The 72089-nt window shown below is 39.5% G+C and overlaps 3 protein-coding genes across 4 annotated transcripts; 1 reads left to right on the top strand and 2 right to left on the bottom strand.

Moving 5' to 3' along the window:
- Positions 1–12097: 12097 nt before the first annotated feature.
- Positions 12098–13452, bottom strand: LOC110735290 (enoyl-CoA delta isomerase 1, peroxisomal-like). Its single transcript, XM_021915473.1, has one exon. It carries the CDS (start codon positions 13160–13162, stop codon positions 12410–12412), a length of 753 nt encoding a protein of 250 aa, XP_021771165.1. The 5' UTR covers positions 13163–13452; the 3' UTR covers positions 12098–12409.
- A 1187-nt stretch (positions 13453–14639) lies between these two features.
- On the bottom strand, positions 14640–37994 carry LOC110735298. 2 transcript variants are annotated; one of them, XM_021915480.1, is made up of 18 exons: positions 37256–37992; positions 34730–34809; positions 34104–34154; positions 32169–32684; positions 31781–32035; positions 29492–29557; positions 27329–27508; positions 26691–26742; positions 26324–26605; positions 24682–24792; positions 23727–23918; positions 21649–21924; positions 20754–21374; positions 17593–18068; positions 17455–17515; positions 17284–17352; positions 16387–16860; positions 14640–15215 (listed from the first exon to the last, which is right to left on the bottom strand). In XM_021915480.1, exons 1-17 carry the CDS (start codon positions 37526–37528, stop codon positions 16774–16776), a joined length of 3648 nt encoding a protein of 1215 aa, XP_021771172.1. In that variant the 5' UTR covers positions 37529–37992; the 3' UTR covers positions 14640–15215; positions 16387–16773. The 2 variants fall into 2 exon arrangements, with proteins under 2 accessions (XP_021771172.1, XP_021771175.1); XM_021915483.1 differs by lacking the exons at positions 14640–15215; positions 16387–16860; positions 17284–17352; positions 17455–17515; positions 17593–18068 and adding an exon at positions 19157–19314 and having other exon boundaries at positions 37256–37994.
- A 724-nt stretch (positions 37995–38718) lies between these two features.
- On the top strand, positions 38719–39156 carry LOC110735778. The gene has a single exon (XM_021915965.1). It carries the CDS (start codon positions 38719–38721, stop codon positions 39154–39156), a length of 438 nt encoding a protein of 145 aa, XP_021771657.1.
- Positions 39157–72089: the final 32933 nt, after the last annotated feature.

A 72089-nucleotide genomic window follows, 5' to 3' on the forward strand; every position in this document is an offset into this window, starting at 1 on the left:
CTTTGGGGCACGCCTTGTTTAAGTCTGTGTAGTCTACACACATTCGCCAGGTGCCATTTGGCTTTTTAACAAGCACCACATTTGCAACCCAGTCTGGGAAGTAACATTGCCGAATGAACCCTGCATCAAGTAATTTTTTAACTGCAGCGGCTGCCGCCTGACTTCTTTCTTCGCCATGGTTCCGTTTCTTCTGTCTTACCGGCTTCTTTTTTAGATCCACGACCAGTTTATGTACCGCCAGATCAGGACTGATGCCTAACATTTCATGGACTTCGAATGCAAAGATGTCCTTGTATTCTTTCAATAGTTTGTGAAAGTCGTCACCCAGGACTATCAGAGCAGTCGTCCCAACTTTGACTATTCGGTCAGGACGCGAGTCGTCTAAGGTCAAGTCCGTATGCTCACCAGCCGGCTGAGGGCGGAATTCATCCGACCGCTCCTCTGCCAATGATTGCTATTTTCTGTCTTTTCTTGCGGCCCCCGTTTGGGATGCCTTTCTCTTCTTGTCGCCTGCTTGAACAGGCGCACTCTCCTTGACATTGTCAAGGTCTGTTTTTCCACCACCTGACCCAGCGGCCATAACAGTGGGCTTGATATCCGAGAGATAGCACTCTCGGGCCATCCTCTGATCTCCCTTTAGGGACCTGACTGTTCCATTATCCCTCTCAAACTTGAGCAACATAAGAGATGGAATTATAACAGCCTTGGAATTATTCAGGGTTGGTCGTCCCGGAATCATGTTGTAGGCCGAGAGTTCTTCTACTACCAGGAACCGGACTACCATGTGTCGTCCTTCCCCTTTTTCACCCAGGCGGATGGGTAAATCCACTCGTCCCACTAGGTGGACGACTCCTCCCCCAAACCCTACTAAAGGGTGGGATGCCGGATATATGCAATCAGTCTGATACTTCAGTTTTGACAGACATTTGCTACTGATAAGATCTGAGGAGCTTCCAGTATCTATAAAGATTCGGCCAACTCTCTGGTTGGCCACTTTACATTCAATAACGATAGGGTCGTCATGCGGCCCCCTTACCCCTCCTAGATCTTCTTCAGTGATGACAATCTCAGGAAATGAATATTTGGAGGGTCGTTCTTGGTGAACAGAATTTACATCTAGCCTCCTGATATTGTCTTTGTTGCCCCTAATAGTGGGACCGCCTCCTGCGAAGCCACCTGCAAAGGTGTAGACGACTGCATCATCTGTATCAGAGTTGTCGGCCTGTTGACTCTTTTTGGCCGACTGCTTTTTCGAGGAAGTGTTCCCCGTAGATTTCTTGACATAAGGGTCAAGATCGCCTTGCTCAGCCAGGCGGTCCAGATACCGCATGAGACTGATGCATTCGTTGGTGTGATGACCAACATCTTCATGATAATCACAGAATTTTTCCTGGTTCCGGTTGCTTGCAGAACCCTTCATGGGGACCGCCTTTTCAATTGAGATTCGTCCCTTGATTTCCTTTAGGATAGCTTGGCTATCCTTGTTAAACGCATACTTTGGGGAGTATGGTTTGAATTCTTTTTTCTTCTTCTGGGCCGGCTGTTTAGAGGAATCAGCCGCCCAGACCTCTTTTCTTTTCTTCTCATCTTTGTTCGACAATTGTTTCTGTCGTCCTTCTTTTTTGTCGAACCTTTTCCTGTCCGACTGTTTTGTACTACAAAGATCAGTCCCCTGTATATAGGCTTCCGCTTCAATCAAGGCCTCTTGAAGAGTCGCTACCCTCTTTCGGACCAAATCAAATTTGAATGTCGATCCGTCTTTGAGGCCTCTGAAAAAGTCAGTATAGGCTACCTCATCCGGTAACTCTTGAATCTGTATTCTCATCAGGTTAAACCGCCTGATGTAAGAACGAAGCCCCTCCTTCTCGCCCTGCTGAATCGTTCCTAAGTCAAGGGTCGTCTTCTTCGCAGGTATGTTCATGGCAAAGTTGGAGGTGAATAAGTAAGCAAGCGTCCTGAAGTTATTCACACAACCAGTCGGCAGGTTGCCGAACCATTGTTGTGCGATTCCTTTGAGAGTTGCTGGAAAACACTTGCACCAGGTGGGATCATCCAACCCTTGAAGGTACATCAGGTTGGTGAATGCCATCAAATGGTCTTCTGGGTTAGTAATGCCGTCATAGGCGCCTACTAATACATTTTTCACTTTAGCCGGCTGAGCGGCTTCAGCAATTTCCTTGGAGAAGGCCGACGGCTGTTCCCCAAGTCTAAGCAACCGTAGCTGCCAGTCCATAGGTTGGACATTCTTTGCTACATGCCCACCAAACAGAGGTGGCTACAAAAAATATTGTTGTTGCGGTACAAATGGTAAGTTTGGTACCGCCTGGTCACTATGAAAGCCTGACTGACGGGAGGTGCCGCCTGACTGACTCTCATGATACGACTGAGTATGCCTCATCGAGGTATTGCGTAGACTGTCTTGGAAGTTTGAAGTAGAGGCCGACTCTGACAATCGGTCATTCTTTTTCTGCTCTAGCAATAGCCAAGCATCTGTGTATGTTTTCTTCGACCCGTCCGCCTGGATATGACGAACAGGCTTCCTCTATCCTGGAGTAGGAAAGCGGTACTTTGTGAAATCAAGGGCAGGCGGCTCCCACTTCCTAGAGTTAGGATGAGGGGTCGCCTCTCGCCCTTGAACTGGCTTCCTCTTCTCTTAAGTGGAAGGTTTCTTAGCCGACTGCTCCTTGGCCGGAGCAGGCGGCTTCCTGTTGAGCAGTTCTTGAATCTCTCCCTTGAAGCCCCTCATGAAGGTCATGAGTTCGTTTCTTGTAATGGGAGCAGACCCATCAGCCGGCTGTTGCTGAGCAGGCGGTGCGCCGGCTGGATCACTGAGTCCAGTTTGAAGATGTTCTCGTTCCCTCCTTTCGGTATGACGGGTGCGTCGGGCCCTTAGGGTCCCGTCTGAAGCTGTGTGAGCTTCAACTTCAAATTCTTCCTCAGTATCATGGTCCGACTGAACTTGAGGGTCGTCTAGGGGACGCCTCTCTTCAGGAGTCGGTACAGATGTGGATGCCATCTCAGAAGTACTCTCCCCACAGACGACGCTAAAATGTTTCGGGGTTTTCTGATGTCCTGCGGGAGAGTTACAATTCCGAGACTGGAACCGGACGCCTGTACCTGCAAAACAAACGGATGCTCCGGATGATTGGAGATCCGCCTCCGACGGTCAAGTTAGTACTTGATTAAGGAGTAATTAATGCGGAAATTAAAGTTATTGGGTCTCTCTAGGTGAGAGTATTAAATGTGTGTAATCCCCCTTAATGAGGATTAAGGGAGGTATTTATAACCTTGGGAAACGTGTCAATCCTAGGTTTATGTTAACCTAGGGCTGATTGGGCTTCTCTTGGAAGTTGGGCCTAGGTGGCCGGTTTTTCCATTAGGCATGGAGGATGCCACGTGTCATGACATAATAGGTCCAAGGTGGACGAATAGGCGTGTGCCACGTGGCAAACCCTGACAGTTCCAACTGGTGGACACTTGGCAGGATCTGATTGGCCCACGTGGCGCATTCCGATTGGTGGGAGCAAAATCCCCTAATCAAGTACAACCGGTATTTTCTGCTATGCGGTACCCCCAGGCTTTACCTTAAGGTAATACATCCAGTACTCCCAGCCGGAAATTACAGCCGCCTGTGCTACAAGATAGTACAAGTAGCACATGAAATATTGGTCATAACCAGCGTTGCATAAAGCATCCCAGACGGTTATGCACTCGAATGATCAAACAAATGGCCAATGGCCTAAATGATCAAATAAAGGCCTACGACCAGATAATGTTGCATGCAAACCTCCACTTGATGGTCGACAGTCCGCCTAGGCTGGGGCTATCAACATAATGAGGCTAAAAGCTATAATCGTCGACATCTGTCTAGTTCAGCGGCAATCATTATTATGATTTGATTAACTCGGAAAATGCCATACCATTTTAGGTATCAAATTTTCCAAGTCAATCAAATCTCTCCCCAATTAAACTAGACAAATGCCGACCAAAGAGGCTCAAGCGGTCTCGTATTCAAAAGGAGCAGTCCCTCTTAAAAGAGAGACTACTCCTTCTGAGGGGCTAATGTTTAGGGGTAAAATACCCCTAATGAACGGACCACTGTTAACACGACATGTGTCCCAATAGCTTGCTGACACATGTCACCAAAACCCTAGAAGGGGATTGATCTCCTTTTCTATAAATAGAGGAACCATCCTCATTTATTAAAAAAAAAACAACATACATTGAATACACATTCAATACACTCAAACACTGAGCAATCTTCGTTGCCGAACCCTCCTGACTCAGGGGGGTTAATAACTGAGAAATCTTCATTGCCGAACCCTCCTGACTCAAGAGGGGTTAATAACTGAGCAATTTTCATTGCGGAACCCTTCTGACTCAGGAGGGGTTATTACTACATTCCGCAATATAATCCTCATACACGTTCTAACTTGATCGTCGGAGGCAGAACTCCTTCGGGAGTCTCCCTTGTTTTGCAGGTACAGGCAGCCGGAGGTCAGTCTCGGTGTTATAACTCTCCCACAGGACACATAAAAAAACCCCGAAACAAATGTAATATATATTATGTTTTAATGTATTTTCTTCTATGTATTGTATTTTAAATTTCTAGTCATGTACTTTTAATTTCTATCATCAATAAAAGTTTGTATGATATTATTCTAAACTAATCTCATATTTATTTTATGAAGATATGGATCTGCCTGAAGTTGGTTCCGAATATCAATGCCTTTTGGACAGTGGAACAACACATACTATCTTGAAGGATAGAAAATATTTTTCACAACCAAAGTTGTTTCAAGCAAATGTAAACACTATTTCTGGATCAGCTAAATTAATTTAAGGATCTAGAAAGGCTTGTGTAATACTTCCAAATGGAACAAAATTGATAATCAATGATGCTTTATACTCAAGTAAATCACGAAAAAATCTCATAAGCTTTAAAGATGTACGCCAAAATGGCTATCTTTTAGAAATAATGACAACCAAACAAAAGGAGTATTTAATCCTCACGGTAGAAAAATATGGCAAGAAACATATTTATGAGAAATTGCCAGAATATTCTTCGGGGTTATATCATATAAACATACAACCCATGGAAATCAATATGATATCTAACAAGAAGTTAGATGAAAAACATTTGATTATTTTATGGTATGATCGTTTAGGACATCCAGTAACTGGGATGATGCAAAGAATTATAGCAAATTCAGTTGGACATTCAATAAGAAATGTCAAATTCCTCGATCAAATGAATTAACATGCTCTGCATGTTCACTTGGCAAATTAATAATAAGGCCTTTATGAACAAAATTGCTACTTAATCTCCAAAATTCTTGGAAAGAATTCAGGGAGATATTTGTGGGCCAATTAATCCGGCATGTGGACCATTTTGATATTTCATGGTTTTAATTTATGCTTCTACACGATGGTCATATGTTAGTCTAGTTTCAACTAGAAATGTTGCCTTTGCAAAATTACTTGCCCAAATTATCAAATTAAGAACACAATTCCCAGATCATACAATAAATAAAATAAGACTCGACAACGCTGGGGAATTTACTTCCTAAACATTTAATGATTATTGTATGTCAATTGGGATTGTTGTTGAACACCCAGTAGCTCATGTTCATAGACAAAATGGTCTAGCCGAATCACTAATTAAGAGATTACAATTGATTGCAAGACCATTATTAATGAGGTCAAAATTGCCATCATTTGCTTAGGGATATGCTATAATACATGCAGCAGCACTAATTAGATTGAGACCTACAGCTTATCATAAATTCTCACCACTACATTGTTTGTAGTCGAGAACCAAGTATCTCACATCTAAAAATCTTTGGTTGTGATGTATATGTTCCCATTGCTCCACCCCAACAAACAAAAATGGGTCCACGAAGAAGCTGAGAATTTATGTCGGGTTTGAATCCCCCTCCATAATCACATATCTTGAACCATTGACTGGTGACTTATTTACGGCTAGATTTGCCGACTGTCAATCTAATGAAATAGTATTCCAAGCCTTAGGGGGAGAGAAAGTGGACCCACGCAAGAAAGAACCTTTAGAATGCAACACAACTGTTAAATTTAGACCCACGAACAAATGCGTGTGAACAAGAAGTCAAGAAAATTGTTCATTTACAAAGTGTTGCAAATCAATTGCCTGATACATTTGTAGATCAGACACAAGGAAGGTGACAAAATTGCATATACCTATAGAAAATGCCCCTGCACGTATTGAAATTCCAACTGGTAATAAGGCCATTGAAAATGAATCTCAAGAACGCATAAAGCATGGGAGACTGTAATACCCCGTATTTTTATGCGTATTTTGATTTAACTCATTATTTTATAAAGTATTCAAATAATTCGAAATGAATTATTTATAGTATTTTATTAATATAAAAAGGTTTATTTTTAATTAAAGGTCCATTTTTATTTATTTAATTATTTTGAAAATATTTTATTTTATTATTTAGAAACTTTGGGGCATATTATTTTATAAAAAGGAAATTTTAAGTCAATAGAATTTAAAGAAAGTCAAATGACTAGTTTGAATAGGAGAAGGGATCATTAAGGGTAGAAAGGGAATTTAAGGTAAGGAGGGTTTTGAGAGGGGGTATAAATACCCATTTTATGAGCAAATTAGACCTTCCCCAAGGTGGAGAATACCCAAAGGTAAACTCTCTCTCTCTCCTCTATTTTCACTCCCCTTAATTTTTCCCCCTCCCCTTTTATTTTTCACCACACACAGACACACACATGGTGGCCGGCCGCCACCACCATTTCCCACCGGTTGGCCACCGTCGCCAGCAGCAGCCGCCGGCGTGGAGGGCGGCAGCAGCCCTCCCGTCCATGCGGTTGTGTGTGTTTAAAAAAAAACCTCATCTTCCTATTTTAATTTAATCTAGCCTTGATTTAATTATTGTTTTTGGGTTGTGTGATGATTTTTATGATGTTTGATTATGATTATTATGTATATAATTTTCAAATTTAGTTTTGAATTAAAAAGCCCCAAATGGAAAACCCTAAGTTTCTAATTAATGTATATTGATGGAAATTGATTGTAGTTAATTGAAATTATTGAAATAGGTGTTTTAAAACATAATTACAACAATTTTACATGTTTTTATAAAGTTGGAATTTTTATATAAAGGTTAGAATTATGTTTCTTGAAAGGATTTTTAATTACCCATTAATTAGGATTAAAAGCAGGGGTTTTAAATTAATTTTTAGCATGTTCTAGAGGGTTTAGGAGTGACTTAAAGAGAGTCTATATTGCTGGAAATTTATATTGAATAGATATTAATGACTCTTTGTAATTTTGGGTTGTAGGGGACTTCCAAGTGAGTGATTTCATTTAGTCGTGGCGATTTTGAGATCATATTCGAGGTACGTTCGCGTACTCGGTAATTATTTAAGTGTGTAGAAGCATGTTAGGCTTTGATTAATTAATTCCAAAGCAGTATCATGATAGGTATTGATCATTGGAATTGTTGATTGGATTGATGTTGGTGATTGATTTGTGAAGTATGAATAATTTATGGTGAATTGGTGATTAGAATTAATCATGTTGGCATATTGATTATGAACCACACTTTTATTATTTGCATGATTGAGAGCATGTTTAATTAAACTAAATGTTTAATTTGGTTTGGAAGATAAAAAGGAAATTTTATTATGGTTCGTATAATTTTTATTGATGCTTTAAGCATGAGGATTGAACTATTAAGTGTCTTACTACAAAGGATTAAAATATATTGTGGTGCCTAAGTGCACTTAAGGTGTTCTAAACATCGCGGGATAGGATTTGCGGTGTTTTATGCACTTAAGGTGTTATATTAACGCCGAGGTAGTTTATAAAGGGTTCAACATTAAATTTATGTGGTCACTAATTATTCAAGAACTAAATTGATATGTTTGGATGCTTGAATGATTTATTATGATTGATTGTATTATGATTTAAGAGTCATCACTAAGTCCAAAATATGTAAACAACGTAAAGTGTTAGAGATTACGCACCAAACTCTTGGAACGTATATACCTTGAGTATGGACATATGGGGGGAGTTATGGGGTTTTATATTTAACCATAGCTTCTACTAGGAGTATAGGTCGCTGTATTTTCCTTTTATTATTTTATGCGCAAGACGTCCATCACTTTCATGTGACATTTGCCCACCCAGTTTGCTCCTGGTGTAGTTTACCCCAATTATTTGGGGCAAGGATTAAGTGGGAAACTCGTTTGATGGTAATCAAATTAAATAAGCAATTTATTTATCTATTTATTGGTTGGTTGTGTTGTATGCTTGTAAACAAGTGCAACAAGGTAAGTTGTGTGTTGATAGGATGAAAGCATGTTAGTATATACTATTTATGCTTACGTACTCAATATTGTTGATTGTTGTTTGTATGTTTGTTTGGCCTTGTCTTTATCTTAGCCGTACGACGACCCATTTCTAATGGCGAGTAGTGGGGACAAAGTAAAGAGAAGCTTTTCCAGTGATGAACCATATTCATGATGGGCATGAGCGAATCATGTTTAGTTTCCATAAGAATATGATGTGGTTTGTTGCTTTGATTATCATATATTTTGGTTGTGAGACTAACACAAAGGTTTTAATGTTTATTTCGGTTTTGATAAGGGCCTATAATGGTTCCAAGTTGTAGGTTGATTTCGTTTGACTTTGGCTTAACTTTACTTTCATTTGGTTTGAATTTTTAAGTTGACTTGTTTTGAATGGTTTTTAAAGAGAGTCTTTCGCCGTGAGTTTTTTATAGTTGTCTTAGCCGTTTTCACGGTGGCAGTAATGTCATAGAATTCCTATTTCGTATTTTAAAAAGAGCAAAATAGGTATTTTTAAGGGAAAGAAATTTCTAGGGTGTTACAGAGACCACTTGGTTCAAAATTCTAATCCAAGGAAATTGAATAGATTGGATGGAATAGAAAGTGAGAGTAATGATGTTCCCCCGTCAGAAGGCAAGAAAGACCAAATGTGGATGAAAGTAAAGAAAATGAAAAATAATCTAAAAGGGGATGAACAAGAAGACAACCCCTCGGGGAATGAACAAGATGACAAAGACATCGATAACAATGAAATCTCAATGAATTATGTCTCTAACAAAATTCATTGGAATAGAAAAGATATAATCGTAAATAAAATATTTGCATATTCCATTGCAATCGACATTGTGTCTGATGAAAATAATGTTGAACCAAAAACAGTGGAAGAATGTCGACACAGGAGTGATTGGCCAAAGTGGAAGGAGGCAATGCAAGCTGAGTTAAAGTCACTTGAAAAACGAGGAGTTTTCGGAAAAATAACTCTTACACCAGCAGGTGTAAAATCCGTTGGATACAAATGGGTATTTGTGAGAAAACGTGATGAGAAAAATGAGATAGTTAGATACAAGGCAAGACTTGTAGCCTAAGGTTTTTCTCAAATTCCAGGGATTGATTATGAAGAAACATACTCTTCAGTACTTGATGCAACTACATTAAGATTTCTGTTAAGTTTGACAGTCATAAAAGGATTGCAAATGCGATTTGGATGTAGTGACTGCGTATTTGTATGGGTCACTTGATACAGACATTTACATGAAATTTCCCGAAGGACTAAAATTACCAAAAAACCACAAGCCTAGACAATTGCTTTCCATAAAACTAAATAGGTTACTTTATGGATTGAAACAATCTGGAAGAATGTGGTATAACCCTCTCAGTGAATACCTTATGAGAGAAGGGTTCAAGAACAACCAAATTAGTCCCTGTGTTTTCATAAAGCGATCACAATCAGGATTCACTATTACTGCAGTTTATGTTGATGATTTGAAAATCATCCGAACCCCGAATGAACTTGAGAAAACTGTAAAATACTTGATGGAAAGAATTTGATGAGATGAAAGACCTTGGAAAAACTAAATTTTGCCTTGGATTGCAAATTGAGCATTTAAGTCATGGTATTTTTGTCCATCAATCAAACTATACAGAAAGAGTTATGAAAAGATTCTTCATGGACAAAGCAACTCCAATCAACTTTCCAATGGTTGTTCGTTCTTTGAATATGAAAAATGATCCATTCAGACCCCGAGAGGAAAATGAAGAAATTATGGGTCCAAAAGTACCATACTGAAGTGCAATTGGAGCCTTAATATACTTAGCTAACAACACTAGACCCGAGATAGCTTTCTCTGTAAACTTGTTAGCCAGGTACATCAATAATGCACCGACTTTCAGACATTGGAAGGGAGTCCGACACTTACTCCGGAACCTACGAGGGACACAAGACCTTGGTTTATATTATCAACCAAAACGAGATGTTTCTCTTATTGGGTATGCAGACGCTAGATACTTATCAGATCCACAAAATGCCAAGTCACAAACTGGAATTCTGTTCACTTATGGCAGCACTGCAATATCACTGAAATCAACAAAGCAAACATTGACCGCAACATCCTCGAATCATGCAGAGTTGATAGCTCTTTATGAAGTAGGACAAGAATGTGTATGACTGAGGTCGATGATCAGTAATATCCAAGAAGAATGTGGAATGAACACAATAACAGAAAATCCAATCATCATTTTTGAAAACAATATAATATAGCATGCATCTCTCAAGTAACTGAAGGATATATTAAGGGAGATAGAACAAAACATATATCCCCAAAACTATTCTTCACACATGATCTGCAAAAGAATGAGGAAATAGATATCTAGCAAATTCAGTCTTGTGACAACCTTGTCGACCTGTTCAATAAATCACTTCCTTCGAAGAAATTTGAGCAATTAGTTCACAAAATTGGAATGCGACATCTTCGTGAACTATGTTGAAATCAAGGGGAGTATTATATACACTGCACTCTTTTTCCCTTTGATCAGGTTTTTATCCCACAGGGTTTTTCCTGACAAGGTTTTTAACGAGGCAGTATATCAAAGCATATAATATAATACCGTTGTACTCTTTTTCCCTAGCTATAGTTTTTGTCCCATAGGGTTTTACCTAGCAAGGTTTTTAATGATACAATGTATACCTTTTTTCTGTATGAGTATGGGTATTCAATATTGGCGGACCTGGCCTTGTGCATGGTGAGTCAAATGACTCACCAGGGCCCAAAAAAAATTTCTAAGTTTTTTTTTTTTTAAAAAAAAAAAAATTATTTTCTTTGGTTGATTTTGTTGTTGTTTGTTTGGTAAACTTTGAACCTTTTGTTAATGTTGTTGGGTTTTTGATGAAATTTGACCTTTTTTACCATGTGAATTGTAGTCAGTGTTTATTTAGGGTGTTTACTGATGTCAATTTTGTCTGTCAAATTGTCAATACATTATTTGCTTTGGTAGATTCATATGGGGTTTTGCATATATATGTGCTGATTTGATTGGCGATTCGGACGATTGCTTATGATATAGTCGATCCATCCTAATGATATAGTCAATTATGTTTGTCAAATTGTCAATACACCCTAATGCTTGTACAGATTTTAATCTTGTCAATTATTAGAGAGCTAAGCTTGTCATGTTGTCAAATTTTTTTTTATATATTTGGTTATCGATTGTGACTCACCAGTCGAAAATTCCTGAGTCCGCCACTGGTATTCAAGGGGGAGTGTTAGAAGATAAGTCTAAGGTGAATGCCAATTATTGATTTGATTATACAATGCTCATATAGGTCCAAAAACTTGTGAACTCATATGACTACATATGAGTAATTATTGTAATTTTAGCATTTTTCATGGCTTATATATACAAAGTCATGTAAGTGTAAATTACACAAGCAAAAATATAACTAGAGCACTACTACACTACTTCTTTACCTCTTTACTCTCTAATATCTCTATTGATAAAGTATTTTTCACGATTAATATTTTTTTTTTTAATGGATTAAAAAAGTAGTGTTAGTTATTTTTATGTTATTGAAAATACGGTAGTATCAGTTATTACGAGATTTGTTGAATATTTTCTATTTTAATTGTAATGTTTTAGATAATAACCAACAATAATTTAACAAAATTGGATTATTGCTCTCGTAGCGTGCGATGACACAACTAATATACATAAATACAACTCCTTCTGTCTAAGATTAACAAACATCACATAATTTAAATCAATCACTTGACAATCACATCTACATATAATGCTAAAACAACATCCATATCTTTCTCTCACTCAATATATTGACACAAAAACACAAAAAAGAACAATAAACCAAGCTCAAAGACTAGGCGTCGATAATCAATAAATCAAGCCTTACATAGAATTTACAAGTTTATTTACAATTTGTCACCTAATCTCCTTGGTCAAATGACAAAATTGTAAGTAAATCAACGACATTTCATTAAACACGGTTACACAAATGTTGATATAATTACAACGACATCATGCTAACAGGAGAAAAACCGAGACTACCTCTTTAAAGACGAGGCTTAAACTTAATCACATGATCATCAAAATCAAAATCCAAACCTTCATTATTACCAATCAAATCCAAAACTTCCTTCAACAAAACCTTCCTATTCTCACCATAAACAACCCCATCCCAACTCCTCTTAACCAACTCCTCCCCCAATTCCACCGCCCCTTCCACCGTCGCCGCCGCTCCTTCGAACACTTCATGCACAATCCCAATCTCTCTCTTCCCTTTCTCCGCCGTAACTTTTTCCGCCATTAACCCCACCTTCCTCATCCCTTCCCACCCTCCTCCGATCTTACACTTCATCACAGCCATAAACCATGGCGGAATCACCAACCCAATATCCACCTCACTCATATACAAATACCCTCTTTCTCTCCTCATCAATACAAAATCGTGCGCCATTGCTAGGATAAATCCAGCTGCTGATGCGTGCCCATTAATGGCGGCGATTGTCGGCATTGGAAATGAGATTAGTTCAGCAATTAAGGCTTGTAATTGGGAATCCATGATTTTTTCGGAGAGTTTAGGGTTTGAAGAGGAGTTTACCCAGGCGACGTCGTAGCCATTGGAGAAGAATTTTCCGTGTGCGGTGGTGATTAGGGCAGAAGGGGTTTTGGATTTTAGGGATTGAGATTTGATTTGGGAAAGACATGATCGGATTGAGCTGATTAAAGTTGGGTTTAGACGATGTTCATTGTTGCCCGTTAAGGTTAAGATGTAGAGATTGCCTCGTTTCTCTACTGTGCACATCTTCTCTTCTTTGTAATTTTCTCTCTCCTCTTAATGATTTCACTGCTTGTGTGGTATGGAGGAATGGAAGAAAAGAAGGATTAGTATTTATGGTAAGTCGTTGAAAATAGCCCCGATAGTTTGGAGCGATGATCATAATCGCAAATGATGGATACGAGATTTGATTTTAAACCAAGTACTCTTAATCGCCTTTGATTACTTTAATCTATTTAGTTGACTTCTGCTGATAAACTTGATTGTGGTTGGGTATGATTTTTTTAAAGAGATTGATTGACTAATTACTATAATTGCTACAGTAATTTTCATTGCTTTAATGTTTTACTCTTTCCATCCTTTAATTAGATGTCTACTTCTTTATATTATGTGAGTAATAAATGCTAAAAATAGACATCTAATAAAGGGACGGAGGGAGTAATTAAGAGTGGCATGAAAATTAAAATGAATGGAGCCAAATTTTTGGTTATTGAAAACTGTATAACTGTTTTTGACAACTACTCCATGTGAAGACAGAGTTTGTGACACTAGACAAAGATGGCCGGTAAATCCATCCAAAACGATATGATACGGAGTAGTTTTGAAAATTTGATATTAAAAACTAGAAACTTAGGTTATTTCTACTCCCTCTGTGATTTTACACTTGACTAAATATGTTTAGTGAGGCACGACTTTGACCAATTTATCAAATTATGTATTAGTATAATTATATAAAAATTGATATCCTGAAAATATACATTATGCCGAATCCAACAACGTATTATACAATACTATGTATCAATATGTAGCATTAGTAAAATAATCAAGTCAAAATCATTATGTGAATAGTGAAAAAAATCAAAGTGTAACAATTAAAAAAATACGGAGTATGACTTTTGTATAACTTTTTTTTTTTTTTTTCATTTTAGAATTAGGATTAATTTCTTAGGTTCTAAGAGTCAAGTCTTTTTGTCCCTTTTTTTGGCACCACAGGCACACATGTTGTAACTTGTAAGTGTTTTTTTTAGGTCAAATGGTGCTTGAAAAAAAGGGGATAAAAGAGAGTTACATCATTTTTTTTTTTTTTGATAAGGTTCACGGGTCTAATAACCCCCCTATCACAGGAATGGATCATTAAAATATAAAAGTCTCCCTATCACAAGAAAAACTAATAAAGTAGAAGAAAAAAGAAAGAAAATGAGTTATATCACTTGTATGCAAAAAGATAGTCAATTTTGGCATGTAAAAAAAAACGTTAAAAAGAATCTTAGAAAAACTTGTAGATAAAAAGAGATTCAGAATTTGGCTTTGTCAATGTTGAATGATGCGTGTCTTGTAAGAACAGATAACCCATATGCATGACTAATTGATTATTAGACCGTTCTTCTGGCTGCCATAAATGAAAATGGCGTTGCTGAAATATGCCTTTGTACAGTTGTACACGTATCGACATTAGTTTGTGCAATGTACTTGCTGGATCAGTATAAACCGGAAAGGCGACATGTTTTCATAACCTGATATCAAGCTTTGCATTGAAACATTTCACTATACAAGATGTCAAAAATTACAACATACTTGGTGAATAATTTCCCAATGTACGTCAAAATTGGATATGATACATATCAGGAAAAAAAAAAAGTAAATAACTGGATTGCCTATTACAAAACTGCATCAGGAAGAAAGGCAAAACTACAAATTTACAGCGCAAATCAAATGAATAAATTACATGGGTGTTAAGGAAAATAGGTGTCAGGTGTATCATATTGACGCCTTTTTTCTGGTGGAAGCAGCCCCTTAAAAGCGGAGATGTGCACCCTTCCCATCTATCTCTAGCTTCAAAGTTGACCATTATGCTACAAGAAGTCATTGTTACAAGCTGTCACCGAGTTCCATTAAACTTTTATTAAAATCGTCAGCCAGGGAGGCTTCACCAGGCTTATAAAAATCGCCGTAAGGAATTCTGGAAATATGTATAAGGGTGGATCTCTTTTCCAAGATTCTCTTCTTCCAGTGTACAATTAACAGAGGGTATTACTCAGGCAATAACTCTCCAAAAATGAACCAATCATCGTATCCAGATCTGGGAAACCAGTAATTAGAAACAATGTTGAAAACACCAAGTACAGATTTTTACAAGCAAGATTGTGTAGGTTAACAAATATAATCTAAAACACAACAATCAACATATTCAATCTATGGGAGCAGTTGACTCAAACGATTCATGAACAGAAACATATAAATAAACAAAATGTCTGGTTGATTTCTTTGGATTGCCAACCACCAAGAGAGAGGTGTGGTGTTTCAAGATATGGGTGAGGATCAAGATCAATTCCCAAAAATGATAATCTACAAGTTTTGTCTACGGAAAATAGGTCTCACTAGAAAAAAAATTACAAGAAGAATCCACATGCGCACGCACAAGGCCACAATAAAGTGTAAATTAAACCAAAACAAAGACGATCAAACAAAATTCTATCATTCTCATTTGTTGAATGTCCAATAAATCGTGTAAGAGTCAATAGTCAAATACTTGTATCAAATATGTAGCTAGCTCATGAACAAAAGCCCTTTATATTCCAACCAAGTACCGGGTTCTCTTTGGGTTGACCTAGAATGAGTAAAAAAGAGGGTGGCACATGTGCTTGTTATCGTAATCCAATATGACAGTGGCTTTACCGATAATTAAAAGTATGTATGTATGTAGTTCAAGTCTTCACATTAAGTCACAACCTATTGTCAGCCTTTTAAGTCCTTTTCCTAGCAGCGGATATACAATATCCTTTCTCTAGCCTGGAGCCTTGAGCATGGAAAAGCAAAGTCTGATCTAAGAGACGGTAAGGCCCCTGTCCTGAGCCTTGTTTTCTAAGCGGACTAATAGTCCAAGCCTCTTGGTTCAAGGAAGGGGAAGCCTTACGAGGACCAATCAGGTCCAATTGCTGGCTGGCTAGACATGTTGTAAGAAGAGAGTAAACAAAATCTATTTGATTGACTCTTAGAACTCACTATTGGTTTGCTCTAATAGGTGCTTCGAGTCCTAGTATTTTCTAAATCAACTACCCTTGATTCAAGGATTACTTGATTGAAGAAACAATTCAGGTGTTAAACCAAAAATGATAAAAAAAAAATATATAAATTAAAATTAAATAACAAAAGAAAAGAGCACTTTTTGCAGAGTAAACTGTGGAAATATCAAATCTACCTGAAACGACCAACTATTAAAACTGAAACAACTACATAGGAAGCAGTAATACCTGTGCAGACGAAGTCTTATGTGAGTGAAGCAACCAAAGGAATGAGGAACATAAACTGATGTGAGCTACTCTGATAAAATTTTACAGCAATTCTGCTCACAATTTCAATTCATAATTGCATCCTTAATCCTGAACTTCACCCCAATGTTGAACTTCATTTCTTTTAGCTACTGAAGAGTAATCAGGCCTTATATCATCTTCGTTGATACCTCTCACCCGAAATGTGGGAGCCAAAGTAGGGCATCCCATCCTAAACAGCAAATGGCCAAAACCAAGACACAATTTTGCTCCAAACCCCACATCTCAGCCACATTCTCTGCTTCATTCAACTACAGAAAAGAAGACCAAGAGCATTGAGAGACAAGCAACGTCTCAAAATCTCTTTCATTACAATCCACTTCCAAAATCATTTGACAACTGAAGTATCCCACGCATCTGAAGATATGGGTTCTCCAACAGTTTCTCATTGTTGCTCTGCAGTATAAAGTTAAAAAGAAATGATAAGGAGAGTCAAGCTAGGTGATAGATCCAGCATAATACCAAAACAGGAGATAAAACAGAGTTGTATATAGTCACGTCATGCATGCAACCACGCGTACTTATTTTCTTTATCCTTGGTAATACAACAGTCATTCACACTTGCCAATGCACATATTATATCATTAATATCTTTTATTCTACATTAGTAAAATTATATATAAAAAAAAAAAAAAAAAAAAAAAAAATTAATATTGTGAAAGTATAAATCAAGACAAATCTAACAAGATCCCACATGAGTACATGACTATGGATTTCTAACATATAGATCACAAAAGGTGGCTAAAGGAGCTTGTGTGAATAGTGCAAAATCTCAAATGTTGCGATTAAAAAAAAATGGAGGAAGTAGTTAGACTATACCTGCTGAGCCCTAAAAACAAGTTGCTGAAGTCTACGTTGGTAATTTTCAAAATCTGCTGTCATCATCCTCTGCAATTACATATACAGAACTATTTGTAAATATTAATAATAGCGAAGAGACTAAAGTCACACATATAAAAGAACAATTAGACACAAAATAAAATTTCTTGCCTTCAAAAGGAAGGCAGAAGAGTAATAAGCCACCCTCGAATCCGTATCATCCAAAAGTTGTCTGCAAAAGAGAAAGTGCTCATTTCTTTGACTTACTCATGGACAATATAAATTTCTTACAGACAAACGAGATATTACCTGAAAAAATCTTCACCATCAACTTCTTGAAACGCATCAGAATCTGCTGTGCATTTTGCAATTAGAAGTAAAAGAAGGGCAGCACGAATATCTGACGTTGCGCCCGGGAGGTTTCCTCTTCCCTTGCTGCCAACAGAAACTCCAAGAGCAACATTATCTGTGGCAGCACCAGCAAGTTGAATCAAGGGCCAATAAAATAAAACAGCTGGAACACGTGCAACCAACTGCAGTGGAACAACAACACTTCCTTGAAGAAGCAAAGCGGCCATCGATGATGTCTCACAAACTAATGATCTACAGGAGTTATCAACATCCTCAAGTCCTCTACGATGAATAGTCTCTTGCAAGGGAACGCATTCGCCTAAATTGGCCTTATTGTTCATATCCATGGTATTAGAACCTCCACCAAGATGACCTGCATCTGTAGATGCTGGAGGGACTTTCAGGCAGAGCTGGGAGAATAGGATGTCACACATCTGCACAGAGATAGCAAATAATCATATTTCTAAAGAAACATCTTCAACATCGTTTCCCATTCATGCCATATTAATAGTAGCTTAGACTGCACAAACATAGAATACAGCTACACACAAGAATTAACTATTGTAATTACCGCTTAAATAACAATGAATGCATCCCATGAATTCAAAAGGTTCCTTCAACCTAAATACAGGCACATCATTTTCATATATGTATAGCTGTAGGCTCAAAAAGCTCAGTGCAGCAACACTCAATATATAATGCAAAATTTTAAAAGTTCTGAAGCTTTCTTAAGTTTTTGGTGAAGGATGCTCAAATTAATTCAACAAGAAATAAAAGTTCAGTGGGGGGGTTGGGGGGGGGGGGGTGGTGGAGGGGCTATAGCCAGGTCTATGGAAAACAAAAGCTACTCTAAAGTCTATGACTTGCTCTTTGCTGATGAAACGGAATTTTTCAGTAAAAAAAATACTAATAAATAAATAAATAAAATTGGATCAGAAGAAAAAGGAACTTGGCTAGAAAATTTTGGGTCAGATGTTCAAGAAAAAACTGATTTTATTCCCTCAAATATACAACAGATATTAATGTAGATTATTTAAGATCAGTTATGAAAAACCTAGAAAGAAAAAGCAACCTAGTAGTGGTACAGAAATAGATAGCACTTTATACTTGAAAAGATATTTGTTTTGTCAACAAAAATGGGCCTATTCTTTGAATAAAAAACTGATCATTAATATCCAAGTATAGTCGATATGATGCAAGCAACAGGAAACTTGAGGTGTTGCCCTCAAGTATTTGAAAAGATCAAATTCAATCAGCTCTAGTTGGCTTGGAAATGTAACATTTGTGATTTTTTTTTTTTGGTTCCATGGGCATGAAATGCAGCTGTCAGCAGTTCCATCTTCTATGCAGGTTTTTATATTTGGGGATCCTTCCCAGAGAAATTAATTTTGAGACCCAATTACTGAGAAGATCCATAAAAGACTCAAAATTGGAAATCTAACCTTCAATCCAAAGAGGAAAGATTGACCATGGTGAAAAGCACATTGTCCAGCTGGTCTTTGCATTTAGAGGAATACAAAAAGAGAAACCAGTGGATCTTGAGGTATTTCTTTATAAGTTCAGCCAAGCTCTTGATCAAAGTAAAACACTAACACCTCGGTTTCTTTATTTTGTATAGGACATTGATAGCCATAGGTCATTATCAGCGACGGCGTTTCACATCAATTAGCATGACTAATCCTGAGAACAATCATGAATTCATGATATATACTGAAATAAAATGGGAATGATGATCTCAGAGCCTAGGATCTTTCACTTTGACTCTAGCAGATAGAATTAGAGAAAGAGAGAGATAGTGTATTGAATAGAAAACTATTCCTTTTGTCATTCCAATCAATGTATCTACTTCTACTATGCATTAGAAACCTATCGCTTATAATTCAGTTCATTAACAAGCCAATGTTCTTACTGAAAATTTTCCAATTCATAATTGATATGAGACTCTTATAACATACGGCAGAAGAAAGCTATTTGTCATGGAAAAAACAATTCCCAAATCCTATCCATCTAAATCTTTATACTATTCAAGGGGCCCCTTTGGTTTCCATGAATTAAGAAAATGAAAAGGAATAAATACCCTTATTTCCCATAGTCGATGTTAATCAAGGTGAATCAATTCAAGATCTATTTTCCCTATTTACACCATATAATACGATTCAAAATCCTTTTCTCAATGTCTTAAATCCTTTCCCTTCATGTTCTCTTAATTTCTTTCCTTTCCATGTATGAGAGCCAGGCGGCTCTTGACTGGAGAAGCTCCCAAAAATATCCCTACTTTAATACACTGCTTCTCCCAACCCAGAAGAGGAAAAGGCTTTACTCATTTATTGACCACAGGATATATGTTGAACTATAAAATTACCATAATTATTATCTACCACTGATCCTTTCTAAGCAAAGTAAAGGACCAATGTGCATAAATGGGTGGAATTATGATCTTCAAATGCTGAGTCCCCAACTTAAACCTATTAGTTCCTAAATTAAACTTCATTTCCTATGGCCTACATTGATGTATTACCAAACGTCACTTGATCTAACCCACTTCAAAGTTTAAACATGCCACAAGAATAGTGATTTGCACATATATAGCAATATTATTCTTTACCCCCCAAGATAGTTTTTCTTGACACAAGATATAGTAATATTATTCTTTCACCCCCAAGATGGACTACTAAGATAGGCATCACCAGAATTTGCATAGTATTTTATATTACAGAGCTAGAGAATTTTTAGCGTCCATGAAACCAGCCCCCATTTTTTTTTTTTTTTTTTTTTGAAACTGTCGATGTAAGAAATAATACGAATCAATGACAACTATAATGGTGGCAGAAAACGTATCTCTTTTTGCACAAATGAGAGCAAATAGTTTACTGTCCCATGTACGCGAATCTTCGAAAACACCCAAAAAAAAAAAAAGGAAATATGCAATTGTTGTTTTTATCTAAAATCTCTACTACTCACATAAAACACTAGAAGCCTATCGTATCCATAGTGTTATTGTATCAAGAAGACCATGGTCAGGTAAACAGGTTAGTGGGCAATTATTCACAAATTTATAACTGACATATCATTGCAGCCAGGTTTGAGTATAAAAGTAGGAGAAGGATTGAGGAGTATACCTTCAAAATGTTGAAGTGATCAGTCTCATTTATCTGAGCCACTAAAGACAAGCAACTACTCATGATGTCTATCACTGAATTTGCCTTTTGAAGGCAATGATCTGGAAGACTATCGCCACCGTTTCTGGTTGAATCCTCAAGCTCATTCTCATCCAAAAGACACTTGCATCGCATGAGAAGTACTTCCAAAACAAACAGGAATCCTGCTCTGATTGTGCTGTCCTTTGACTTCAGCAAGCCACACATAAGCCAGATAGACATTGGAATATCGGAGAGAGCAGAAGAATCTTTCAGGTCAACTAAGGCAACTTGCTGCTGCAAGCTGCTGATGCTCAAAAACAAATTTCCATCACTCCCCTCACTAATTTCAGAAACAAGCAGATCACCTAACCATATATATCCATTCTGACGGCAAGCTATTCTATCAGAATGAAGAAGAGAGTGCAATGTAGCCCACGATAATTTAGCGTTGTTGCTAACATTCCTTCCTATGACTCCATCGTCGATGCTTTTCAAAAGTTTATATGATTTGGTGTGCTGTCTCATATCGGAGAACTCTTTCTGTAGGTGAGTAAATGAGCTTATAATTGAATCGAACTCACTCATAACCTTCTCAAGGATCTGGATATAAGAAGGCAATACCAACATAGATTAAAATGCGAACATCTTGAAGCTTAGATTTGTAACATTTGAACAAACAGCCTATAAGGCCAAAACCATTAACAAACCAGCAACGATAACAGCTTCAGGATTTCTTCAAGAAAACGCATGGCTAATAAGTCCCAATTAATATTTGGATAATATCAAAGAACAAATACTTTAATTCATATGAACATTTGCATAAAATAAATCATACAAGATGAAATAAAGAGGGAAGCAAAATGAAGAAGATTACGGTGTTCAGTTGTTCACTGTCTGAGTATCTGGACAATGCAGAAGACACTGATCTTCTCAAGAGTTCTCCAATCCTATCAACTCCTAGATTAACAGAAATGTGGAAAGCTTCAGGAGCATTGGCAAGAGAAAGCAAAGTCGCAAGGGGTTGAATCTCATCAACTAAATACTCAGGGCCTCCAGTAGCAATATTTGCTACATTAATGTGATGCAAAACATAGTCAAAAAGCAATGAATAAAGATTTCTCTTCTCCTCCCTTGTTCTAGCAAGTGAATACTGCATTGAAAAGTGACAAGACAAAATTAGAAGGGAAAATTGCACTTGGAACTCAGAAGTACAGAACATCAAAATATTAAAGCGTACATGAACATCCTTGAGGACCTTGACAGAACACGTTAAACTGACAGTGAACTATATTCTTTTGCTTATATATCAGTCAAATTTGGAATGAGAATTTAATTTTAATTAAAAGTCTAATTGGCTACTCCCCTCCGTTTTAAAATACTTGCTCCATTTCTCCATGCGCAGAGTTTTAGGAGAAATTGGAAAAAGTAATAAAATATGGAGGTAGTGGGGATGGTGGAAGAATAAAAAATTGTAAAAAGCAAAAGTAGTTGAGAGAATTGGAGGAGAGATAATATAAAATTAATAAAATATGATTTAAATTGGGTCCACTAGTTGAGAGAAATAAATTAAATATTGAAAAAGCTTTCCAAAATAGGAAATTGAGCAAGTATTTACAAACGGCCGAAAATAGAAAGTGGAGCAAGTATTTAAAAACGAAGGGAGTATCAATTTTTTTATCCCAAATATCCTATCAATGGCTATGATGTAAACCTGTCGATCGGGTCGGTTTGGGTCGGGTCGCTCTGAGTCACGGGTCACTTCAGGTTACGGGTCGAGAAATGCTCAACCCTAACCCAGAGTTTCAGGTTTAGGTCAACCCAACGGGTTTTACAATTTTTTATTTAATTTTTTTGGCTAATATTTAGAAATTTCTGATTTTTCAAGCTTACTTTGCTAAATATTTTTCCACTTTTTTAATCGAACATTTTCACCATATTATTTTGGATTAGCCATTACATGTTACATAATTTAAACCATCATCATTTCACCAAAGCAAATCAATTGTTAACTAATAAAAAATGATAATATAATTAAAAGAAAACTTTTAAACATCCCAAAATTTAAGGAAGAGGCTAACATAATTATATATGTGAAGTATAATATCACTTGACATAATATCAGTAGACATACATATCAATCAGTGGCATGACGGTGATGTGGGTTATGCAGATACAATTAATGTGGGTCAATAGTTGGTGTAGGAGGTGATTGGTGTGGACTTGAGCAAGAGTTATATGAGATAGATAAATGAAAAAGAGATTAAATGAATGTCCGATGGTAGACATACAATCAAACTTAATCAATAAACTAATATTAATTTTCAAATAAATGTATTTATTAAAAAAATACCCCTAAAATTGGGACGACGGGTCGGATTCTAGTTCAGGTCGGTTTTGACCCGCATATTTACGGGTTTAACGGGTTCGGGTTAAATCGGGTTACGGGTCAAAAACAGATGTTCAAGACCCACAAAAACGTGTCGGGTTCGGGTAGGGTTTTGCATGTCGGGTCGAAAATTGACAAGTCTACTATGATGCAATGCCCCAATTACGCTCAAAGGATAATGTCAAAAAAATAAATTAATAATTTGTCTATTCCATCTATGACAGTACACAACTACACATCACATCTAACATATCTATCCCTAGCAATTAATAGGGATACCTGTAAATGTAACATTGGAAGGAACATAAAATATAAAAAATAAAAATAATTAAAAGGATGTTTAATCTGCAGTCCGAGTGTCTGAATCATCAAAAGAGAGAGATCAAATTTTTGGCAAAATATTGAACCGATTATAATGGTCTATCAGCAATAGAATTTCAGGCACCTCTACAACTAACAAACCATTTGATCAGATCCTTTCCTTATTTAGAGAAAAAAAAAGGGGTATAGAGGGGCTGAGACAAGCACACATGGGGAGCTAAGATCCTGTACAAACGACAGCATACCTCCAGGAAGATAAAATCAATCCCTCCAATCATATCAACTTGCTCTGCAAGAAATTTGGGGGTACTTGTAGTAATTGTACCCTGTTCATCAGGAAGATCATAGAACATCCTTGCTAATATTGATATGAGCTTCGAATGGACAACTTCTGCCCATGAGCTCATTCTACTAACTTCTAACAAAGCCTTTACAACCTGAAAATGGATAAAAATAAGAGATAGCAGTCAACAGATTAAATCATTGAGAAGAGCATAGGGTAATTCAACCCATTCTCTCGATTTTTGATGATGTAGATAGGTAATATTTGAAAGTATATATCCTCCGTGTCAAATGTTTTACTTTCGTATTATTACTATACTAACTTCAACTGCATATTTTTACTATTTACAGAGAAGCAAACAATAAATATTATAATAGCTTTGACAGCATATTTTTACTAATTGAGAAGCAACTTTCATCAAGCAATAGTACAAAACTAATCGTAGCAATTTTAGTTTCGTACCACTCTGCATTAATAACTTTAACACCAATTTTTTATTAATTAATGAGAAGCAAATGATATCAAGCAAAATGTTGCTTGTTTAGTTTCACTATATAGTTCAAAATATCAACTTTTTAAATTTTCCACTTACAGTTAATTAGGGATATTTATGGTCATAGTTCTGCATCAGCATGTGTGCTATTCAAAGTAAATAAATGCTCGCTATACAGATTAAACAACTAAATCTAGGAACATCAATATTTCTTGATAGTAAACATAAACAAAAATACCCTCCCCCCCAACACACACACACACACACATAGAGAGAGAGAGAGAGAGAGAGAGAGAGAGAGAGGAAGGATAAAAGAGGAAAGCTGCCATCATATCATTTCTTTCAGCTAATAATTTCCAAAGAGCATGCAGCTAAAAATTTCAAAGCAAAATATAGATCCTATTTACAGAAGCAAAGGACTCACCCTTATATCAAGGCCTTTCAGTCGAATCCTACGTATTTTGCCTCCATCACAAACAAAATAAAGCAAACAACTTAAAGCAGACGCCCAGACAGATTCTTGTTTCTCTTCTATCTGCACATTTCAAAAACATAAGATCACATGTTATAAACCAGAAATTCAATGTGGTAGTTTAACAAACTAAAACTACCAGGATACATCATTATTTATCTATCTAACTAACTACAAGCATATATGACAACTATACTTCAGCTGCTTACATTACTAGCACGCATTTATCAAGTGTCTTTAGAGAACAGAATATAGCTACAAAGGTATATCCAGGCAGAATATAGCTTTTTCATCATATTATGAGAACCCTGGGCTGAGACAAAGATGGCTAAAAACTTGGGCTAACTCATACTGAAGTGGTATCCAAACATACAACCTAGTGATAGGGGTGTAAATGCACTAGAAAATGTCCTATGTCCAAAGTCCAATCCAATCTAATCAAGTAACCCAAACAAACGCTTTCACCTGCTTAACCTTAGCCTTTCAAATGGAAGTAGAAAGAGGAAAAACATGACAATAATGCATTTTCAATAGGTGTTCTAACAAAAGGAGTCGCCAAAAAACTTGTTGAGGTAAATAGTGTTCTTTACAAACAAGTCAAATACCCTATCTTGTTCTAGAGTATTAAGGGGTTGCCTCTATTGTTACTGGTTTCAAAAGATTGATAACCTCGCTAACATAACACAACAAAACAGTAAAGAAGTTATCCTCAAATAAGTTAAACAAGTTAGATTGCTAAAGAAACGAATAGGTGAACATATGACAAAAGATGCAAATGCTTTCCATTAATTGAGAGATAGAGTCAAGGCTACAATCGTACAAGTCGAAGGAAAGATTACCTTCATGTTCATACAATTAGAAGGAACGTCTTATCTTCAGTACATACTAAAGTTTTAAACTATTGATTGGCTACTAAGCCAAGGGAAAACTAAGAAAGCTTAAAGAAAATGAAATGCTTTTGTTGATTGATTTGCTAATACTTCTTTCCTGGACATCTTCCTCTATTTATAGACAAATATAGTGCGGTTTATCCCACTAACTCCAATAAACGCCAGACGGTTATTATGTCTCTTGGCGCCGGTCTTCATAAAATTCAAAATGTTCTATTTGCTACTAAACCGGCTCCATTCCATCCTTAGGGCTTTCCATTTGGGCCTTGTTGTTAAATCACATTTTCCATCGTTGGACTATGTCATTTTATGAGTCAACCCTTTGTTAGTCAAGTGCCAAAGTCAAAATAAGTCAAGAAATTAATTTGGGTGTAACAAATGCTCCCCCAATTTGAATGGTTGATGGCGTTTGAAACCAGACAAATCATGACTTAACTTAGCAAAATTATAGAACTATTGAGTGTTTAAACTCTCACATTAAGAAATATAGAAAGCATTCCACATAACTTCATATAATATATATTTAAATATCCATCTCCTCCACTAGAATCATTAGATTCAACTTCCAATAAGCTTTGATGAAGCATGCTCGCTGGACACTTTCCATTTTCAAGCTAGTGGTCATTTGGTGATTTAGTAGCTATTCCAATAATGTAAAAAAATAAAAAGGAAAACGAAAAATAGCCAAGCACGACAGAACATACCTGAACTAGAAGTAAAAGAATCTCATAGAGGATGTTTAATATCCAGGATTCAAAATCATCAATTGCTGAGGAATCCCCGGCGTTTTTGTTAGAATCTGTTCTCTTTCTCTGACTCCCCACTTGAGCCTCGCTGTCCAAGGATAAGTCTTGAGGATAATCTTCGTCAATAGTTGTAACATCATCCAGCACAACAGGCTCCAATAGGTGAGCATGAACAGCAAGATTTAATATCAAGTCAAAGGCACGAGTCCTAGAAGACAGTCTGGGAGAACAAACCATATCCTGAAAACAAGTTCCTAGGGTTAAGAGGCACAAACACCAATTTACAAGAATACTATAAGAAAGGTGTATCTAGTCAGTAGGGTACCTCAAGCATAGATAAAGTAAGAGGAGCAGCAGATCCAGGATCCAAAATATACCTGCAAACAAAAAAGTAAGGAAATATATTTAGTCCAACAAAATGTGTTAGAAGCAGCAAACAATCACATATAACTCACAAACGTTATAGGTGGTTACTAGGAATACAATAATCACAAGCCGTGAATCAAAAGAAAATTTGACAAATGTTGAATGTCTATTCTACTCATATTTCATATGACAATTGACAAGCAGTGGATAGTAACCTATTAGTGATAATACCCTATAATTCGTGATAATGTGAAATAATAATTTACACAAGGAAAAACAAATTTATAAATTGTACAAGAAGATAAAAACAGGATCTCCCTTTTTATGTGGGAAAAAAATGATGAAATTAAAAGCAAAATTATAAATGAAAACCAAGTATAATTTTCTTTTAATCTATATAATTTTCTTTTAACCTAGAGTATATTTGATGATGATCACTCTATAGGTGATAAATAAAATAAGCATTACTAATATGTATTTTGTATATGCAGAGGAAACACTAAAATCTAGAATGAGAATCTCGTTAAACCAAAGACGATGTACACCAATAATAGTAACATAGGCACTGTCCAAAAGAAAAAAAGTGAGAGAACTTACATGTCAATAACAAGTTTAATAAGGACACTGACAGCCACATCAATGGATGGCTTTGTGCGATGGTTACTCAATCCTGTTGAAATTGTCATTAGATTTGCATTTGGCATGGAGATCTCTGAGCAAACAGCTGTTATGACCTCACCCACTTCAGTAGGATTCAGTTTTAGAGGCTGCTGTTCACTGAATCATGCAAAAATTACAAACATTCAGTGAAAACTCTAAATAAGCATGGAAGTTCATACAACCTTTCTAGTTTTATGGCTTTACCTATTAATTTTGAAGTACCATTAATTTATGTGTAAAGCATGCTATATATTATCAGCAGATAACAAGGCTTAGCAGCCTCACAGGCACTCAAAAAGACCAAAGTAGAAACATAATTCCAGAGTGACAAAGTGGTTCATTATTGGAACATGTTATGTGACAGTTTTAATCTACTAAAGTTTGGTTAGGATTGACTACAACAGGTAAGACCCTATTGTAAACAGTTTCAGCAACACATTTGTCATTCAGATATGGACAATATATTTTCTAAAAAGGAAATAGCAATTAGCATAAAAGATTCCAAGCTGATCCTAAAGTCTGAAGTCAGAACCCAATAATTATACCACATTAGGTGATAAAAAAATTAAAAAACAAAAATAAAAATAAAAAATAAATTATAAAAGGGTGAATTTATCATTGCGTTTTGTATGTTACGTAAGTATTTCTTATTTCTTCAACCGCCCCCCCCCCCCAACACCCCACAATGGATAATATTAATAAATAAATAAACAGGATTAACATAAAGTATTGAGAACAAGAAAGAGCTAAGGATCATTAGATGCATTTCATTTTTGGCACGTATACGGAATAACAAGGAAGCAAAGGATATGTAAAATATCAAAATGCCCTCTACTTTACTCCCTCACATTACCCAACCTACTATACTCTTCAAACAGCCTCCTGGACCAAAATTGGTCTCCGTCTTTATTTGATTATTTGTTTCTTAATCTCTCTCCTCTTATAAGAAGACCCACTGCACTAGATACACATATTGGATAGATAAAAAAAAATTAATTAAAAAAAATTTAAATCAATAAAATTAACCTATAAACTTCCAGAGGAGAGAGAAAAGAAGATTATAAAGAAGCTCGAGATCCAACAATGGCAGGCCCTATTATTCAAGCAACTCCTTTGATTTTTTTTCGCAATTGTTTTTTGGCTTTATTAAACTTCAAGCCCAGTGGCTTCATATAATGATTGGCGAAGGTGGAAATTGAGATTGAAATTCAGAAGTGAGAAGTTTTTTTCCATAAATTTGCGGTTAATGAAGGGGATGATGCTTTTAACGGAGTAAACTATATTCATTGTTATTGTTTGATGATTTTGGAGAGTAAAATAACATACAGAGTAATGAATTGATAAAAGAAACATAGAGGAGAAAGAGTGGATACAGAGGAGAGACAAGGGGTATGGAGGAGAGAGGAAAGAGAAGGGGTTTATTATGTGGAAGAGAGAAAGGAGGAGGTTATAATTGTCATGTAACAATACAAAACTTACTCAAACAAGAACCGTGACAACTAAAAACATAACTTCCCTAAAGGGAATACGTGTCAACCAAAAAAGACGGAAGAACTTCTTTTCATTTTTTTTCCCCGACAATGTTTCCCAAGAAGTCTTCCGGAAAGAGCTAAGGCATAGCACAGCAGGATCTGTATAAGGAGTAGTTGTTGATAGCATATGCAAAGTATCCCCAATGTAACAATACAGACCATCAGTATCATCATCCTCAACAATTCAAAATAAATGCAGCACAACAATTCAAAATAAATGCAGCACAATACAACCACATGCATCTGTTCATGTGATCAAGAAAGCATAGAGATTAAAAACACTAGATAATGACCAAGAAAAGACAGCAATGCACCAAATGAGAACCACCATCATTACAATAGGAAGAGACATTTTGCTTCTACACTAGAGAATAAAGAACAGAGAAAACTATGAATTACAATCATTATAGAGCCAAAGAAGACTCAGATGCATCTAAACGAAGCAACTAAACAGGCAAAATCATTCCACGAGTGAAGGGCAACTGTAAGATTTCTGATAGCAACTATTAAGCAAAGATGAAGTGGAAATACTTGCAGCAGAATTGAGATTTTCAGCATTATGTCCTACCTGTAATGACGATATTGAAACAATGGTCGTGCCCGAGGCCGAAATGTGCTCACTGAACAATCCTCCCTGATTAAAAAGAAGAGAACCAGCTATGAGATTCAACATGAGTTACCAAAATTAATACTTCAAACACCTGAACAATGAATATACTTTTCAAGGTATTTGTGTTGTTTTAAACCACCAGCATTACTTAAGCAGATCATTTAGTTATCCAAAGATCCATATTTACTGTTTGAATTAGATAGATAGAAAATTCATCCTAGACTTCTGTGCTCATAAATTTCCCAGTTTACGTCATACCAATTACAAATATGACTCTAGTATCATTAATATCTACCGGAAAATAAACTTTATTCAGCCAAAAAATAGTAAAATTCAAATGCATTCATCTTAAAACCACAGCAGCTAGTTTCACACTCCCCTAAAGGGCCATTATCCCCCCCCCCAAATAAAATAAAATAAAATAAAAAAACACCACCACGGCCTTCAACCAATCTACAACACATTCTACTCCTATATTGGTAAAAGGCAGCAGAAGCAGTCACCATAGTCTAACAAAAGGTAGAAAGTACCTCATCCACCTCTCATAGGATTTTGGACCATATGTAGGTTGCTATGTAATAAATTGTTTGATTAACCACTAAAACCTTTTTCATCACGAAACCTCAATTCTTGATACGGACCATTACAATACCTTGTCCATCTTCTCATAAGATTTGAACTAAATAAAGGTAAATACGTAACAGTATTGTCATTTTTTTCAATAAAACAATCTTCCTTACCTGACCACAATCTAAGTACAGGCCACATGACTTCCTCTTCAGGAGTTACAGTTCACTATTGAAATATAAAACCTTTAGAAACTTCAATTTCTTCACATTACTTCACTCATCTGTCATCTCCATGTATAAGAGTCACCTTAACTCTTACACTACCAACTATATCTTACAAAAATTGAAATAATTTGACTAGCCAAAAATATATTAGGAAATAAAGATAATGTGATTAAAGTGTTAACTTAAGGTTCATGTGGTGTTTCTACCCTCTGAAAGTGGCCTGTTAATTTAGGTCATTTCAGCACTTGGTAGCTTTCGACTGTCCACCATGTTTGGCAAGATTTCTATCAATTCAATTATGTTCAACCCAGGACTGGTTCCCCAGCTGCAATATATTGTAGTTTAAATAAAATTATAATCGAAGGGATTTGTTCTGACAGGGAGACCTTTAAAACCTTCCATCATGCTTTATCCAATATCACTTCCAGGACAGAACTAACATCTCAGACAAACGTGAAAGCTAAAGCCTCAAAGTGCAATTAACGAAGAAAAAGGATAAGTATACAAGAGATGTCTCTCACTGCATATAATAGTTGTCAAGCTTGGCAAGGGATTAAACACCCAAATCATGCTCAAATGAAAGGCATTTCTTACAAGAAGCTTATTGTAACAAAAATTGTCCAAGCAATATGCAAAAAACAACATTCCCTACATTGCAAACCTTAGCCACAAGAGGCATTGATAAAATAAGGCAGGACACTCAACACCTATGTTTCTCTGCAAACAATACAACCATCTCTAAAGGAAAGCTCATAACTCACAATGCAAAAACAATACAACCTGGATTCACCAACTAAACAAGGACATAAACAAATGTGTGTAATTGTAGTTTATTACTTATGCTAAGCCTATTCAAACAAGTCATCCATGTAAAACCTCTTTTTTTCCAATTTTAAATAAATTCCATAAATTTTTAATTCAGTTTCAGCAACAAGAGCCTCTTTTTTTTTTCCAATGGGTGATTTTGCCAACTAGAACCATGTCACTTATTCTCACTCCTCTAGTTTCTTCTTCCTTCATGAAGTTCAACTCACCAAAAAAAAGGAAGAGGTTAACATTTAGGTGATAATAAAACTTATAGCAGGCTCTTTCTCTCTCACTACTACCAAGGTTCTTTCTCACACATCCAAGTTTAAACCAAACAACTCTTGGGGAATTCTTAGATCTCTCTTGAAGTTTTCATCGCTTTCAAATCCATGTGTTATGTGCTTCTGTAAGTAAAACAATGAGACCACACCATATATATCTTCCTTCCTGATCAACAGACAAAAAGGGTGGCCACAACACTAATTCTAACTTGGTAAAATAAAGGAAGAAGTGTGTATAAACGCAGATCATAAATGCCTTTACTTCTGTGTAAAAGATTAAAAGAATAGACATAAGAAAGATAGACAAAAAACCAGACTAAGGGGGGAAAGGGGGGAGGGGGGAAGCACTTCCAAAAATAACTTGCCATATCTGCTGAGACCCAGATTTGGTCCGTTTAGATGCAGTTATAATTCTCAAGTGATGACGAGCAGAGGCACTGTTGGTGACTGAAGACATTGAGGAGGGCTGCAACAGTTGATCAAGATAAGGCATGTCAGCAGTACCAAAGTGCCTCCACAGTTGGCCTTTTTTTGTATCCAAGTCGGAAACAAGTAGGGCAGCTGCGCCCACGTCAAGCAAATTAGGTCTCGTCAAGTCTTGGGCATTAAAATATTTATCACTGCACCAAAATAAATATTATGATTAGGTCTACAGTTATACAAATACCCTATAATGATCTCAAACTCTTAATTAGAGACCTAAAAATGCAATAATACCAGCTATGACTAGATATATGCAACATAATTAATTACCCAACAATTAATTTAGCAGCAGAGTCTTGATCACTTCTCCAGCGCCATTTTAGAACATCAGCAGTAATATATTCTAGATCTTCAACTCCATCAGAACTTTCAATCTTTCTTTGGCTAGGAACAGATAAAGTAGTATCTATCCTTCCTGATGATTCTCCATCACTTGCAGGACTTAACTGAGAATTGAAAGATCTACTCAATAAAGATGACAGCGAAGGAAGAGTCTGCCTTGGCGCTGAAGGGGCTCCAGCAAAAGCTGCTGGTTGAAATGACCGTCTTGGAATATGTTGTGCCACCAAGGAACGAACATAATTTAGTGACTTCCTAAGTGATGCAGAAGCAAAGCTAGAAACAGGCACAGGCGCACCATTGACCGGAGCCTTTGCAGCACTAGATTGCTGGTTCAATGAGTGTGACCATGGCAACAATTTCCGACTCAAACCAATATCACATTCAGCAATTATCTGTACACAAAATTTGTCAATCTGCAGCAACGTCTCTTCACTAGGCTTATATCTGACCATAAGACAGGGGAAAAAAGGAACACAAGGTTTTAAGTCAAAAGTTGTATCAAGGAACAACACTCATCCAACACCTAAGACAAACAAAAGAAAAAAGAAAGGGCGGATGACAACAGTACCTAGCTCTGAAACATCAATCAGGTAAATAGTTTATAGCCTTTGTTGCAATTATTAAACTATTTTTATATAATGGCAGACTTGTCGGTAATCTAAGTCCTTAAGCACTAAAGGTATGTTTTGGCTGACAATCGATTTCATGAATGCCAAAGGCTTACCTAAATTGCTGTGACACCCCTCTCCCCCTCCCCCCCCCCCCCCGGGTCGAACTACAATTTGGCAACACACGTATTGCTTGAGGTTTGTTAGCATTCCAGACATCTGGGATATGTGAACTAGATCTCTCAAATTGGCATACCAACATCGAAAGTCTCCAACATGGTATTCTATATATGCTTGATAGATCTTTTACCATGTGAAGGACCAAAATATCTTTTACCATGCTTGATAGATCTTTTACCATGTGAAGACCAAAAGAGTTTTGGACAAAAAGAGGGTGTTACCCACATTCAAAGGCAAGCAAGAAGCACAGTACATTCAAGTGGAGAGCTAGAAGCAAAAACCATCACTTTTAGATTAATAGATCCACAAAAGCAAGAGACACAATTAACAGGAACAAGGAAATTTTGGCTCAAAACATGGAGACGTAAATACTTAAGGCAACTAAAAAGCTCCAGGATACAATAATCACGTCGAAGATGTCAGCAACTAACAATAACTTGTGTAATTCAGAGCCCAAAATTAACTCCATAGTGGAATTAAGCATGCAAAAAAAAGCTTAAAGTATAGGAACGGAGAAGTGGACAACTCTCTTCTTATTCTTCAACCATGAGATATTCTAACCAACACTTTCTTCTTTTCACCTAAAAACTCCTTACCTGGACTTCAAACTAAACTTGCCACTATCTGAACTTCTAACTTAATATGAACCTGTTGGCCCTAATTTAAGTTTATCTAAGCTTACCTACAGTTTCAGTCGTAAATTATTTTGTTAGCTTTTATCCAACTTCTTTTTCCTATATTTGACCTAAATTTGCCAGTGACATAAGATTTAAAGGTGAAAAGGACTAGGAGTACATATTTTGGAAACCTTTATAAATTGAAAAAAATGTCTTAGTAGTGCTGCAATTTGAGGTGCCATTTCGGGTGTGTAGGTCGGGTTCGGTGAGGTTAGGTCAGGACTATTTTAAATTTGAGTCATGCTAACTTAATGTACCCATACAAGTCGAAATCTGAATTTGATTTTAAATCGGGTCGGGTTGTTTTGGACACCTGTAACTGCAATTCTATCATATAATGGGTAGAAACACACACGAGTATATTATCATATAAAACAAACAAGAGAAGATAAACAAACCTTAAGAGATGACGTTTTAAGAGTGCCACACACCTTGCAACAACTGCAGGGCTGCACAAATAAAATAAGAATCAGTGGCTAAACCTGTTATTGTTCTCATCAAACCATAGATGCCGGATGTCTCAACGAAGACAATTACATATCATAGGGTGTAAAAACTCATAAACTTGTAGCCTTTACATACTGCTTTTTCTAACATATTGATCAATAGAGCCAAAAATAAGCTAAGACATTTTTGCAGAGAATGCACTGACTATATAAAATAATAATTAATTAGTTTAACAGTTTTTTTAAAGTACTTGTTTTTTTAATGCAATAGAATAACTAATATTTAGTCATGTAACAATTGACTTAGCCTACACCTATGTAAACATATATTGACACAACCTACAACAAAGACATTGAGGTTATTAATGAATTAGGCATCGTAAAATATATTAAATATTTAGGGATTATAACTTTATTTTGATTTATTTTATTTAAATGATGTAACATTCTACATCAATTAGCCATTGTAAAAAAAATGTCTGATATTGTGTTCATATTCTATAAATACAAATGTGTACTTATAATCAATACACGCATGTTGTCTTGGATATGATGAGATGGTGAGCAAAAGTAGCTACCTGCGATCTCTCTCGGCAAGAGTATGTTCTAATATAATACAATAGGCAAGGTCAGTCGTCGATGGAGCGGCCAAATAATCCTGATATTCACCATGGACATCAGTTATTTGATCATTTAACATATTTCATCTCATAAACAAAATTATTTAACATGTAAGCATAGGTATAACGCATATGTAAAAGCCACAAATGAGCTTTGACCGAAGCCGCAATTCACCACTAATATAATAGTCCTGTAAGTACAAAATATCAAATCACATAGAAGAAGATAAATCTCACCCAATTGACCAGGAGTAAAAAGATAGAGAACAAGCTACCTCCTGTCCTCCAAAAATAGCAACTATAACACCATCACCCCTTTTTTTTAATCTTTGAATATGAATAGCTCCTAAAAACCATAACAGACATAGTCTACAAGGAAGATAAATTTCACATTCCTACAACATAAAATCGTCAGCAAAGCATTGCTTCCAAGCTGCTTTCTTCCTAGCTCTTCTAAACCTCACCAGACACACCTGCATTCCAAAAATGAAAGGAGCAAAACCTTCCCTCAAAGATTGCACACTACATGACAATTAAGAAAACGCGGGTAGAATCCACCACTATTTCCACAATGCAGACAAAGATCCAGTGAGATGGGGCCTATTAGTATTAATCCTGGGCAATGCTAGAGTCCAAAAAAAATGTCTGCCTTTCATATCCTAGAAATTACACACACCATCTATTTTCCCTAGAAGAATGATCGAAACATTAGGGCAGAGTTAAATAATAATTACACAGGTTCATTGCAATTCACTACACACACCATCTTTTTCCCCTTCCCTTATAATGCAACCCTACTTAAATAAAAAGAATGAATGGGTACTAGTAGAAGTAAAAAGTCCTTTGGTTGTGAGGCACACCAGATATTGCTAAGCTCATAACCTGATTAAAACAACCTTGAAAAACAGGTATTCCCTTGTCAGATCTCTCTGACTACTACTCTTTCTTCAAGAACTTAAGGAACAATTGGTGACAAATACATCAAAGGATATGTGGACTTAGGACTAGGAAGAAATGAAGATATGCCAGAATGCTAATATTACAATTTCCTTCTGCATAAGGAAAATAAGTTCATCAAGAATAGAGTTTACTGAGATATTATTAATCAGGACAAATTTAATTCTTGCTTTTCTCCATACTGATACAACTGTTTTGTTTGTGGGGGTGGGGGGGGTGGTGGGGGAGGTAGTGCAAGAGCTGGTCCTGAGAGTGGTGTGGAGGCCTATGGCAATGAATTTGTTTGAGGAAGGAATGGAAAGATGGTGATTTCTTTTGGTATAATTTAGACATCTTTGTTCCCTGATTCCCTAATAAGAGGCAACTTAAATACTCAATCCCCTAGAATGGGGTGGGGAACTAGGATTCATGGGTTTGGGGATTTTGAACAATTGAAAGTGTTTTGTCAAAAAACAATTGAAAGTGAAGAGAATATCACAAAAAAAAATACCATAAAACAGCAATAAAGATGTATAAAGGTGTTCACTTTGTTTTTTTCCTGATTCCTTAAAACCACAGCCTCAAAAACTATATCTTTGCCCCCAATAAAACATACTGTCTAGGAATTGATTACAATCCTATAAATTATTAACTCCTTTGCAAGGTAATTCTTCCCATGGCAAAACTCATGCTTATTGCTTATACTCAAAACCATCAATTTATTCAACAAATTTGCTCATCCCTCTTTAAAAGCAACATTATCATACCATTCTGCATGCTTAAAAGCCATGATAAAACTTGGTTGGAGAAACATATAAATATAATGGTTCTTTAGGTTCCAAATTCTTTGCCTAAAAGGTAATCATATTTATCATACCAATCAGTTTCTTTATCGACCGTGCTTCATGACTACTTGACTACACCAACAGGCCTCCAAAACAAGATGCACATAATATGCACAACAGGTTTTAGTAGTAGACTACGGATTAATTTAAATAATACAATATAAAAGTCCTTCTCTAGCAGCTCCTGCAAAAGAAATTTACCCTCTGAAAAAGCTCGAGTGGCACTAAGACAAACACGGTCCATGAACCTTGGCACAAATCATGTTCGAATAATCAAAGGTTTTGTCACTTTATGAGAAAAACTGAAGAATGAATGATCAGTCTTCACGTCGCAATACTAGAGTTCCACATTACATTCCCCTACTTCACAATCACCCTGACTAACTACGAAAACTCGGCTCGTGCAAATTAAAGAAGCTCAAAGCACTCATGTTCATAACAAATCAATCCCCAATTGCCACAATTTTAATTAAGCACACAAGAATTCCTCCCAAAGCACTCACTTTCAACTTCCAAACCAAAATTCTCAACAAATATAATCAAACAATCCAATTCACCACATAACAAATCAACAAAACATATCCACCCCAACAGAAAAACTTCAACAAAAACAACAATTAACCTAAAAAGCAGAATTCTAAACAAGCAATTCAAAATCAAAATGCAGAAAAAACAAACCCTATAAAAAACCAGAAAAACAAACCCGAAGAGTTCGCGAAGCTTCGGATGCATGAATGGAGGGACTACTCGAAGGATGATGAGACGAAAGAGCAGAAATTGAAGAAAACGAAGACGAAGAAGACGAAGAAGAGAGAGAATCAGCAACAGCACGACGAAGAGGTTCAGGAGGTTTCTTAATCGACGAAGATCTCAGCCTTGAAACAGCACCAAGCTGCAACCTCGCCGACGCCGAAGCCGCCGTTGTTGTAGTGCCTCTTCCAGGGCTACGAGATGGGCTATTGTAGCGACTCGACATTGAAATTGAGGTCCTTCAATGGCGGAATTTCTGCGATCAAAGGAATTTGAAGTATGGTAAATCAGTCTGCATTTGAGGAAGAAAGAACAAGTGTTTATGGTTTTTTATTTTTGTTATTATAATGTTATATTGTGTTTAAGGAAGGTTGAATGAATGAATGAGATGTAGAAATTCTTAAATTTCGGTGTGTGAGCACGTATTAGCTGGCAGGCGCTTTGGGGGAGGGGCCAAGGGGATTTCTTGTCAGTGGGAAAGAGAGTGTGATTATGTGAGGTTTTGAAGGGTAGTTTTGTCTTTCTACGTGTTGGTCTCGATGATGGTTAAGAGTAAGTGGCGATCTAGCTTGAAAGATGATGGACAGGGTGAGCAAAAATTATGGGTTAGTGAAATTGGAACCGGAATCGATTGAGAATCGACGGGTTCATAACTAGAATTGGAATATTGGGTCTAATTCCGAATAGTAAATTAAGGAATCGGTTCTCGAAATTAAAATCGGAATCGGTTAGGAACAAGCGAGTTCAAAATTGGAATTGGAATATTAGGTCCAATTTTGTCTAGTAACCGATTCCAATTTCAACTTTCAATTTTTTTGGAAAAGGAACCGGTTGGATATTCGGTTACCCGGCATATGTTAAAATATGTGTATTTTAAAAACAAATATACGTTGAATGTATCTTATTATTAATAAAATGAAAAAAGTATAATTAAAGCCTAACAAAGATAAAATTGCTTAATATGCTTATAAAAATATATGTATTACAAACTTATGAATGAAACTAGCCTTATGGCCTGTGCAATGCACAGGTTGTTCATAGAAAATTGCATTAAGAGACGAGTGAGGATATACCAATAGATCTCATGGGTGTAATGTGTAACCAAAAACATGATTAAAGAAATTAGATTATTAGGATTTTAATTCAAAATGAGGCTTGAAAAAAAGAAGGTGAAGGAACTAAAATTAAAGAGAGAAAAGGAAAAGGTTGAATTGAGTACGGGAGATGAAGATGAAGTGTTTTATGAAAGAGTTGAGAAAGATAATGTAATTAAAAAAAATTATAAATGTAAGATGACATGTGGCATAGGCCTTATTAGAATAAACCAATCGCCGCTAAAGTAGTGATACTTTGCGAAATCCAATACAGACTCTTTCAGTGTTATGTAAGTACTCAAAACGTGTTGTTGGGGCTACTATGGCTGAACGTCACCCCTGCTGCTACATCATGGTCCTGCCACCCCAAAACTATATTAAACTAAACGTTGATGGCCATGTCCCAAGTGTAGGATGGGCGGGGTTGGGGGTAGTTGCTAGAGACCATAGGGGTGAGTTGGTTGCGGCTGCTGTGAAGAGAATCCACCTGACCCAAGCAGAGATTGCAGAAGCTCAGGCCGTAAGATATGCTCTACAGCTAGCAAGGAGACTCGAGTATAGCCATATTTGGATAGAGAGTGATGCGCAAGAGGTTGTTCATGCTATTAAAACCAAAAGCAATGGGGTCACGCCTTTTCACCTAGTTATTGAAGATGTGAAGAGTGATAGCTTTAATTTCAATGATTGTATTTTTTCTCATGTTAGACGGGTATATAACACTGTGTCTCTTCAACATATTTGTGAAGCCTACAGCAACTAGCACAGCACATGGTTGTTTACCTTCAAAGATAGCCAAGTTGCGACATCTCCAAGCTGCCCAAAGCAGCTCTACAGTCAGCCTTAGTTCACTAGGAGAAAGCTCATGCATGAGCCATTGCCATCAATCACAAAAAGAAGAATTTGGGGCAGCTTCTACTTTGTCCTTCAGGTGATATTCATTCCAAATTTCTCTGGTAGCAGTACAATAGAATAGGGAGTGCATAATCGTTTCGCAAGATAAGCCACACAGAGAACAATTTGTATCATTAACAATAATGAGCATATAGTGGGGTCTTTCTTTCACAGCAAGCTGACCTTTACACACCTTCCACATAAAATGGCGAAGCTTTGGTGGAGCATCCATGTTCCAAATTCTACGCCAGACATCCTCACTCACCAATTCATCATTCATAATGCTTGCATCATTCACAATGTTTTAAATACTAAGTAAATATAGATTAAAGTAATATTATAATTTGTGTTATTTTTCAACAATTACTACGTATAAACTTCTTATGTTTTAATACTTGCAACACTTTCCTAAAATGCATAATACTTGCAACATACTATAATTAAAAAGTTTTTGGGTCAAAATTGTATTTTATTACCCTTATTTAAAGCTCATGGTCCGAGGAAAATCGCCTGTGTTGGTTTGGATATGTAAGACGGAGACCCGAAGGGGCACCGGTACGAAGAGTGGGACCATAGAGAGGTTAAACGAGGGAAAGGGAGACCGGAAATGACTTGGTTGGAAGGAGTTAGGAAGGATATTAAGCCTATGGATTTGCATGCATGAGGATGAGGCATTGGATCGTAAGGGATGGAGGAGAAAGATTTTTGTTGATGACTACACGGAATAATCACTTTTGGTTCACGTAGTCGACCCCACTTATGGATTAAGACTTTGATTGATTGATTGATGTTTAAAGCTCATGGTCCATTTAATTAATATACTCCTAATTAAAGTACTCTCAACCACATTTTAAGTGTCTTAAATCAAGTGAGGTCCACTTTTTCTTAAATAAAAACTTCAGTTTGGGTATGGGCCAAATAGATTTATTGCTAAAAATATCGATATTAAACCCAAAACTCTTGGCGGATGGCTAGTGACCCAAGAAAACGAAAGAATCAAAACCATATAATCAAAAGCAGAGGTGCTGTATGCTATTGACCTCGTAGCCGTTGTGCATTTCTGCAATGTTGAAGCACCAAATCTACCAATAGCATCCTGCCTCTGTTGAAAGAATAATGACGTTCTTCCAAAGTGGTGTTTTTTATACGGAGAAAGACATGTTTCCTCATTCGAAATCTTTGACAGAATGAATGTGCAGGGAACACTGGAGGATCTGCAAAGTAGTCGTCCATAAATGAGCTTGTCCATCTTCACGATTCTTTCAACATGCTTCCTTGGTGCCCTCAGAATTTGATTTAAAGCTTGATATATTTCAACTGGATTCGACATCATTACTTGATCAATCATTTGATCAACAACTCAATTTGCTTGTTTACGCCTTTCATAACGTTCATCATAACTATCATTCGATAATTGGGTTAGTAGGTTGGAAACATTTTCAGAATTTTAAGAATTGGAAGACGAAATAGAAGAGTTAGAAGTTTCCTCTGAAGACATATTTTATGAAAGACAGTTTAATTTAAGAATATAAGGTTAAATGATATGCAAATACATATAAACCATTTTACAGCACAATGGTGTATGTATGCTATCAAAACAAATCCGTACACACAATAATTACATTATTCAGAACAATAAATGTCTTCCATTCATAAGTCATATCAATTGTTTTTTTGTGATCATTTATGTGTACAAAGATGCTTGTATATTGATACTTTTCTGTAGTGTATCATCAATGCACCATATATTGATACTTTACAGTGATATGTACATCAATGGCGGTATATATTTTTCCAAAAAATAATTGATACCTTTGTAGTGTTATGTAAATCAATGCACCAGTTTTTTTAGTAAATAATTGATACTTTTTGCAGTGATACATACATCAATGCACCGTACTTTTTCAGAAAATAATTGATACTAGCAGCGATACGCATATCAGTGCATTATACTTATTCATAAAATAATATATTCTTTGTGCAGTGATTGAATAAACTATTTTTACTGATTTAGAAAGAACAATACCATTGATAAAACTGTTATTAATAATAAAAAAACGACAATACAATAAAACAACCTTTAACACACTTGAACATAAACTTAATTGCGAAAAAAAGGAAATACATCAATGGTAAACATAGCTAATTAGAACCAAACACAATAACTTAAAGCGAACACTAATGAACTAATCTGATGGAAATAACTTCTTCAACAAGTTATTCCTCAGCTCCTGATCTGCTTCAGATAAGTATGGCTTTGAATCAAGATGTTTGAACAACTCCATATTAATTTTCCTTTGCTTTCTTGCTTCTCTTTCCCTTTCTAACCGAGTCTTTTCCCTTTCCACTTGAAACAACTCTACATCTTTTTCTATCTGGTACTTCAATATTGTAAGTTCCATTTCTGTTTCAGTTTGTTGTGTTAGGTTTATGTTTTGGATTGTGTCCAACAAATGTTGCCATGCTTTTGATGGCGTATTCGCCATTTTACTTTTACCTTTTGTTTGCTGGATTCATTGCTTGAAGGGAAGCTGGAACACCCAATATCACCACTGGTTGGTGTCTCTGGGTTTGTTGATGATGAGTAGTTACCAGCTTCATTGATCCTCATTCTTTTTTAGTCGCTACCTTGAGTGGATGTTTTCTGCTTGCAATTGCCAGCAATATATATTTTCAATTGGCTTCCAAGCAACATGTTGAGTTAGAATATCCGAAGCATATTGATCATGGAAGGTTTTAGACATCAATTTTATCTTTGTTTTGTCGGCAACATAGATCTTATATGTCGCTGTCTTCATAACATCCTCATCACTCTCACCATTTTCCCTTCTAGATTCATCACCAGCAAATGACCCAGAAAATTTAGAACATGAAGTGTTTATCCTTCTCCATCGACATCTAAGTTGCTTTAAACCTCTAACCTTCAATAAATCTGCTTGTGTAACCCCATCAATAACTTCTTCAAAACACTTTTTTTTATATAATCGAACATTATCAAACATTTGTTCCTTTTTTTCCAAAATACATCCGCTTTTTTGTTGGTTTTAGTTTTTTATTTTGACTAACCTCAAGCCAGCATTTCAGTAGAACAACTTCTTTGGCTTTTGACCAAAATCTGCTTCGACTATCTTGATTAGCTCCTTCATCAACTTTATCATTTTCTTCAACTTCTTCCACTTCTTCTTCATCATCACCGTCATCTGATGGTGCATACGACGTATATGAACAATCAAAATTTGGAAATGCAGCTTCACGTTATGTTAGGGTGAAATGTTATGAGGTAGGAAAAGTGGATTCATCTTTGGAGAATTGAAAAATCATAAAAGATGAAAAATTAGTAGATGGAAAACCGTCTTGACAATATGAGAAGTTTGGATTTTGTGGTGGCCGTGGAGGGAATTATGTAAAAGTATTTAGATTTGAGAAATTTATATTTTGCGGAGTATAACTAGAATATTGTGTGTAAGGTCCACATTAGAGTTGAGATCAATGGGAAAGTTAGAAGATTGAACATTTGGATTATTTTGTGACGATTTTTCGGATTTTGTGGGATTTTTTTTTTCTCTAGGATTTTTAATGGAAATTTTGCGAAGAACTACCATTTAAATGACGAGTTTTGAGAACAACTACCATTTAAATTATTTTTTTGAAAAAACTACCACAAAAACATAAAAAGTTCGAGTAGCACTACCTTGACAACATTTCCAGCTAGAATCTTGAAATGATGGATTTACCCCTAGAATCTTCAGCTGTGGGGCCTACCATTTAGTATTTCCATCCTAAAAACCCACTTGAAATGATGGATTTACCCCTAATTTAATCTAGGCTCAGCTACCTATCTCTCTTCTCATCAATTTCCCGCCTAACTTCATTCATCCACCCTCATTCACTCTTTTCCATCTAATCATCTTTGTAATTCAGATAATATTCCCCCCCTTTCGACCTTCCATTTCTTTCTTTCTCTTGCAATTTCATTCACAATTTTTGGGGCAATTTCGCAAAAGCTTTTTAAAGGGAAAGGACGAACTGATTGACATGAGGAATTAGACATGGTTAAAGTCAATTAATTGCTGCAAATAAATAAAAAATAATGAGTAATGAACCCTGGATTGGATGATACAGAACAATTGCCCCAAATCTCCCAATTTTAGAAACCCCCAATTTCAGTTTTTTTTTACCATTAACCCTAATTTGAAGATTCAATTGAGAAATTGTGTCAATTACAATGCGAAATTAGATATACATTACCTTGACTTGAGTTCGCCAAACAATTTTGCTTCTTTTATCACCCTAAATTGATTGAAATCAAGAGATTATGGTTTTACTTTTTTTAACATAAGCAAAAAAGGGAAAACGAAGATTAGTAGTTATAAATAGAGGAGAGAGAAAGAATTTTAGAAGGGAAATACTAAATGGTGGGCCCCACAGCCAAAGATTCTTGCCGAAAATATTCAAGGTAGTGCTACTCAAACTTTTTATGTTTTTGTGGTAGTTTTTTCAAACAAAAGTTTTAAATGGTAGTTGTTTTCAAAACTCGTTATTTAAATGGTAATTCTTCGCAAAATTTTCATTTTAATTATTCATCCCCTAAGAATATTATTTTCACTAACTTGAAATTGAACTGATTTTAATTACTAAAAATGAGAGTATTAATTTATGTAAAAAAAGAAATTGTGTGAAAATAGATCAAAATTAGACCCATTTTATGGGCAAAAAAAAAATACAGTTGTTGGATTTATTTTATTTTATTTTATTTTATTTTGTATTTTAAAAATTACAACCGTTACAAAATTTGCAAGGTTAATAAATCTTGCTAAATTTAAGCCCTTGGATCAATATCAACAAAGTCATAATAGCCGCCCACGTGTCAAAATAATTCCTAAAAGTAGTTCTATTATTGAATTACATCTTACGTGAAACAACAACATTGCAAACCAAAAAAATTAAAGTACTGAGGACCAATTAAATCGTGACAAGTGGCAAACTCAGAAATTGTGCCCATCCAAAGCCAAAGGTCATGAGCTTGAACTGGGCATATGCTTTCTCTCTTCTCAAAACAAGTTTTTTATATTATTTTAACTATATTTTATTTTCTCCTCTTGCCCACCTAAAGAGAGAAACCATTGGTCATACTCTTAGAGCATCCTTAACAATGAACAAATAAAACTATTTGTGTTACTATTTGAATAAAATAATGTAAAAAAGTGAGGTGATGAGGAATAGTAGCATGAACAAATATGAATGGTTTGGAAAACCAAACCGTTTGTAAAATTAACTTGTCAATGACGTTTTTTTTTAAAAAATATGAAAAGAAAAAGGGGTAAATCGCTTACACATACAGCATGTAGCAGCTTGCCATGTGTCCTCATGCATGCCCTTGGATCTCCAATGGTTGTTAACGTTACAATTTTTGTAAAGTTAATAAGTTTAAACATATTATTTAAGAAAAAAATTACCAATGGTCGTATTTTTTCATTCTCTATAAATAGACACCCATATTGATATAGTTTCGACAACCTCAAAAATTACCACTTTTTGATACCATATCTATTTTTTCTTAAAAAAAACAAGGGTTTTTCTAAGCTATGCCCCCTAAGTTATTGAATTTCTAAGCTGTACCCATGCTTTTTCAAAGTTATAATTTGTGCCCTCCACCTCACGAACAATATCCTTTGACAGCCATATCCGTTAACGAAAGTTAAGAAGCGTTAATAATTTGACACGTGTCCTGTTCTAATTGGTCTAACACTTAAAAAAAAATTAAAAAATCAGAAAATAAAATAATTAAAACTTAATTAAGAATTGATTTGAAAAAAACCAACCACCCTCCCACCACCACAACCCAGTCCATCAGTCCACGTCGTCGCCGCCGGCAACTGTCTGTCCACCCTCGCCCAAAAAATTCCTCCCGCCGGCGAGCCCCGCCATTTCCCCCTCGCCCTCCTTCCTTCCTTAACACTCCACGAACACGACCACGTGACGCAACCCAGCCCAGAAAACCGACCAGCCTAGAAAAATCGACCACCAACCATCGCGAAACAACCAACAATCCCTTCCCCCACCTCGAAACGACTTTCCCTCGTCGTTTTGGGGTGTGGGAAAGGGAGTTGGGGGTTGTTTCGTGGTGGTTTAACGGAGGAATGAGGGTGGTCGGTTGGTTGGGGTTTCGAGAAAGAAAGTGGATGTAGCGGGGGTTAGGGGAAAGGGAGGGGCTTGGGTGTGGATGAGATGGGGAGGTATAGTACTGGCCGGCCAGTTTAGGTGGTTAAGGTGGAGTGCCGACCAGTTTTCGGGCGAGTTTAGGGGAGGGGTTAGGGTTTGGTGCTGGGGTAATTTTGTTTTTTTTTTTTTATGTTTTTGTTTTTGTAATTTTTTTTTTAATGTTTTTAATAAGTAACTAGCAACGAAAATTAACAAACCCTAACGTCCGTTAATTAATGTTAACGTCAAAGGTTATTTCTAATTAAAAAAAAGCGAGGTTGAGGGCACAACTTACACGTTTGAAAAAGCATGGACACAGCTTAGAAACCGAAGAAGTTTAGGGGCATAGCTTAGAAAAACCCAAAAAACAATTAGTATCTTAATTTAATTTCTTTCACAAATCTAGCCTAAAAAATTAAAAATTATGGATCCAAATATTCCTAATTATAATTTTAATAATCCAAACCCTCAAACAAAGCGCAAAATCAAAAAAATCCACAACAAAATCCACCCAATTATCCTATATGCTAAGAAAATTGTCTTTCAACTCCCCCCAATATCCTATACATCAAGAAAATATTTCACAAGATTATGTTATCGTGCATCATATTGCACAACATGATCATTGAAGATAAGCGAGATACGTGTTTAAACAATTCCGACACGTTTCACTGCATTGACAACCAAAGTGGTTCCAATGAGGATGCTTTCAAGTATCGTAATAAGCGTGTGGTAGACATCAACATATACTTAGAACAGAGATTGAAGATCCACAAGCTCACTTGCAATTAAAACACGATTTGGTTAAGCACATTTGGAGGAAATTTAGGCGTAACGAGAACAATAACAATTAGATTTCAATTCTATTAATGGTTAAGTATGTGTTATGTCTAATGCACCTGCAATTAATAAAAAAAATTGTATTCCGCATTTAAATTAACGAATTAATTAATAACGCTAATTATGCTAATCGTAAACAATTAACAACGCTAATTACGATAGTTTTAGCTAATTTTGAACGCAAATAACGCTAATCGTAATTACCTAATACTAAGCGTAACTAATAATTTCGGTAATAATAACGGTAATAATAATCAATTACGTATCACATGAGATTAATAGATTATGAATTATGTATGTATTTTAATTTTTAGTAAAAGATAAATGAGAAATTCTCTTTGGTAACCATGAACTTTTATTATTTCTTATTGGTTAAGTCTGAAACTTTTTATTATCAATGATAATCAATAATTAATATTACTAAGCAAATAGTAACATTAATGATGATAATAAAACATCATTAAATGATTAACCAGGGTTAAGTAACAATGGATTTGCATTAATACCCTTCTAATTATTTATAAAAAAAATTCAAACCCCTCCTCAGCCACCAGCCAACCGCTAGCCCCCCTCCCCTTGCCGGCGCTCAGCTCGGCCCGGCTGACGGCATCTCAACCCCCTCCCTCGCCGAAGACCCCCACCACTGACACCCCAATCCCAAAACGAGCACTCCCTCCCCCTGTTCCCGAACCCTAAATAAATTCAAGGATTTTCCGCCATCTACATCGGATCGCCACCATTGCTGGTGCGCGCAAGGACGATTAACGTCGCAAGAACGCTAATTCTCACCACCTTCAACAGTACCGATTCACACCAGCGAGTTCGTCATCGCGGATCACCGCATATTCAACCGATTCGGCTGATACGACACCAACTACCACCAACAATTAGCACTTTGCTGCTGCATCTTCATTCTCCAATTGAAGGAAACTTGTCTTCAACTAACATTAAACTGATAATTAATGAAACTTCTTAATTTCCAGCAAAGTGTATAATTGACGAAATTGGAATAATAATTGAAAGTGGAGAATGAATTAGGGGCTGAACAAGGGTAAGGGGGGTTGTTTTTGGAGTGGGGACGCCGTTAGCAGAGGTTGGGGGAACTAAACGCCGGCAGGGAGGGGGATGGCAGTGGCTGGTGGGTGGGGAAGGAGTTAGGTTGTTTTTTTTTTTTTTTTTTTTCATTATTGGTTAGACATAATTGATTAATTAGTGGGGTAATTAAATGGGGTTAGTTGTGTCTTTTTGCAGTCCAATAGCTAAACCATGGTTAAGAAATTAATATAACAAAATGTTTAACTTAAGTTACCATTTACTTAGTAATATTTATTACCATTGATAATCAAAAGTTTCAGACTTTACCCATGAGAAAAAATAAAAGTTCGTGATTTTCAGAAAGAATTTCCCAAGATAAATTGAGGTTGGGTAGGTGAATAGTAACATGAATAATCTTTTTTTGGTTCATTGTGTTTCGGGATTTATTGATGTCCTGCGGGAGAGTTACGATTCCAAGACTGACTCCTAAAGGCCTGTACCTGCAAAACAACGGAGACTCCGATAGGTGGGAGTTCCGCCTCCGATGATCAAGTTAGAGCGTGTATGAGGAGTAAAATGCGGAAAGTAAAAGGGTCTCTCTAGGATTCTAAGAGAGTATCTGCAATGTGTAATTGCTCAGTTCGAGGTGTCATGTGTCTGATTTTCTCTGATTGTGAGTTAATGTGAATTAAATATTTCTGAATCCCCGTTCCTCAGAGGGGAACATCTCCCTTTTTTAGGGTGTTGGAAAACGTTCCCAGTACTAAGTTTTAGTAAACCTAGGGCTGACTGGGTCTTGCCTAGGAATTTGGGCCGTAGGAGACCACTTTCCTAGTTGGCAATTCTGCCTTCCACGTGCCGTGACCTGATTGGTCCACCTTGGACCTCTCATGAGGTGACACGTGGCGGGCTCTGGCTGGTCCACGTGGCGGAGAAAAATCCCCTAATCATTTGCCCCTCACAGGGGTGACGTGGCATGCCACGTGGCGCCTGTGACAGGTGTCACGCCATGACTGGCTAACGGTTTTTACCGTTTTTTTTTACCCTTGAAATTCCCCCCTATAAATAGGGGATGTCCAAATCATTTCGACATTCTAGAAACTTTTTAAGACAGAATTTTGGACGCTTGCTCTGACACTTTGGACGACTACCGCTTGCTTTCAGACCGTTTGCTTCTTCAGCCGCCCGGTTTTTCAAAAGTTCACAAACTTCTCTACTCAAAGGTGACCGCCTGTTCTCTTTTACTTTTCTCTTTGCTTTTATTTTTTAAAAAATGGTAGCCCAAAAGCACCCGGCACGACCAAGGTTAGTGATCAGTCGGTCACCGGGGACGGCTGAATCTAGAACTAGGAGTGCCGCCTGCCCCATGCTGGACCACCCTTTGCGAGCTGCCCAGAGTCCGACTGTCTATGTGTCTGTGCAGGACACCATGTCTAAAACAAAGAGAACAACCTGGATAACTAATTCAGACGGCTCCTCATTCTACGCGCCCATTAGCGAGATCTCGGACGTGCCAATAGGCGTCCCAAGCACCCCAAGTGATTCTATTTTGGCAGAATCAGGAGAGGAGGTTAAGAATGACCCTCCTATCATTGATCTATTTGGCCAGGCGACTGCTTTGCCCGAGAGTTCGAGCGACGACTCTGAGCCCAGCACCTCCAGTTGGCAGTCTGGCGATTCGGAGGAGAAGCACTCTCGGTTACATACAATGAGAGAAAGCCATAAGGTGGAAAAAGGAGAAAAATGGGCAGAGCCGGCTGCAACCCAAAGAGAAATGTATACCCCCTACTTTTTCCATGTTCCCAAAGGCAGGCGTAAGGCCATGTCTGAAAAGATGGGGAGTTTTAGGGCTGACCATGTAATGGGTCATGGTTACATTCTTACAGTGCCGGATGCCGAGGATACGGTAGTCTGGCCAGAGAAGTCCAGCTACCGGGGCGAATGTTTTGGCTGCTATGAAGCGGCCATTAAAGCTAGTTTAAGATTTCCTCTACATCCGGCTGTAGAGAGGATTTTGGATGGGTACCAACTGGGTCTTTGGCAACTAGCCCCAAACTCATGGTTCAACATCTTGGGCTATGTTGTCGGCTGTGAGATGTACGGGGTAGAGCCAAGCTTTGAAGCTTTTGCTTACATGAACTACCTCAGTCGGACCCCAAAAACAAGCGGTACCGGCTGGTACCAGCTGTCTAGCCATAAAGGCTACATGATGACCATGGGAAAAGAGATCAAGTGGAAGGATTGGAGGAACACCTTCTACATAGTCTCCCACCCTGATAAGCTCAAGAACAAGAAGTTCAACAGGTGGAACAAAGATCCACCTTACCTAACATGCGGATTTGATCTGCCGCCTGTTCCTCAACAAGCAAAAGAAGAGATCCTGGACAGAGGGCTCTTCAAAGTTTACATACAGGCGAACCCCAAGACTGTGTGATGGAGTTCATCCCTCAAAATTACATCCCAAAGTATAAATGGTTATACGATGGGAAATACCTGGCCGCCTGCGGCCTTAGCGAGGAGATGCCGAGAGGTAGGGGACCGCCTGTTTAGAGTGTCTTGCTAGACTTAGCTGATTCTGTGTCTAACCATTTGATTCATCTTTTGCAGATAAAGCCATGGACAAAATCTCGGCGTTCAAGAAAGCAGTCGCCTTACTCCGCGCAGCCATTCTGGGCAAGCGATCCACTGAGGAGTCGCTTGCCAAACAGGCGCCCAGGGTGAGTTACTTTAACTTAGCAACATTTCTTTTTTATATCTATCGCCTGCTTATAACTCCACAACTTGTGTTGTAGAGCGACGTAGCTAGACCTTCCTCTTCTTCCCAGCCGGACCCCAAGGTTAGAAAATAGACGATCGGGGATGTGTCAACTCTTGGCAACGCCAGGAGAAAGACGACCGAAAGGCAGGGAAGAACTCCCCAAAGCGGGGCAAGGACTCCGGCTACCCCTGGGAGCAGCCGGCCTCCAAGAGAAAAGGAAGCGGCGAGAGGTATAATTTGGTCAAATCTTCAAAGTATCATCAAGTAACTGAGTCCTCTGATTTTAGGCGGCTGGTTTTCTGTTTTCATGCCACGTATTAATCAGGGTCTTCCTTGCAGATGCCCCCCAAGAGCCGGACCTGGTTTATATGGCCAAGGCCATGCTGAAGGCTATCCCTGCTGAGGATAAGGAGTTAGTTAAGGGAGTTGGCACCCTTAACCTTGAAGCCATCTTGGCTCTTCTTGCCGAGGTATACTTAGTAAAAAAGTTCTCTCTCTTTTTATTTAAACATTTGCCTGGTCGCCTGAAACTGACGACTGTTTTTGTCCGGCTGCAGTCTATATAGCGAGTGTATGGTCTCCGCAAACCCATCACCGAGAAGAATAATGAGGTAAAAGCTGTGAAGGCCATGGCCGCCTATGATAAAGCTATGTTCCAAATAGCTCAAAACAAGATTCTGACCACTGACATATTGCATTACCAGGCGTCCGCCACTTTGCAGGTCAAGAAGGACTTAGAGGCGGCCAGGAAGAAGATCTTGGAGCTAGAGAGGTCTGTAAAGGACCTCAAAGCTGAGATGACGCCTCTAAAGGAGGCAAACAAAGAGGCCAAGGGACTCCGTGCCCGGGTGAACAAGCTCAAGGGCCGCCTGCAGAATCAAGAGGCTGATCTCACCCACAAACTTAATGAGAAAGCTGGAGAGGAGAAGATGGCCCTTGTTTAGGACATGATGGACGGCACTAGCGCCATCATGAAGATGACCTGGGCGGCCCTCTTCCTTGATACTGGCTATGAAAATGGGAGAGCCAATTCGCCATCTGTAGTGATCAATAAAACAAGAAGATCATGGGGCAGGCAGACGGCGAGGAGGAGGCGGATGATGAGGCGTCCGACTCCCTTTCGGGGAGTCGGACCAGGAAGAGGAGGACAAGCAGGAGGCGGATGCTGACGAGGAGCCGCCGCAGGAGGAGGCGGATGCCGATAAAGAAAAGCCGCTTGTTGATGATCCAAAGCGGCTGCCAACACTAAAGGTCCTCCTCCAGCTGCTTGAATTCCCATTTTTTATGTCATGTTTCTTCGGCCTGTGTGCCGCTTGTTCTGTATCTTTACCCGACCAAGGGGTCGGGGTTTATTGACAATTTTAAATTTCAACATTTCCTGTCGGTCTTCAGGCCGACTATTATTATTAATCATTCGGTTATTTTTGCAGTTTTCTTCAAATTTTGAAGTTTTTAAATTTTTTCCTTTCATGAATTTTGTCAAGTGTATGTGGCTTGCCTCTTGATTTCATGAATGCTTTATATACCGACTGTTCTTGCCCCTGGGCGATTGGCGCCTGGTTTTCAAAGGTGAGTTGATTGGCTTATAATTTTTGATACTTTTGAGTATTACTAATTCTAGGTCAATCAAATCACTATGGTGATTGCCCCAAACCAGGCGGTCAGTCGGCCATAGCCCAGGCGAACACCTAGCATAAGTCGGCTCTCGGCCTTATAGTGAACCGCAATATACTAAGTTTGTACTTATTTTATTTTATTGATTGTAAATAGTCCGTCTGCTTGGTGCTTGTAAAGAACAGGCGCCAATCTAGACGTTTTTAATAAAGGTAGCTTCCTCGGTGTGCTAACAATAATAGGAACAATGGCCGAAGGCCGTCTGTTTGCCTAAACAGGCGTTTTCATTCGTACCTTTTAGATTCCAAATGTAGATTGTTGAGTGACTATGAACTTTTTAGGTTGATCAATCTCCGTCACTTGTACTTGAGTAATAAAAAGAAATAGTCGGTTGTGGCCGTCTGTTGTGTTTGCAACTTAGAGGAATAGTGGCCGAATACCGTCTGTTTGCCAAAAAACAGGCGGCTTGGTTCACACCGTTTAGGTTCCATTTTAAGTTTGCCGGAGTGACTATGAGAACCCTTGGGGTTAATCAATCTTTGTCACTGATTTGAGTGAGTAGAAGAATTAGGCGGCTTTGGCCACATGGTACCCCTTAATTCGCCAAGTTTTGCTTAGCTATTTACTCAAATTATGCCGACTGTATTGTCCCAAGCAATAACAAGCGGTTTCTGACTTAGATTTTAACTGTCTAACGCGTGTTTACAGTATAGTGGTGCGTTTATCTTTGTCTCAGGTCAAACGACTGCGAGGTTTTGTTATGAAACACTCGGCAGGGCCATTTGTTTTTGGTTTATAGAGTAATGTGCCACCCAAATGGGAGATGCTCTCTGCGACGAATTCACCCGGATGGATGTCGCCAGACGCCTCCTCAAGTTTTGGGACAGACGTATTAGTTTAATTTTAAAAAGATCATCCGACCATGGGCCTTAGGTTGATCATCCGGCCCGTGGCCTCATTAGATTGTCCAGAAAAGAACAGATTACTAAGTCATCTGGACTTAACGTTTTTACTCAAGTACTTAAAAGAAATAAGGCCGACTGTGTTTTGCACAGGCGGCTTGCCCCACTGAGGAGACTTGCACAATAATTGAAATAAATTGCAAACTTTATTGATATGTTTACAAATAATATACAAATCTTAGAAGTAGTACTTTTTCAAGTTGTCTACATTCCAAGTTCTGGCTAGTTGCCTGCCGTCTGGTGTTTCCAGGCGGTAGGTGCCGCCTCTAACTTCTTCATAGATTCGGTAGGGGCCATCCCAGTTAGGAGTCAGCTTTCCCTGCTCGTTGGCCCTACCGACTGCTTCCATATTTCGTAACACAAAGTCCCCTACTTTTAGGGGCCGCTTGTGCACTCTTTTATTGTACGCTCTCGTCAGTCTCAGACGATAGATCTCATGGCGCAAGGCTGCATTGCCCCTGCGTTCTGGAAGTGAATCTAATGCTAGCCGCATGACATCCCAGTTGGCCTTTTCATCATAAAGCATGACTCGAAGAGTCGGCTCATAGTGCTCAATAGGCTGAACAGCCTCTGCCCCATAAACCATGAGAAATGGAGTTTCACCAATCGCCCCTTTTTCAGTCATCCTGATGGCCCACAGAACATGCGGTAGCTCGTCAGCCCATAGGCCGCCAGCTCTTTCAATTTTCTTTTTGATTCCATCAGAGATTAACTTGTTGAATGCTTCAACCTGGCCGTTTGCTTGGGGGCGACCGACTGATGCAAAACAATGAGAGATCCCTTGGTTTCCCAGCAAGTTCTTGAGAGCAGGCGTCTCGAACTGAGGTCCATTGTCAAAAACCATAGACATGGGTACCCCATACCGAGTGATGACATTTCTCCAAATGAAGGAGATGACATCTTTAGTTTTGATGCCTTTGACTGCCTCCGCTTCTAACCACTTGGTGAAGTAGTCGACTGCTATCAAAATATATCTTTGTCCGTCTGTAGCAGGCGTATAGGGACCCAGAATGTCCATGCCCCATTTGGCGAATGGTACTGGGCTATGGATAGCTGTCAGGTCATTGGCTGGACGATGGATGAGCTTGCCAAACCTTTGACACTTGTCACATTTTTTAACCATCTCCATGGCATCTGCTTCTAGCGTAGGTCAAAAGTAGCCTTGCTGTCTGGCTCTCTTTGCTAGTGTCTTACCGCCTATATGGGAGGCACAGAACCCTGAATGCAAATCTTCAAGGACCTCTCGGCCCTTTTCTGGGGTAACACACTTCAAAATAGGTTGTAGATAACCTTTTTTAAAAAGTTCCCCTTTGTGAATCTCAAAGTTAGATGCATGCTTTTTCATTACAATCATCTCTAGGTAAGTATTCAGCAGGGTGTCGTCTGTTAAGTATGCCCAGATGCCATCCATCTAGGTTGAGCTTCAATCTAGGACTCCAATAGGTTCCTCCTCAATGCTCATTTTTTCCATCACTTCCCAGAAAACAGACCTTGGTGTGTCATAGGAGGCGGATGATGCCAATTTGGAGAGGGCATCCGCCTGGTTATTCTCGGACCTAGGCACTTGACTTAGGTGGAATTATTCAAGTGTTCCGGCCTCTTCTTTTACCGCCTGTAGATACTTGATCATAGCCGGATGTATGGCTTCATAGTCACCATGATATTGGCTAACAATCAGTTGTGAATCAGAACAGGCGTCCATTTTTTTGCCCCGGCCGCCTTGCACATGCGGATGCCGGCTAGTAGGGCTTCATATTCTGCCTTATTGTTTGAGGCTTGGAACTTGAAACGTAGTGCATACTCATACTTGTCCCTTTCAGGAGACTGACATATGACGCCTACACCACAGCCGATCATGGTGGAGCTCCCGTCCACATATACCTTCCAAACTTGGTCAGGATTTTCAAGATCAGCCAGCCTAGTCATTTCAAAAATGAAGTCGTCAAGTACATGCCCCTTCACTGCTTTCCTTGGCTCAAAAGTAATTTCTAGGCTTTGCATTTCAATTGCCCATTTAATCATTCTGCCGGATGATTCCATGGTTGTCAGTGGCCGCTTGATTGGTTGGTTAGTGTAGACCACGACCGTATGTGCCAAGAAGTAAGGCTTCAGCTTCTTAACTGCCATGAAGAGGGCCATGCCAAAATTTTCAACCATGGGGTACCGTAACTCAGCATTCTTCAGGACATGGCTGATGAAATAGACAGGGAGCTAGCAGCCGTCTCTTTCAGCAAGGAGAAAGACACTGAGAGCGTGATCAGAGACGGCCAAGTACATGCATAAAACTTCCTTTGACAGAGGGCTGATGAGCCTTGGCAAAGAGTGCAAGTGTTCCTTTAACTTTTGGAAGGCCGCCTCTGCATCCGTCCCCTATTCAAACATAGTCTTCATCTTGATTGCTTGGAAGAAATAGAGGCACTTGTCGCCTGACCAACTGAGGAATCTCCCCAATGCCGCCAGACAACCTGTTGATTTTTGAACTTCCTTTACAGAACGGGGCGACTGCATGTCTATGACTGCCTGTATTTTTTCTGGATTGGCCTCTATCCCCCTTTGATCAATCAGAAATCCGAGGAACTTCCTAGACTCAACACCAAAAACACATTTCTTGGGATTGAGCATGACTTGGTGCTGCTTGAGTGTGGCGAATGTTTCTCGGAGATCTGTAAGATGGTCCATCTGGAGTTTGGATTTGACAATCATATCATCAATATATGCCTCCACATTCCTTCCTATATGATTAACGAAGACTATATTAATCATTCTCTAGAAGGTAGCAGGCGCATTCTTCAAACTAAACGGCATTACAGTATAACAGAATAACCTTGATCAGTGACGAATACCGTCTTTTCTTGATCTTTTTTCCACAAGGGTATCTGGTGAAAGCCTGAATAGGCATCCATGAAGCTCATCAAGGCATGGCCGGCTGTAGAGTCGACCAGACTGTCGATCTTTGGGAGAGGATAGCTATCCTTCGGACATGCCTTGTTCAAGTCTGTGTAGTTTACACACATATGCCAGGTTCCATTCGGCTTCTTTACTAGGACAACATTGGCAACCCAATCAAGGAAGTAGCATTTCCAAATGAAACCAGCATCTAACAATATTTTCACCTCGGCGGCTGCCGCCTGGCTTCTTTCTTCACCATGGTTCCTCTTCTTTTACCTTACCGACTTCTTTTTAGGATCCACAACAAGTTTGTGGACGGCTAGATTTGGGCTGATGCCTGGCATCTCGTCCACTTCAAAGGTAAAGATGTATTTGAATTCTTTCAACAAGTGGTGCAAGTCTGCACCGAGTTCAGCAAAAGCAGTCGTCCCAACCTTAACAGTCTGGTCAAGACGAGAGTCATCTAGGACGATGTCCATGTGTTCACCAGCCGGCTGGGGACGGAGTTCATCCGGCCTTTGACCGGTCAGTGATTGCTATTGCTTGTCTTTTTTCTCGGCCACCATTTGACTGGACTTTCTCTTTTTGCCGGCTGCTAACAGAGCAGGCGCAGCTTCCTTGACTTGGTAAAGGTCAGTAGTTCTCCACTAGGGTCGGCTGCGACTACAGTGGGTTTGACATCAGAGAGATAACACTCCCTGGACATCTGCTGGTCTCCCCGTAGGGAGCCGATTGTTCCATCATCCCTCTTAAACTTGAGAAGCATAAGAGAAGGGATGATAACAACCTTGGATTCATTCAGGGTGGGGCACCCCAAAATCATGTTTTAGGCCGTCAGTTCTTCAACAACTAAGAACCGGACCACCATGTGGCGTCCCTCCCCTTTCTCGCCCAGACGAATGGGTAAGTCTATTCGACCTACTGGATGTACCACACCACCCCCAAATCCCATTAAGGGATGAGAGACCTGGTGCATACTCTCGGGCTTGTACCTGAGCTTGGCCAGGTACTTGTGACTGATGAGATCAGACGATCTCCCAGTGTCAATGAGGATCCGGCCAACTCTTTGGTTGGCCACTTTGCATTCGATGACAATAGGGTTATCATGCGGCCTCCTGATTTTGCCCTTGTCATCCTCAGTAATAACGACTTCGGGGAAGTAGTCCTTGGACGCCTGTCCCTCGTCGATTGAGTTAACATTGAGGCGCCTGACATAGTCTTTATTGCCTCGGATGGTAGGGGCATCCAGCGAAGCCGCCTGCTATTGTATAGATTGGAGTTTCATCCATATCCGAGCAATTAGAAGATCGAGGCTTCTTTTTGGACGACTATCCAGGGTTAGTCTGCAAGGTAACCTTGGACCACAAGATATAAGACTTGAGGACACCTTTATCAGCCAGACAGTCCAACAGCTGCTTGAGGCTATAGCATTCGTCGGTGTCGTGGTTAATATCCTCATGGTAGTGGCAGTATTTGTTTTTGTTCCGATTTTTGGCGGAACCTTTCATAGGAGCCGGCTTGTCAATAGAGACCTTGTCCTTAATCTCCATGAGGATGGAGTAGCAGTCCTTATTAAATTCGTACTTTGGGGAGTACGTCTTTGCTTCTCTCTTTTTCTTCTAGGACGGCTGTTCAGAGGATTCAGCCACCCAAACTTCTTTTCTTTTCTTTTCTTCTTTCTTAGCCGACTGTGATGGTCGACTCTCTTTTTTGTCAGACTTCTTTGAGTCCGACTGCTTACTGATGTTGCAGAGCTCGGTCACCTGTATATAGGCGTCCGCCTCCATCAGTGCCTTTTGGAGGGTAACCACCCTCTTTCTGACGAGGTCAGACTTGAAGGCCAACCCGTCCTTCAGACCTTTGAAAAAGTTTGTGTAAGCTACCTCATCAGCCAGTCCTTGAATCTGAATTCTCATCAGATTGAATTGCCTGATATATGAGCGTAGCCCCTCCTTTTTTCCCTGCTGCATGGATCCCAAGTCAAGACTTGTCTTCTTCGCAAGGATATTCATTGAGAAGTTTGATGCAAACAAGTATGCAAGCGTCTTAAAGTTATTGATGCATCCGGCTGGCAGGTTGCCGAACCATTGCTGGCCGACGCCCTTCAATGTGGCCGGGAAACATCTACACCAATGTCGCATCATCCAACCTTTGTAGATACATAAGGTTGGTGTACGCCATCAGACGGTCTTCAGGATTGATGGTACCATCATAAGTACCTACCAACACATTCTTCACCTTGGCCGGCTGTGCAGCCTTAGTTATATCGTTGGAGAAAGCTGAGGGCTGTTCCCCAAGTCTTAGCAGTTGGAGCTGCCAGTCCAATGGCTGGACATTAGGTGGCGCCTGCCCTCCGAAGAGAGTAGACTGCATATAAGGTTGTTCATACGGCAGGTATGGCTGTTGAGGCGCATACGGGGCTGCCTGGAACATCTGAGGACTGGAGTGAGCGGACATGCTGCTTATCTGTTCCTCTCGGTTTGATTGAGAATACCTCATTGAGGTATTTTGGAAGCTTTCATTGAAGTTCGACGTTGAGGCCGACTCTGACAGTTGCATATTCTTATTTTGCTGGATTATCATCCGAGCATCGGAATATGTTTTCTTGGAACCATCCGGCTGTATATGCCGGATGGCCTTCCTCTGCCCTGGCTCAAGGAACCAAAGTCCAGCCAAGTTTATCAAAGGCTTCCGTCCCTCCCTTGGTTTAGGGTAAGGAGTGGCCTCTCGGTCCTTGATTAGCTTTTTCCTCCCAGAATGAGAGGGTTTCTTGGCCGACTGTTCCTTGGTAGGGACAACCATCCGTCTATCAATCAGATCCTTTATCTCCCCTTTGAAACTTGTCATGAGAGTCATGAACTCGTTTCTAGTGATGGCGGTGGATCCTTCAGCCTCTTGGAGCTGACTAGTTGGCTGGCCAGCTGTATCACTTGGCCTTGCCTGGTTGGTGTTTCGTTCCCTCCTTTTGGTGGGACGGACACGCAGTGTCCTGAGGGACCCGTCAGGGGCCGTGTGGGTGGCAACTTCATAGTCGTCATCGGTATCCTGGTCTGAGTAGACCTGGACTTCGGCCATAGGCCGTTACTCATTAAGAGGTGGTACAGGTTCTTGTGAAGTCATCTTTGAAGTACTCTCTGAAAAGGAATGGTGTCCTTCCAACAAGTGTATTATTCCGATAAAGGGTTCAAAATTATTGGAAAGCTAATTCTTCAGTGAGGTCAAGTGATCGGAATGCCTAGGTGGAGGCCGCTTCCGATCAGTAATATTAATGTACAATTAATATTACAGCTTAATCTTGACTGAAAACTTCCAGGTCGAACCCAATCAAACAACGGATCCGAGACGACGAGTCAATCCGAAGGATTTGATGAGTCGTCAGAGTTTTACGAACAAAGACGTCGGATATCGAGCTTAGAGCGTCAACACCGAGCGTCGCAAGTCGAGTCAAATTTAAAATTCGACGAGACGCGAAATCAATCAAGTTACAAGTTCGAGTTAGGCCGTAGCCTCGCATTGGCCCAGCCATGCGAGGGCTAGGCTATCTTGAACTAGCATGTGCATCACAATGCTAGTCGCAAGCCTAGCATGCTAGGCGTGCTAGGCCCATGCATGCTAGCTAGCCACCGCAAGCATCGTAGCCTTGAGTGTGTGCTAGCATGCCATGCGCCCAGCCATCGCAAGGCTAGGCCTTGCTAGCATGCTAGGCGCTGGCGCACAGCTAGCCTAGCAAGCATCGTAAGGCTAGGCCTTGCTAGCATGCTAGGCCCTGGCAGCCTCGCACAGCACCACGCACCAGCTAGCAGCGTGCTGGGCTGTGCATGTGTGTGCGTGTGCCTCGCATAGCATTGCACAACACCATGCACCAGCAGCAGCGTGCTGGGCTGTGCGTGTGCTTCGCATAGCAGCGCCCAGCAAGCAGCTCGCAATGCCTCGCCTAGCAGCACCCAGAATGTTTGGCTCGCTAGCAGCACGCATGCACTGGCTGGCTGTGCGTGCGGGCTGGCTGTGTGTGTGGGGTGCTAGCTGGCTGGCCAGGCTGCCCAGCCTTGGCGCTAGGCGCTAGCTGGCAGCCTGGGCAGCCAAGGCAGGCTGCCAGCTACCCACTTGGATGGGGAAAGCCGGTTTGCTAGTGGGGACCAAGGGGTGTGAGCTGTGCCTTGGGGAGCAAGGCTATGGTCCCCCTTGGAAATGGTCCTCACCTAATCTCTCATCCTCCTTGTGCCACTTGTAACTTATTGATTGAATTGCAATTTTATTTTTGTTTTGATTAAAATAAAATGGGAAAATTGCAAATCTCCCACATTGATTGAGAGTGGGAATTAAAGGTTCATTTCCCTATAAATACCAAGGTTTTGGGATTTGGGATTTGGGAAGAACACTTGAGTGGAACTAAAAAGGCATCTCCTTAGAAAAGTGAGAAAACCTTAAGTTCATAAAACTCTAGTTTTCATTGGTCGGGTCCCGACTAACCTTCGGGACTTGGATCGTTCGGGTCGGGTTCGTGGGTACGAGCCGTCGGAGACCTTTACATTTGCGGGGTTCGAGTTTTGAAGTAGGAGCTCGGGATTTGAGCGAAGTACGCGTCAAGGGTAAGAACGTCTTTTCCTTCTCTCTCTTAATTGTTGTTTAATTAGTGATTGCATGCTTAGTCGCTTTAATTAGTGTGCGGGTCTTGGGTGGGTTTCTCTTCCGCGTAGAGTCGGACTCTATGAAACCCAACAGCGGTATCGGAGCCGCGCTCACTTTAATTATTGTGACTAATAATTAATTAAGGTGATTTAAAATGAATTTAAAATGTTTGGTTGTGCTTTCTAACTGGATTAGAAGATCGTTTTAATTAAGTTTAATCTCGTATTTTTTTTTTTATAATTTTGGCTGACGAACCCAGATTTCAACCCAAAAATAGTGATTTTTAGGTGGAATCGATGTTCTAAATCGTTTCTGACCCTTAAGGATTGTCCAGAAGTCAAAATTCACCCAGAAATATGTTTTTCGAGGGTTTTTTTTTGCTTTTTGACGAAATTTTTTAAATATTTTAACCTTGATTAGTTATTGCATGTTGAAGGTAGATTAAATGTATGGTTGCATCCCTAATCTACAGCAATTATAAACCTCATTAAGCATGTTTATGAAGTCATATTGGTGCTTAATTTGGTATGTTCTTTTTCACATAAACTTTCATTTTTCACATTGTTGTAAATAAATTGCTTCAAGTGTGAATGTTTATGGTGAACTTGCAATTTTGAGTCCCCTAAAATTTCAAAGATCCAATCTTTAATTGTTTATTTGATTGGAACTTTGATTGCTAAATTCCATGTTGAACTAATTTTTGGATTTAATCATTTTTGTGTTGATTAAAGTCCTTAAAGTTCAAAACTTGTGATTGAATTTTGATTAATCTTCATATTGGAAGATGTAATTTTTCAATTTTACACAAGTTATTATTGGGAAATTTTTCATTGGATGAAAGGGTTTATTTTTCCAACCACTTTAATTTTGTCAAATCTCATTATTAATTTACATTTGATTAAATTAATTATGAGCGCAACCCTTCAATTTTGAAGCATCAAGATAGACCTAAATTGATTTAAAGAATGGTTCATGAATAATTTAGGCTTGTGCACTATTTAAATTGAATTTAATTAAGTTGGACTTATTTAAATTTTTTTCCTTTTGCTCTAAATTGATTCTAAAATAAATTTAGAATTAATTTTATGTCACACGTATATCGATTAAAATCCCGGAATAATAGCACGCAAATCGAGGTAAAATCACCCAAACGCCACCAAGGCTAGCCAGGCTGCTCACGCAACGCACATGTGGCTGCCTAGGTGGGCATGGTGGTGCTCCCACCTTAAAGCGTTGCGGTTGTGTGGCAGGGCTAGGAGTGCGCAAGGGACATGCTTGTGGCTTGTGGTGCGTGGCTGCTAGGATGCTCGCAATGCTACTAGGCAGCAAGGCAGGGAGCCCCAAGCAGGCCCAGCCACACCTGCCAGCACGCATGCTGCGATGCATGCTGGTGCTAGCAGGCGCAGCAGTGCCTTGCTAGGCATGCTGCCAGCGCCCTAGCAACCCCCCAGCCGTAGCCTTGGTGCCCAGCAAGCCTAGCCCTATGGCTAGGATGCTAAACACTCGGTTTGGAGTAGGTTGATATTTCGATGCGTAGGCGCGTTAGTTGGATGAACTACCTAAGTTAGTTACTAGTTCGCGCGCGTTATGCATTGTTACTTGTTTTTCATTGTAAAATGCATGGGCCATTCACATATAGTGAATGGATGAATGGAAGATATATTGTTTCACAGGTTTCGTGAAAATGGCAGCTAGTGGGGCCCAATTAGGATAGTAAATACGAACTGCGATCCGTTATGTATTTTTGTAAATCTAAATACGGTCTGCGTACCGTTGCGTATTTTTGTACCTTAATATTTAGATTAATCCTAGTCGTAGTAGTTAGTAATTTTATTTTGGCGAAGATGTCTCAAGACGGCGTTCTTATGAAGACGAGCCAAGATGAAGACTCTTAAAGATTTGAAGATTTCAAGGGGTCATGCTAGTTGCCAAATGCATCTTATTTCATGTTTTCTATATATAATTGTTCTTATATATGTGAATGATATGTTAGGTGCATGTTTAGGATTTCAAATGTTGCGATGATTAATTAAGTTCACTTAAATCAACCAACATAGAAACTAGGGGTGAGCACTACCGGGTACTCGGTGTAAAATTAATGACCCGGTCCCCGAACCCGTTAGTACCGGGTCCAAGATTTTGGAACCGGATCCGGAACCGGTTAGTATCGGGTCCATAATTTTCAGATCCGGAACCGGAACTGGTAGGAACCAGTTCCAAAACCAGGTACCCGGTTGGCTTATACAAAAATGATTAAAAAAAAAAAAATCAGAAACCGCCTAGCCCCCACCCCTGCTCACCGCAACCCTCAACCCCACCCACCGCCGTTTTCCTCCCCCACCAGGAAATCCACGCCCCCACCCTGAAACTCGACCCCTGACCTTGCCCCACCACGGATAACACCAGAACCCTCTCCACCGTCCTAGTTTGGTTCAATTAGTTTGCTTTTTTGTTGCTTGAAATATATGTTGAGTAATTTTTAGTAATTGAATGTCTGGTTGCTGCTTTGTGTTGGTACTGATTTCATGATTGTTTCGCATGGTTTGAATATATGTTTGTGGTATGTTAAAGCAATTGAATTTGGTTGATTTTGGGGATGGTGGTGGGGGGAGGTCGGGCATTAGGTTTTAGGCAGGGGGAATGGGTTTTCTGGTGAGTGCAGGGGAGGACGGTGGATGGGGTTTGGGAAGAGGATAAAGGGAATAGAGAGGAGAGAGAGGGGGGGTGGGCAATGTGAATGTATGATATTTATGAACTAGGGTTGGAAACTTGGAATAAGTTGGGCTATTTTTACTTAGGCTAATTTTCATATGGATATTTAAACAAAAAAAAAAAAAATCATAACTAGAACTGGGTACCCAGTGGGTACCGGGTCCAAATTTTCAGGACCCGGAATTGGAATCGGTTCCAACCGGATCCGAAATTTTGGAACCGGTCCCGGTACCGGTGCGATCGGATCCGAGTCTGGACCCGGCGGATCCAAACCGGTTCAATGTCCGATACCGGGTACCCTGGGTCTTTGCTCACCCCTAATAGAAACCCTAGGTCCCTAAAATATTGATCTAAAATATGCCATTCCAAGAAAACACTTACCAAACTAATGCGCGTATGTGATGGGCTACGCTAAAGCGAGGCATCACTACTTCCCTAGGATCGTAAGGTATACTAGGTATACAAGTTGTCTTGGTTAAACTCAACAATATCGGTAAGGAGTCTTTAGATGTCGTGGCAATGGAGATAAAATGTCAAGGAAGCATTAGATGCGACGTTTTATCGAGCCAAGAGTAGCTTGGAGCTATTAGCAATTGGATTGCTTACCCTAAAATATTAAGTGTTAAGACAAGCCAAAACATGCTTAATCACTTTTTGATTTTTGGGATCTTGGAATCATTTTAATCTCGCCTAAAAGGGACTAATGTTAATGCGTGGATAAAATGCTCAATAAGATTGAAAATTTGCATGAACGCTTTAAATTTCAAACTTATTGGTTTATGAATGGTTTTTCATTTCAAATTCTTTCAATTGTAGATCTGCAAGTAACTCAAACAATAACTATATGTGCCGGAACTCCCTGACAAGTTGGCTTCAAGCCTTAACTTGATCAACTTCAAGGAATGGGAGGAGGAACTCAGGAAAACTCTTTGGAATTGTTCCTTGGAGTACACTCTTGATACTCCCATTCTTCCAATCTTCTTCTCTAAGGGAATCATGAGCGATGAGGCTCATGAGAAATGGTCTTCCGATTGCAAGAAAGTCACACATCTAATGGCTAATTCCATCACGGAAGATTGGAACGAAAAGCTCTCCTTCTATTTTTAGGACATTTTCCTCAAATCATTGGAGGATGTTGTCAACATAAGAGTCACCAAGAGTGACAATGGCAACTATGATGGACTCGTGTTTGATATGACTAGGTCACTCTCAAACATGAAGATAAAGCCACCGGATGTGGGTTGTCTTGTTAAGGAAAGGCGCCGACTTTGGTCAAGGGTCTACAATACCAAATTGAGACCCGGGATGCCCCTCCGACCTCATATGCTTGGAATGACTAGGGTCTTCAAACACATTCAGCTTCTCGAAATCTCATTGGAGGATGATATGGCGGGGCATATCTTGCTTGCTTCACTCCACTCGGGCTATGATGCACTTAGAGTACATATAGCTGCGGGAAAGGAGACACGCTCTTTACAGGAGGTGGTGCAACTAATTAGCCGAGCCATCGCCTATGGAGTGACCGAGAGGCCCTTGAGATCAAGGAGGAGGGAGTTCAAGAACAAGGCAAGGATGCGGTGCTTCTATTGTGGTGGGCAAGGCCACTACAAGAGGGAATGCAAGCTCTTCCGAAAGGAGTTGGAGGAGAGGAATGTGGCATCTGCCTATGGTATCTTCATTAACACATGTGTTTAAAGCTATTCATAGGTATTAGATACCATGTATAACTCACTTTATGCTTCCTTTTCAGGAACCAAGTGAGAGGGCATCACAAGTAAGAGGGTATTGGATACCATGTGCATTAACAAGCGGACGACAAAGATAGTCTTTTGATCGTGCTTGTAGGGACATTTAATTTGTCTATGACTTGTAATTAAATAATGGTTATTTCTTATGTTTTTTAACATACTTTTGATCTATGGTGTTGTAGGGTTTCGTAGTGACCCTCACTACGCGGAAAGAAACCCCCCAAGACCCGCCCCGATAACTAAAGCAATTAAAGCATGCAAAACATAATTAATACATAATTAAAAGAAGAAGGGATAAAGAATTATACCCTAGACGCGTGCTTCGCTCGCTAATAGAGCTCTTACTTCAACCTCGCAAATGCAAGGCCTCCGACGGTTCGTACCCTCGAACCCGACCCGATCATCCTAAGCCCCGAAGGTTAGTCGGGACCCGGAAAAAATATAAACTTTGGAGTTTTACGAACTTAAGGTATTCTTAACAATGGAGATGCCTATATAGTTCCACTCAAGTGTTTCTTTCCCAAATGCCAAAGCCTTGGTATTTATAGGGAAATGAACCCTTGGATTTCATTCCCCAACCAATGTGGGAGAATGAGTAAAATTGATAATTTATTTAATTCTAAATTAAATAATTAATCAAGGCAATCACTATGCAACAAGTGTCAAGGGGAGAGAGAAAGTTAGGTGAGGACCAAAAACAAGGGGGGGGGGGACCATTGCCTTGCTCCCCAAGGCTTTGCCCCAAGGATTGGTCCCCACTCTCCCCAAACCGCCACCAAGCAAGGCTTGCTGGGCTGGTAGCCAGCTAGCATGTTAGCGTGCACCAGCCAGCACAGCTAGCCTGCACCGCATCACTGCCCAGCACGTAACGCGCACCAGCCAGCACGCCTAGCACATGCGTGCTGGGCGATGGGCGAGGCCCTCGCTGCTGGCTGCTGACTGCCTGGCACTCGCACTCGCACGCACACGCACAACCAGGATGCGTGCTGCTAGCGAGCCATGCATGCTGGGGCATTGCCTCGCCAGCCACACGCACAAGCATGCGATGCTTGGTGCTGTGCTAGCGATGCTGCGATGGCATGCACGCACACGCACACACGCATAGGCCTAGCCATGCGATAGTGCTGTGCCGTGTGCTGCGATGGTACGACAGCCCTAGGCACACGCACACGCACACACGCATAGGCCTAGCCATGCGATAGTGCTGTGCTGCGATGGTGCAATGGTGAGCTGTGCGAAGGCTGCAATGGTGCGATAGCCCTAGGCATACACACGCAAGTGCCTAGCACTGCGATGGTGCTGTGCTTGTGCGATGGGCTGCGATAGCACCTAGGGCGCACCTAGCACACACATGGTGCGCCTAGGCTTGCGATGAGCTAGCCTAGCCTAGCACTTCACATGGCTAGGCCAATGTGATGCTACGGCTATGCTCGTACTTGTTGCTTGTGATTTTGCGACACTCGGTCTCGACGCCCTAGGCTCGATATTCGACGTCTGTGTTCGTAAAACTCCGACGACTCATTAAATCCTTCGGATTAATTCGTCGTCTCGGATCAGTTGTTCGATTGGGTTTGACCTGAAGGGTTCAGTTAAGATTAAGCTGTAATATTAATTATACCTTAATATTACTGATCAGAAGCGGCCTCCACCTAGGCATTCTGATCACTTGACCTTACTGAAGAATTAGCTCTGTAATAATTCTGAACCCTCTATCAGAATAATACACTTGTTGGAAGGACACCATTCCTTTCAAGTGTTGGACACCAAGTTATTTTGATCACAAGACTTAATCAATGGTTGGTTAGTTAAAAATGTCTTATTTATATGTTCTATAGAATTGCATATGTTTAGACAAATTAATGATACCGCCAAAAGGGCTAAGACCATCGAGTCGAGTCAAACCTACTTGTGGCATTGTCGTCTTAGCCACATTAACGTCAAACGAATCAAAAAACTTCTTCAAGAAGGTGTTCTTGACTCATTCGACTTGGAGCCGTTTGAAAATTGCGAAGGATGTCTATTAGGTAAGATGATAAAGCAGCCATTCTCCAAGTTGGGAGAAAGAGCAAGTGACTTATTAGGTCTAATACATACGGACGTATGTGGACCAATGAGTACACCCACAAGGCAAGGTTATCGATATTTCATTACCTTCACCGACGACTATAGTAGATATGGTTATGTCTACCTTATGTCGAACGTCTGAATCTTTTGAGAAATTCAAAGAATTTCAGAGTGAAGTTGAAAATCAACTTGGCAAGAAAATAAAAGCACTTCGATCAGATCGAGGTGGTGAGTATTTGAGCCATGAATTCGACGATCACTTGAAAGAAAATGGTATTCTTTCAGAGTTGACACCTCCTGAAACTCCACAATGGAACGGAGTATTCGAACAGAGGAATCGAACCTTTTTAGACATGGTTCGATCAATGATGGGTCTTAGCGAACTTCCTATCTCTTTCTAGGGACACACACTTCTAATTGTGGTACTAACACTGAACCGTGATCAGTTATCGAAAAGACTCCATATGAATTATGGACGAAGAAACCTCCAAGGTTGTCTTTTCTTAAGATTTGGGGTTGCGAAGCATATGTCAAGAGATTAATTTCTAACAAACTTCACCCAAAAACAGACAAGTGTTTCTTTGTGGGCTACCCAATAGAAACCAAGGGGTGTTACGTCTACAATAAATCCGAGAACAAAGTGTTTGTTGCTTGTGATGGTGTCTTTTTGGAGAAGGAACACCTTTCCAAAATGACAAGTGGGAGGAAAATCGAACTCGACGAAGTTCGAGAGGTAGAGCAACAAAGTCAGCATGACAAAAATGACAATCAAAGTGGTTTAGAAGCAGCTGTTGACATTGGTCAGAGTCAAACCTATTACCCTGCGTAGGTCGCAACGGCCAAGATCTCAACCAAACAGATACCTTGGTATTGTCTTAACCAAAGGTCAAGACATCCTAGTTATGGATGGAGATGAGCCAGCGACATACAAACAAGCTTTGACGAGCCCCGACTCTACTAAATGGCAAGAGGCCATGAAATCCGAGATGGACTCCATGTCTCTAAATTAAGTCTAGGACTTGGTTAATTTGCCCGAAGGTTACACACCTATCGGTTGCAAATGGATTTTCAAATTGAAAACAGACAATGATGGAAATGTATCTATATACAAAGCTAGACTGGTGACAAAAGGTTACAGGAAAATTCACGGAGTTGATTATGATGAAACCTTTTCACCAGTAGCAACGCTTAAGTCCGTCAGGATCATCCTAGCGATTGCTGCATATTACGATTACGAAATATGGCAAATAGATGTCAAAACCGCCTTCCTTAATGGGATTTTGGAAGAAACTGTGTATATGACACAGCCAGAAGGTTTTGTTGATCCAAGCAATGCTGGGAAGGTATGCAAGCTTAAGAAGTCCATTTATGGACTAAAGCAGGCAAGCAAAAGTTGGAATCTGCGATTCGATGAAGCCATTAGTAAGTTTGGTTTTATCAAGAATCCAGATGAGTCTTGTGTCTACAAGAAGGTCAGTGGGAGTGACATCGCATTCCTAGTCTTATATGTCGATGACATATTACTCATTGGAAACAGCACTAAACTGTTAGAGTCCGTAAAGGGCTGGCTGGGAAAGTGTTTTTCAATGAAGGACTTGGAGAGGTACAGTACATATTGGGCATCAAGATCTATAGGGATAGATCTAAGAGGATGATTGGATTGAGCCAAAGTACTTATATAGATAAGGTACTACCACGATTCAACATGGAATGGGCCAAGAGAGGGCACCTACCCATGTCCCATGACATAACTCTCAGCAAGAAACAGTGTCCACAGACACCTGATGAGCGAGAGAGAATGAGTCAGATTCCATATGCTTCGCTTATTGGATCAATCATGTATACAATGATATGTACTAGGCCGGATGTATCATATGCCTTGTGTTTAGGGTAAAAAATACCCTTAGACACGTGGCCCAATGAAGGCTTGCCACGTGTCGATCTTACAACGGTCAGCAAGGGCCCAATCCCTTTGCGACACGTGTCCTTTGTACCCTAAATTGAGGTACAGTTCTCCCTAACTATAAATAGTAGGGGTAAAACCCATTTATGGGGATCGCAATTTAATTCCAACCACCCAAAAACAAAAAACCCTATTGCAAACGTTCTCCAATCGAGAAGCATTGATTGTTCCTATTATTCTTATTTCCACTTCGAAAAGATACTAACTTAATCTTCGGAGGCGGAACTCCCACCTCCCATCCGGAGTCTCCGTTACTTGTGCAGGTACAGGCGTAAGAAGGAAGTCTGCTAGGAAATTGTAACTTTCACGAAGGACACATAAAAAACCCCCAAACATCTGGCGCCGTCTGTGGGGAGAGTACTTTCTAGATGACATCTGAGCCTATACTACCTGGAAAAGGCAATCTGCCTACTGGGGAGGTTGAGGTCCATTCGGACCAAGATACAGCCGATAACTATGAGTTGGAAGCCTACACTGCTGCGGATGGTTCTTTAAGGACCAAGAACACCCGTTCCAAAGATAAGAGGGAACGGGAAGAGAACCAGGCGGCTCCTAGAAAGCCAACTAGGGGGCCGCTTGGGTTAACTTCTACCGCAGGAGATTCTCTAGTCTCCAGAGACGAACTCTTGAATATGATGAAGGATTTCAAGGGGGAAATCAAGGGTTTCCTTGATAAGTCAGCTGAAAGATATCATGGAAGAAAGACAATCAAGTCGGTAAAGGGAAGAGCTTCTACCCCTCACCCAAAACCAACGGTGCCAATCAGGCCCTTTGACCTTTCAAGACTTCGGGTTCCCACGGAAGGGATCAAAAAACCTGTCCGGCATATACAGCCGGATGGAACAAAAAAACTCTACTCCGATGCCCGGGTACTCCTGGAAGACAAAATAACTCACTTCTCTGACTCGGCATCAACGTCCACGTTCCATGACAGCTTTCATACAACTTCAGGGAGGCATTCACAAACCGGCAAGGGGAGTCGGACGCACGAAGCGTTTTCCGCGCGATCCGGTCCCCATATCATTCAGCCGACATTACATCCATACATGCCTTTTGGAACACCTTATCAGCAGACGACTCTCTTTGGAGGTCAGCCACCATCCGTCCAGCCCATGGACTGGCAGCTCCGTCTGCAAAGACTTGGGGAACATCCAACGACGTTCTCCAGGGAAATTACTGAGATGGCCCAGCCATCAAAAATTAAAAACATATTGGTAGGTGCCTATGATGGTACCTCCAACCCGGAAGATCACTTGATGGCGTATACAAACCTAATGTATTTGCAGGGTTTGGACGACGCCTCATGGTGTAGATGCTTCCTGGCCACGTTGAAAGGGATTGCTCAACGTTGGTTTGGTAACTTACCTTCCGGGTGCATCAATAACTTCAGGACGTTGGCGTACTGGTTTACGTCCAACTTCTCGATGAATATCCCTGCCAAAAAGACAAGCCTCGACCTAGGGGCAATACAGCAGGGAGAAAAAGAGGGACTTGGGTCCTATGTCAGGCGGTTTAACCTGATGAGGATCCAAATCCATGGCCTTTCTGATGAAGTTGCCTACACAGACTTTTTCAAAGGACTGAAAGACGGGTCGACATTTAAATTCGACTTAGTCAGGAAGAGGGTTTCCACCCTCCATGAGGCATTGATGAAAGCAGAAGCGTACATCCAGGCATTGGAGCTCTGCGCCATCAAGATACCGTCGGAGTACAAGCGATCTGACAAGCGGGAGAGCCGGCCTGCCCAGCAGGCCAAAAAGGAGGAAAAGAAAAGAAAGGAGGTCTGGGCGTCAGACTCATCCGGACAACCCTACCAAAAGAGAAAGAGGTCGGATCCGTACGAACCCAAGTACGAATTCGCCAAGAATTGCGCCTCCATTCTGAAGGAGGTAAAAGACCGGTTGAACCTGGAAAAACCGGCTGCAATGAAGAGTCCCGTCAGCAGTCGGGACAAGAGCAAGCATTGCCATTTCCACGAAGAAATTGGTCACGACACTGAGGGTTGTTTTAGCCTCAGGCGGCTTCATGACCACTTAGCTGACGAAGGGGCTCTAAAATCATATTTGCCAAAGTCAAAGAGTACTTCCAAACAAAATAAAGGGCCGCAACCGAAGCAGGCGGCAAACCACTCAGACACAGATGAAGATACTATCTTCACAATAGCCGGAGGTCTTGCAGGCGGTGGTCCTACCATCCGGGGTACTAAAGACAATATTAGAAGATTGATCAACTCAGTGGATGATGGTCAGACGTCAAAAAGCTCCTTTCCGGAGGTTCATATCTCCGAGGAAGACAGGGGGAATGTCAGGCGGCCCCATGATGACCCCATAGTCGTCGAGTGTAAGATTTCCAATCAGCGAGTTGGCCGTATACTGATTGACACGGGAAGCTCGTCCGACATTATAAGCTATCGGTGCTTGGAAAAGCTGAAGTATAAACCAAGCAACATGAATCAGGTTACCTACCCCCTAGTGGGTTTTGGGGGAGGAGTCGTACATCCGGTGGGAATTATTGATCTACCCATCCGGTTTGGAGAGAAGGGTCTAGGCCGGCACATGGTCGTCAAGTTCCTTGTCGTTGAGGAACTGACGGCCTACAACTTGATCATTGGCCGACCTACCTTAAACATCTCCAAGGCCGTCATTATCCCTTCTCTAATGTTGATAAAATTTGAGAGGGATGACGGCACGGTCGGTTCCTTGAGCGGGGACCAAAAGATGGCAAGGGAGTGTTACCTCTCGGACATCAAGCCAACTCTGACCGCAGACGGTCAAGACAATGTTGAAATACTTGATGATTGTGATCAAGAAGCATCTGAAGAACCTGTCCCAGCCGGCAAAAAGAGAAAGGCGGATCCCCTAGAATCCGTCAAAACAAAGCAATAGCAATCACTGTCAGGGGAGAGGTCAGACGACCTCCGGCCCCTGCCGGCTGATGAGAGCATAGACATCATATTAGATGATAGTCGGCTAGACAGGACCGTCAAAATTGGGACGGCTGCTTTGAAAACATTAGGGGCAGACTTGCCATTTCTTCTCAAAAAATTCAAAGATGTATTTGCCTTTGAAGTAGAAGAAATGCCGGGTGTAAGCCCGGACCTTGCTGTCCATAAACTCGCTATGGATCCTAAAAAGAAGCCGGTAAGGCAAAAGAAGAGGAATCATGGCGAGGAAAGATCTCAGGCGGCAGCAGCCGAGGTCAAGAAACTCTTAGATGCTGGGTACATTCGGCAATGCAACTATCCCGAGTGGGTAGCAAACGTAGTACTTGTAAAAAAGCCGAATGGTACTTGGCGGATGTGTGTAGATTACACGGATCTGAACAAGGCATGCCCAAAGGATAGTTATCCACTTCCAAAGATCGACCACCTGGTCGATTCCACAGCCG

Source organism: Chenopodium quinoa, unplaced genomic scaffold, assembly GCF_001683475.1.
Source record: "Chenopodium quinoa cultivar QQ74 unplaced genomic scaffold, ASM168347v1, whole genome shotgun sequence".
Taxonomy (NCBI): domain Eukaryota; kingdom Viridiplantae; phylum Streptophyta; class Magnoliopsida; order Caryophyllales; family Amaranthaceae; genus Chenopodium; species Chenopodium quinoa.

What these genes read in the sequence shown, in the direction of transcription:
- LOC110735298 (XM_021915480.1), bottom strand. Translation starts at nt 37,528, where the DNA reads ATGTCGAGTCGCTACAATAGCCCATCTCGTAGCCCTGGAAGAGGCACT. An exon ending in GCTGCTAAATTAATTGTTGG is followed by an intron (nt 32,036 to 32,168) that starts GTAATTAATTAT and finishes ATTTTGGTGCAG; the next exon opens with TGATAAATATTTTAATGCCC. An exon ending in ACAGTGAACAACTGAACACC is followed by an intron (nt 21,375 to 21,648) that starts GTAATCTTCTTC and finishes TCTTATATCCAG; the next exon opens with ATCCTTGAGAAGGTTATGAG.
- LOC110735290 (XM_021915473.1), bottom strand. Translation starts at nt 13,162, where the DNA reads ATGTGCACAGTAGAGAAACGAGGCAATCTCTACATCTTAACCTTAACG.
- LOC110735778 (XM_021915965.1), top strand. Translation starts at nt 38,719, where the DNA reads ATGGCTGAACGTCACCCCTGCTGCTACATCATGGTCCTGCCACCCCAA.